This window comes from Watersipora subatra, chromosome 3, assembly GCF_963576615.1.
Source record: "Watersipora subatra chromosome 3, tzWatSuba1.1, whole genome shotgun sequence".
NCBI lineage: Eukaryota > Metazoa > Bryozoa > Gymnolaemata > Cheilostomatida > Watersiporidae > Watersipora > Watersipora subatra.
In genome coordinates, this window is record NC_088710.1 from 18,075,662 (window position 1) to 18,147,750 (window position 72,089).

The window sequence follows — 72,089 nt, forward strand, 5'->3', positions numbered from 1 at the left end:
CTCTCTCCTTTCTCCCTTCTTTCTTTTCTCCTTCTCACTTTTTCTTTGGAGAAGGGGAAAAGAGAGAATGGGGATAGGAGAGGGTGGCAAATAAAGCCCTGATGGCACATGATTTGTTCGCAACAATTCATAGCTTTTATAGTTTTAATCTTAGGTGGTTATCAGATATTATCACAGAATTGCTTTAGTTTACTGGATTATGTATCCAAAAAGGTTTTTATGTGAAAATAAATGTGATTTTGTTAAATTCTTCTCATTAGCTTAATTGTTAACAACAGTGCAGTCAATTGTGAGGTACAATACAATGACGTTACGTCATGCTATTTAAGTCTGACAGGTTTTTTCCCTATTGGCTAATCTAGGTTTATATATCTATGGTTTATTTGGAAAGGCCATTGTAAAAATCTAGCAGATGTCTATAAATCGCAGACTGATATTTGGTTAGCTTACGCTTCCAACTAATACAGTAAAACATTTGATATTTCATTAGCTTGCTTGTTAACAATCGAAGCTAGGAAATAGATTTTGGATTTCCTATTATCAAACTCTATATCAACTCTAATAACGCAAGCTTTACAATAAACCCAACACACAATTGTACGCGAACAGGGGATCTAACCACTCCATCTATACTAAACAACATACTCAAAGCCATAACTAGGAGACTTTCCGACCCGCAAACAGACTAAGAAAGTTTGAGCAAATCAATCAAACCTACTAACAACAAGCCTTGTTAATGAGTAGATACTCCTAGCAACTATCATTTTCCAGCCAAGCAGCATAGCAAAGGCATACTATGACCTTGAACCAAAAACCGCGCCCAACGACAAGCCGTGCTGCTTGAGTATAAGGACTTAGGATATTAAGAATATTAATCAGATAATGTCAAAGCATGACTAACACATACTGAGAGGTGAATCTCCTAATACCATAGCAAAGAGAACTTTGCAGCTGCAGAAGATATAGAACATGCCTGGTTAAATGTAAATGTTTCACCGAGGGTGTTATATATACCAATCTACAGTCTCTACAGAAGGCAAGCCAGACCAAGCTTATATCAACCTCATGACTAACATCTCCAAAACTCGATACAACAATCATATATCTACATTCAGACACCCCAACCAAAAACCGCGGCAGCACTCAACAGTTACAGCCTTCAACAGAAAAATGACGATGTCCAGTATTCTATTAGGTAGACACTGATAAAAACGTATCATGTAGCATCAGTTTCAGAAGAGACTACCTCTGTTGGTGAGGTAAAACTTATATTATCTACATCTACCTCTCACACAGGACCAGCTTAATTAAGAGAAACTAGCTATTCAGTACATTTAGGTAGAGTCATAAATACATGCTCAGCCTGTCCTAAATTACTTGATATTATTATGTATTTTAATCACATTTTTTAAAGCAACAGTTGAATAGCCAACAAATTATATATAGCAATACCAATGCATATGTATGATTCAGTTGCCGTAAAACCTCTAATTGAATGCCATGGTGATCTATTTGTCAACCCTTCTTCTATAGTGGCAGTCAACTGGAGGGGGTGTCCAAATAAAGGTTATCGTTGTTTTTTTTTCCAATGCTTCGTCAGAATTTCGGAAGGTAAATTTAGCTTATTGACGGGCTGAGCGAACGTCGCCTATGTATTGCCTTTTTTCAGGTGGAGTGATTTTAAATCTTTTGGATGCGATAAATTTGCTAACTTACCTCCATCTTGTGAAAGATATTTTAATAACTAACTATGCATTGAGAAACCGAAAACTATCTGTACCAACTGATATCTATTGCTTGCACTTAACCTGTGATGGCTAATAGAATTTGTCTTATTTTGAAATTTGTTTGAGCTTTCAATTTTTATTTCATTCTAAATTTGAAAACATATTTTTATTTTATATCTATATTTACCAATGTTGCATGAAGCTCATTGCACTCAATGATATGTTTGCTACAGTTGCAGCCAAAACAAGCCTTTTATGTGCAACAGAAGGAATTACGAGCTTCGATCAATTGTATGATCCGATTACCGCAAATATGCTATAAAATAATATGCTATGAATCTGCAAATTCATTAGTTATATAATAATGACAACTTATTTATTAATTGCTACAAGTGTATATTTATGAAAAAGTGACATAAACAAACCATACTTATACTACTTGCAAAAACCAAAATTAGTGTTTTAAAACAAAAATATTAGCATCTTTTGCTCGTATAGCTGCGTTCTGTTTGTTACTTTTGATGGAACCAACATCTTCTGGCTGTCCAATATCTTCCACAATATCTTCTGACCTTAACTTTTTTTTGCACCACTGAACTAGTCCATATTAGTGTTCAGATAAGTTTTTTGGCAGAGTAAAACTTTTACGCGTTGCATTTAGCACAAATGCAACGCGTAAATGTTTTGCTTGCTAAGCGTAACCTTGGTATTATCGCAAATGAAAACCATTTTTTATATACATATACTTAGATGCATGAAGACAATGTTAACCAAGGAACCACTACTAGCCTGATATAGCCATTTATTATTTTATTATTTCTATGGCGTCGCTTTCAAAGTTTTAACAAAAAAAGAAAAGCTTGGGTTGGACAACAGCTTGGGTTGAAAAGAGTTGGACAACAAAAGAATTAATTGTGATGTGATGTAAATTATTCATTATGAATATGATTTTATTAACACTTTGATCAATTGATATTATGGGTTTGCAAAGATCAAGGACTGTCAAGAGGTGGACAAATGGAAGTGGCGTTCAATTAGAAAGTAGCGTTTTATTTTTCAACTCTTCTGTCAGGTTGGCGGTCAAATAGAGGTGACATCCAATTAGATGTTTCACGGTATGAGCTACCCATTTTATCTGATGAGTATCGACAGGCATGAAACAGTTTAGTAATAAACTGTTTTAAATACCAGTGTTATCATTTAATTGAGGTAAGCTCTGTAGATCGGCTGGTAAAAATGAACTCAAGAATATATGACCCACTCAAAATGTGAAACAAAAGTCTTAAACATTTTATATCTGACATGAAGGAGTAGTTAGAACTACATAGAAAGTTGGGATGCAGAGTGCTGGCTGGTACTTAATAGAAGAGTAAAAGGCATGTTAGAAAACTTCAACTTCTGTATTTGTAACCAGTAGATATTACGTTTTTAAGCTAGTAACAATATACAGGTAGAAGGACCTTGAAAAGAAGTGCAATCTAATTTATTTTAGTTTTAAGAGACATGATAAGCTCTCCGTGTTGATTGTTACACATGATATGAAAGATTAGTGGCCATGAATAAGTGGAGAAAGGAGAATTTACTCAGGTTTGGTGAAAAAACACATTATTTTTGAAATGAGCATGCTGTAGTTTGAAGATTTGAAAAGGCATTACGTATGTGTGATCTTATAATTCACAAAACTTAACAAAATGACTGATCTGAAATATTTATAGAAAAGCTCAACCACTACTTCAAATAAAGAGGCCACAATTTAAAGTGCTTCAGCTGATCCAGAAACCTATATCATCTACTGATTTTAGGGAAAACTAACCCAATTCAATTATTTTCTTGCTTAGATAAGTGCTTATGTTGTTACAGAAAAAATGAAGGTACTTCTTGTTGCACTGTATTTATTTAAAAAGAGGGAAATATATTTTCAAATAGCGTATAATTATGTACTTTTTTATAATTTTCATTTCTGTTATTGTTTTGGCTTTCTGTGTGAGAAATTGTTCTAATATTACTAACCAAATGTGCATGTAGAAATTTAGACCGAATTAATGTTTCTTCCAGTCTGTGCCCATTATAATACCGATTTATATAAATTTCAAACGCAAGGTATGAATATTATAGCAGAACAAAGTATAGTAGTTCCACAAAACAACTATAAGAACAGGAGAGTAACTACTTTTATGTGTCGTCTGCTCAAATTACACTGACAATACTAGTAAATATAAGCATTGCACTGCGTTTCTACTTTCCTTGCACATGATTGACTGCATTAAACTGCATTACTGTAAAATGGAAATAAAACGCCGCTTATTTTTGCCCTAAATAAAACAAAAAATGTATACGCTATATTCATGCCGATTAAGCAATGGCATAAAATAAACACTGTCAGGCCTAGATTTAGATGAGTGATAGAAATGTGCAGTTTACAATCTTTATTATTGGGACAGGCTAAAACACTCAATACTAACCATTCAATAGCTGACCTGTAGAACTTCTGTTCAAAATAAGATTGGATGATGCTGATCCAGACACTTAAACTACATGTTGATGAAGATACCAGAACTACGGCAGCTCCGGTAAGTAACAAGTCACAAATGGATATCTCAAATATGTCTAAATAATTTCAACATCTTCTTTTAGTAAAGTTGTCAATGGCTCATCGTGTATTTAGATCACTTGAAAATCTTTGAAATCATGTCCTAGCATTTTGCAAAGAATTATGGAAAAGAGACAAGAAAAAGGGGAGAGGAAGAGAGAAAATAGAAAGTTGGAAAAGCGGAACGTAATGAGGTTAAGAGGGCAAAATAGGAAAAGATGGAAAAGTAGATTTGAAAAGTGTGGACATGGGTGGTTAAAAAGGTTGGAGAAGGAGAAGGCAAAGAAAGAGAGGAGGAGGAAAGAAAAGGAACAGAAAAGAGAGGAGGGTATGAGAAAGAGAGAAAAAGGGTGGGAAGGAAACAGAGAAGAAAAAAGCAAGGAGGGAAAAAGGGAAACCAATTTATTCAGAGCTTCTTATCACAAAAATTGATGGCAACAGACAGAAATCTGTTCCTACTTGATAGTTTGTACTTGCATTTATTCAAAGCGAAAGCTGGAGTTATCTTTTCATTTGTCAAATGCAATCTATAATTTAAACTGTCAAAATGGTCATTACTGAATAATACAGCTGCTGAGCATAATTATTGATAGCAATGACAGGCAGATCACCAATCAAATGTCAAAAGCAGAATGTATTTTATTTTACGTTTTTGTACGTAGCACATTTATTTAAAATCTTATACAAAGTGATTATTATGATCTCTATTATCTAGGTGCAAGTATGAACACAATAAAACCAACATTTATTCTATAAGCATACCGTTACAACATATAATATAAGCATGTAAATTGCATCAATATACTGCTGCCTGCAGAAACTTAAAGATCTCCTCTAATTGGTCTCAAATAAAAAAGAACAAAAAGGGAAAATAATAAGAGAAGTAAATGTAAACATGCAGTTTAGTATTCTTTAACTAGTTACATTAAGATATCAGTTATACCATGAAATCATTGACTCTGAGTAAACTGTCTAGATTATGTTTATAGCTCCATGACGGATTGATTGCAGACCTAATATAATATTATAGACTTAACACTTAATGTTTAATATTTATATAATAAACATTTCTTTGTGCCTGGATTACTAGAAAAAAGCAGCCATGGCTGATGAAGGCAACTTGAATATTAATTTCATAAAAGCCCAGGTATTTTGTTTCATAAAGCCCAGGTATTTATGAAATGAGTAGAACCTTTTTCACTCAGAAGCCTTGTACTTTAGTGCGATTGTATATTTCATCGGAGGCTACGCAGGAAAGGCTGACCAAGTCTTCGAAACTCTTCTCTCTTCAGCTTCAATTACCAATAGAGTATGTTTAACAACTATGTCAAGTATTTCTAGTTTTTTTCCTTGTATATGCCTCTAGCTCCTTGTTTGCAGACAATATCACTTCATTTACAAAATAGAAACATTAGCTCTATAGTTAGGCTCTGGCATAATCCGGTGAAAACCCTTCACTAAGCAAAGTTATATTAAAATCGACCAACTAACATTGAACGTACCGAGTTGGATGGTTAAATTTTGACAGAGTGTACAACATGCTATTGATTAAGGCTGGTGGCTAGAATGTCTCTTTGCTGTATACAGCTATTTCTTTTTATGTTCAGCTCCGTTCAACTGTCTTGCTTCGGAAAGGTGTAAGCCAGGTGACAACAAAGTGTGCCTTGGAGTATGTGAGACAAGCGGAGGTGGCTGAGGAAGCCAATCCTGACGTTTGTTTTGTAAAAGGCCAGGTAATCTTCTGCATTTGTATTATAAAACTCATTCCCTGCTATGTCTTTTCTACTGACACGTAGGTCTTTTGTTATGGAGCGTCTTTGTAAATGATAAAGGCTACTAATATCAAGTACATTGATCATGATATGATGATACATACTACCTTAGCATTTCATGAGAGATATTGTAGAGCCTGGGATAGGAGGATTTTGTAGCCTTCGTATTTCATAGTTTACATGGCACCAGAGGAAACCTCTACAGTACTGTCAAAACATGCTGTTTCTTTAGATATCAATGCTAATTCAAAAGACCCGAACAGCGGCGGATGAGTTCCGACAAGCCAATGAAATGTCATCTATCTGCCATCCAATGATACCACACACACGAGCCTGTGTGTGGTAAGATAATTTATCTTATCTTATAGCTGAAATAGCTCCCGAGGAAATCTCTAAAGTACGTCTTTTTCTCTAAAAATACTATGAACATCTTCATGCAGTACTTAATATACACTATTGTCTGTAGTATCTGATGTTATCATGCAGTACTTGGTATATTCTCTAGTGTGTAGTATCTGATGTTATCATGCAGTACTTGGTATATTCTCTGGTGTGTATTATCTGATGTTATCATGTAGTACTTGGTATATTCTCTCATGTGCAAAATATAGTACAATCCTGCAAAACATGGTCTGATCTTTGAAGTATAGTATACACCAATATCAAGCAGCATATTTTCTTCCAATTACAAAGTTCAAGGTCACTAATTAAACTTTTTAGAGAGTCGATACTAGTAATACCTGCAAGCATTCATAACTAGCATATTTAAAAATGTCACCAAGTATAATTGATTTAGAGAGAAAGGTACTACTTAGTATAACGATTAGCCTGTCTTGACAAGCTGTTGTTTTTGCGTAGTTGTCCCCCGTCGAGCGGCGAACAACAACAGCTTGTCACAAGACGTACTGCACCTGATGCATCAGCTGCACTTATAAGGAGTTGTTCTCTTCCGTCTACGCGGCTTGGCTGCGATGTTATTCCGGTCGCTCCATTGGTAATCATAACGGATTTCACGCAAAAATTTATGTAGAAAAATTAAGATAAGAACGTTTAACTGGCGACCCCTCTCTGCAGTAAACATTATTAGAATTTGAGAACTTAGGCAACAACAGCGACGAAACATGTCGTTATTTGTGTGCTCAGTCAGTTTTATTTCTATTTTTGTATCAGTCAGTTTTATTTGTTCTTATGGATTTTATTTTAAGTTTATTTCATTCTTAAGTTTTACTAAAGTTTATCACAGAAACTGGTCTTTGGTTAAACGTTGTAATCTTGTTTTTTCTACATAAAGTTTTGCGTGAAATCCGTTATGATTACCGATGGAGCGACCGACATAACATCGCAACCAAGCCGCGTAGACGGAAGAGAACAACTCCCTATAAGTGCAGCTGATGCATCAGGTGCAGTACGTCTTGTGACAAGCCGTTGTTACTCGCCGCTCGACGGGGGGACAACTACGCAAAAACAACAGCTTGTCAAGACAGGCTATATAACGATGAACAACAGAGCTGAATTATAGTCGACATTACAATTAGTATGAACATTCTATAGCTAGAAACACATCAAAGTGCAATATAACTTACCATTTTGAAATAATTTGTTGTTGTTTTAATATATTTCAAAAATGTTTAAATGGTATGTCAGCAACAAGTAGCTGCTGTTTTACTCGGGCAACAAACCAAAATTTTTTAAATGCAGTTGGCATCAAGCATCACGCAAAAACAAACACAAAGGCTAATTCATTGCCCAAGTCACTTCTAATACAAGGAAAGACAATTGTCACTGTCAAATGTAGATAAAACATTTAAATTCTCAGCTACCAAATTAAACAGCATAAAATTGTACATCAGCTCATACCATAAAAAGGAAACATATTTGTTGCAGAATGAATGTGAAATTTTTTTTCCAAGTCTTAGTAGGATGATTTATCAATATTATTAAAGCTTACGGCATGACTATTACTGCCAAAACAAAATAATCACCACAGTTGGGATATCTTTTAGTTGGGATTTTTTTATCATAGCCCAAACTTCTTCGATTTACAAATGCAATTGTGATAACATTTGTGCCACCACAATCTATGTCAATCTGTGATGTCCTACTTGTATACCTTTAGTTGTTTGTTTACAATTTTACAAAGCAGTGCTTTGTATTTCCTTCAACCCAGCTAGTTTACCAAAAGTTTGTACTAAATTGATAAATTCTGAAAAAAACACTTTTAGAAGATGTCCCAAAAATTACTTCAAATAAATGTGACAGAGCTAAAAAACCAAGAATAAGTTAGTTTTACTTAAACCAATATTTACTAATCTGCGTTGGACATCTAGTAGATCATATTTTATCTCACTACCCAGCAGGTTTCTTTCCTTTCCCTTTATCATTGCTAATCTGTACAGTTTATAGTTAACACATGCCTAAATTATATCTGTGGGTTTAATTTTCAAATGTGCAGTCATTTTAGCTTACACATTAAGATGTCTGCTCACAATCCTAGTTCCACATTTAAGAAATTATAACCCAACTAAATGAAACTAAGCCATGACAATGATAACTCATATTAACCAACTTATCAGTGTGTTGGGTTGTGGTAATCCAGCTGTACAACTTTATAAAGGCATGCTTTGATTATATACCTGGTTTCCTGGCGTAACCAGATATTGATTTCAATATCAGTAGGTACTGACTACACAGGTCTATGATATGTCTTACGGCAGTGTGCCAATCATTTGTCTGTACAAGGCTTATCACTTGAAGGTTGACTTGCAACAAAATTCACATTACAGTTATTTGGTATGAAAAGGTTCACCATTTCTTACTATGCTGTGTTGTAGGCGCAAAATATGTGGAAATTTGATTACAAGCACTTATAAGCTCAAAACGGAACAGTTAATTGCAACCATCACAAAAACGCCGTAGGTTAGAATCTCTTTATTTCAGTGACTTACTCAACTCGACATGGTTATTGTTTTGACACGTGATGTTATCACATGAATTGAAAGGCTAATAAAACGCTCAATATAAAACATCTCGTAGCACTAGTTTATGACAAACATTTCGGGCTCTATAGAAAACCCTTATCTAATATAGATGCTCGCTACTTTACAGTTTCATTTCAGCTTGGTCTAATCATCTAGTCAGAATCTGATCCTGTGACCTATACTTCCTGCCAAATGGCTCGAACAATTCCGGTAGAATTTTTTGATTATCGCCGGTGACCAACAGGCTCCTCATGTTTATCAGAGGATGATATGCACTGCGCGACGTATAATGTTTGTGGAAATATTTTGATGAATGAAGTTGAATGAAAGTGTAAACAGTAGCACATCGCGTTCGACTGCGTCCCATTTTAGCAGTTTTAGAGAGAGATTCCAATTTGCGGTGTTTTCGTTATGGCTGCGATTAACTGTTTGTTTTAGAGTTTTTAAGAGGTTTTAATCGCATTTCCATATATTTTGCACCTACATCACAGCAGAGTAATACGTGATAAGTCTTTGGTTACCAAATAAATGTAATGTGAATTTTGTTGCAAGTCAACTTTTAAGCAAATTAAATAACTCATGACCACCATGGAAACAATATGATTATCTGTAGGAGCAACACTACTGGTTAGGTAGTATATAGTAACTGGTCCGCGCTTCACAGTTATATGCTGATGGTGCAGAAAGATTTAAACACAAAACCAATACATTATTTGATGTGTCACATCAAATAAAGAATTGTACTAAGTGCTGTTGCTGTGTATTATTTTGTATTTAGTTTATAGCATAGAGTTTGTCACTTAGTAAATATGGTTCCATAATGTTTGTAACTTTTAGCATACAATGATCTCATGTTGAAAACATGAAGTTGTCTCTTTCTGAATTTTTTTTTGACAAATGTCTTCTATTAAAACTGAAATCCTTGCTATACAATACAATTGATCAAACCAACTAAAACTTTATAACGTTTTATAATATTAATTGTACTAAGTACTGCTGCTGATGTGTATTTCGTAGTATTTAGTTTATAGTATAGAGTCTTCCACTCAGTAAAAATATTGCCATAATGTTCGTATCTTTTAGCATTTAAAGATATCATGTTTAGAATGGAAAGTTGTCTTGCCTTGAAGATGTTTGCTTTAAACTGTCTTCTATAAAAACTGAGATTCTTGCTATACAATACCTTTGATCAAACCAACTAAAACTTTATAATGTTCTATAATATTAATGATAAATATATTTACTCAATGCCTGTTCAACTTGTTACCGATGGTAGCAGCCAAAAGTGATGAAAAAATGTCTCAGGTGCTTCTGCAGACAGTTTGTAGCCTTTTTATGACATCATCTGTTGTGAGACTTCATGCTGATGATGCTGCTAAGCATATTATTAGTCATAGGCCTGGTGGTTTAACAGCTATGACAATTTTCCTGCGCAATTGTCCAATATAATTTTTTTCCAAGTTTTCAAATAAGTCTCAGTTTGTTCATAAAATAATGAGGGCTTCGACTTCACAAAATTTATTTCTTACTTCTATGAAATCTGAGAGATTCTCAGAGATTCCAAGTAAAGTCATTTGCAACACCAGGAATACTTTGGAGAAAGTAAGTTAGAGTTTTACATCATTGGTTCATGCACTGATAACCACAAACATCAACAACATAGAAACATATATAGTCAAGTGCCGCCATTTTATTTTCAGAGCAGCTCTGAGATCGGCACATACAGATTTGCGGAGCAGTCAACTGTTCCTCCGCCGATCGATCCAACAAGTTGACAGTTTAAAGTCTCAGGAGAGAAGATAAACCCGACACAAGACGGCAGATGGTGGTAACAATGAAATGAACACTCCATTTTCGTGTTCACTTTAAATCCAGCCACTGGCTCTAGCAGACTACAATCTTCTTGCCTTCTGGCTCTTTCAACTTTGAAAACCTCATCTAAAATTCACGTTCATGAATATTTCATACAAGTGAAAAGTGCTCATTTGACAGGTAAGGTGAGGTAGATTTTAAAAAGTCTGTTAAGGTCATCAAATCTGATTAAACAATGTAATTAGATGTAAGGTTTACAGTCTTTGTTAATAGAAAGAACATGCTTGCTCATGAGAAAGATTATCTGTATGCATCAAACTACTTTTTACTGCTGAAGATTCTAACTGACAATAGAGATTAATAAAAAAATGAGGATGTTCATATTTACTTACAAAGATAAGTTTTTAAAATAACAGCACTTCATAATAACAATGACAGTAGACCTCAGTTGGATGAGTAGTTTATATACATGTAAGTGAGACAACTCTAGCCTGCAGCGCAATATCCCAGTAAGAATTTAATTTCCATAAAACCAAACTGACTTGGGGTAACTTTTAAATTACTACTCTAATACGGCAATGTTATTAATGTGTCATTAACCCTTCTGTCTCTTGTTAAAAAAGCATCATTGATGCAAAAATCTTTAATTGGAAACACAGTTATACATAATAAATTATGCTGAGCTTTTAAAATATGACTTGCTAAACAGCGGCAGTTTTTACAATGTTATAAAATATATTATTTATTATGAAGTAATATTTGGAAATTACATTCATAACGTAGAAATGATCATATTTACTGATATACATGTATACATTGATTTGCCATCAATTAACTGAATGAATTACAATCAGCAGTTTTAGAAACAACTTTCTATAAAGTTTCAATTATACACTTTTGTTATTACAAAAATGTATCAATTTCAATCTACAAATCAATAGCATACCTAGTTTTAAGCTCTGTAGGTGATATAGGCATTAATACTGAGAATATATTGATACTTGATACAGTTATTTTCAGTTAAAATATGTCAGTTTTATATGTTTACTTAGTTTAGCGAATCGTTAGTCTAGTTCTACACATGTGTTTTTTTTTTATAAAAAAGTGTGTTTGCTTCGTTTAGTTATTTAAATTGTTCCTCCAACACAAAAAAGTCATTAATATTATTTATTTAGCTTGACAAAAAAAGATCACAGGATGGTAAATTGTTACTCAAAAACTAAATTCTATAAATCTTCTGTCATGCTGTGAAAATACTATTTCCAATTTAAATAACAACTTTTGGGATTTTATTCCTATTCAATTTGTTAGAGAAAAACATTTATGAAAATCAATTTGTCAGTTAGCTCAGAATTTAATCACCTACCTTTACTACATACTTCATGGCATCATAATCTTAATAGGCTACAACAGGCATCAAGGCTTTTGCTAAGTTTTTAAAGATGTGTAACCGGAAAAATCTTGGTTAATAGCTAATAATTAAGGTTTAAATTAGATGCCTTTGTAATTTCAATGGGCCGAACATGCCTAAAAACGTCTAAAACTTCATCAAAAGTTTCCAGCTTTCTTACGAAGCTCAGTAATCATAAACAAACTGGAATTTATTTTTACAATGACAAGTATGACTAATATCTGATGTGATGCATATTAATATTATCTTATTGTTTCTGGCAAGAGTATATGAGAAATTTTTGAGCAACTAAAAATTAGGGTTTTAAAACTGTTAATTGTAGGTGTTAAAGCCGTTTGAAAGTGCCAAAATAATTAACAACAGTAATAATGGCATTTTTACCTGTTTCCTTTGGAGGGTGATTTGGAATGCAGCTGAAAAGCTGAGTTTCTTCAGAACAGTCAGAACCAGGGGCTGATCTTACACGAGTTTTGGAGTAACCACTTTGGTTATTTGCATTGCATGAGCTCCAGTCACTCCAAGTATTGTATCGTTCACAGGCTATTTCAGTATCAATACAAGATCCTTCTCTTTGTACACACCTTCCACTAGATAGGTAGCAATGGGATGAAGGATATCCATAACACGTGACTAAAATAAAATCGTACTGATATTGGTCATCTTGCATTGAAAGTATTTAAGATTATTAGGGTAGTCCATTTATAATACTACAAAATATTATTGAATACTTATATTCACATTAATGGGATAACATTACAGTTCAAGCCTTTATTGCACTTAGCATACAGTGGTAGGATTAGAGGAAACCGTATTACACTAAGTATGACTACAGGGTTATATATTGATACTAGCTGTGCCATCCGGCGTTGCCCGTGTAATAGAAGAGTATTTGGACAGAAAATTGATTTGTATTTAACATATAACAACATTTGCCATTCTAACTTTTAAACTACATATCATGAGAAAAGTTTTTTGTCTTACAAACAATGAAAAGTAGTGAGAGTTTTGCTATTAGCCAGTTTACTAATGTGAGTGAACAGCTCGTGACGTTATGCTAAGACGGTATGGCTTTGACCATGCTATGGCTTGTTACTGCAGGGTTACTCAATGTTACATAATATTGCAATCATTATGGGAACCAAGCCGAATGCGGCTTGCTTAATTACCAGCAACAATTAACACAATTTAGCTGCAGACAAAATTGCCCTTGGAAATGAATCAAATCGTAAGGCAATTACTCCAGGTCTTCTATCTTTTGTAAAAGGTACTTAGACTTGAGTAGACATTACCACTTACTTGGCTTAAACGGAGCCGGGAACACTTTTTACACGTACATAAAGTACCTAATGAAATACCAAATGTCAAAAATAAGAGTTCTTTATAATTGATATCAATGAATAAATATTCGAAGGAATATATTCTACGTTAACAGAATGCAGGTATAAGTGAGGTAGAATAATCTTTTTTGGTGTTATTTTAACAAAAGATATGTGCTAGAACATATGAAAACAAAATCTTACCATTATAAGAAAAAATCATTTGCTCTGTTACACCTTGATATGTGTAAAGCTTTCCTTCTAACCAGATAAAACCTTTGATGTGGTCCTCACATGATTCGTCTTCACCATCATGACATAATAGTTTGCGTGACGTGTTGGTTTCTCGATCAAGTACAACGATCCTGCAAAAATTAGTGTTTACAGCCATACTTGAGAGCTCAAACAGCAATTTTTAAAAATAATAAATTGGCAGATATGACCTTGGTAGAAAAATTTTAATGTGAATATTGAATGGAAAAGCAAAGCTTAAAGCTCAAAACCGGGAAGAATTAAGTGCGAACACAGAAACTGAAACAGACTTGTGCCCCTTTAAACCAAGTTAGTAAGTAATGCTACTCAGTTACTCATAATTTGTTTGAATCTGTTAATAGTAGTGTCTTGTTGCTAGCTGCTCATCATTTAAAGTATTTCTCTATAAATTTTCTCTATTAAATAGTATAAAAAACCTTTGCAAATTTTCTCCTCATTTAAAACAAAAAATGAAAGGAAAAGAAATATCTGGAATATTACTCGAATTCAATTGATTCACACAGCAAAGGAACAAAACTAAATATGCTTTTTGTTTGTGTTTTTAAAATTTCTTCAACAAGAACACAGCTGGTCATCAATTTAAATTGTGAAATGTGTAATCATGTAAATTTATCAAAAGTTTTTGTAGCAAAATACGGCTTGAGTTTCGGATAAGACAGCATTGAGTTTAACAATGCAGAATATGTTATCAATGTAACAGTATAATTTTCATAGTCGTACTTTACCTCGAGTTTCCAAAATCAGCCACCAGTAGGATCCTATCATCAACAGTAGGGAGGCTGACAACACGGTAAGGAGACTTGAACCGTGTAGCATTGAATGTTCCAAGCTGATCACCAAATATCTCATCCCCTGCCATGGTTGTGATAGTATGAGTTCTGAGATCTAGAGCATGGATCTTATTAAGACCAGTTAAAACCAACTGAGTGTCCAGATTTAACATTGAACTAGTTCGGCTCAATAAAATCCCAGCTATGTATGTCTCAACAGTATCTGAGTTTTGCTTAATAACTTTAATCTTTCCTGTTTCTGGTGGAATTAAGTGATCTAGTATGTAAAGCTTTTTAAGGTCGTCATCGTACTCTAGGTTAAATGGACAGCTTAATTGAGCTTCAAGTATACGATGTCCGTCGGTTTCTCCAGCATGCTCACACGATCCGGCGAATGAAGAAACAGACAGAGTGGTGATATTAGTTTCTCTCAGGCAGTGGTTGTACATGTCAGAGGCAAGAACAGTTGTTGTTGACAGGAATTCTAATGAAGTTACCGTATTAAATAAAACAACTTTCCCCGCACCTTCTCTGTACCTAAAATGTAATAAAAACAGTGTATAGATTTTAAAAGAGAACAAACATTATTTTTGCAGAACAAAGGTAGTGAAGTAACTTCTTCGTTTTAGATGGAGTTCTTCTAGCCTGCGCGTCCATACAATTTTCTAAAAAAACACATCGTGAACAAATATTATATCAACAAACAGAAACAATACTGCATATAAAATTTGATGCTTGTGAACTTCTCATATATTTTTAATGGCTTAAATGCTTAAATATTGGCTTTTAATGGTTAAATTATAAGTTAAATCATAAGTTAAAACTTTGGTGCTCACAAAATTAAATTGATCTGTTCCCTTTGCGACGTATTCAATTGCGACGTTGCGACGTATTCAATTGGAGTGAAGTTTGATAGACCTTTTAAATATACTTTTAATTATTTCAAATTGGAAGTATGGCCCACAGTTTTGAAACACAGTATATACATGATTTAGACTGTACTGTTAATAGAAAGCTTTTCATTGCGTTTAGTAAGCATTGGAAGAACTGGCTCGGTTTTGGAAGTCAGCTTATCTTTTTGTTAAATATAGCTAAAGAAAAACTAGTTCTTCTAAAATGATAGCTCTAATGCTGATATAGACTTGTTCATTGAAGATGAAGTTGGAAGCCTAACAGAAGGTGAAATGAAGGAATGTAATAGGAGTAGTGACACCACAAGTGTCACCAGTGACACAACAAGTGTCACCAGTGACACAACAAGTGTCACCAGTGACACAACAAGTGTCACTAGTGACACCACAAGTGTCACCAGTGACACCACAAGTGTCAACAGTGACACCACAAGTGTCATCAGTGTCACCACAAGTGCTACAAGTGACATGACAAGTGTAACCAGTGACACCACATGTGTCAAAAGTGACACCAAAAGTGTCACTAGTGTCACCACAAGTACTACAAATGACATGACAAGTGTAACCAGTGTCACAACAAGTTTCCCCAGGGACACAACAAGTGTCACCGATGACACAATAAGTGTCACCAGTGACACCACACGAGTCAACAGTGACATCACAAGTGTCACCAGTGTCACCACAAGTGCTACAAGTGACATGAAAAGTTTCACCAGTGACACCACCAGTGTCACCAGAAGCTATGAATCTATTAATTTAAAAAAAAACTTATTCAAATGCTTTTATTTTTTTGCTTCTGCAAGTATTATATACATTTTTTTTAATGTTTTTAAACTTTTTGAGCATTTGATAGATAGTTATTATATATCTTACAGATTTGTAGATTTCTAGCCTACAGTTTGATAGTCCATTAACTTTAACTGACCTGAGCTTGCAATGATTAGCTCCACTCAACTTTTATTATACAAAAAAGTGAGCTTTTGCTGTGATCTGTACCGAACATATGACTAAATTCAATGACATTTTATACAGCATTAGTAATCTTTACTATAATAAGACCTGTGTCTCGCTGTCTGTCCATCTGTCCGAAGTCACGCTAAAAGCATGTTAAATGAAAAAAGGATTATCTTGCACCGGAGTCGAACTCAGGTCCTCATACCCAAAGGCAAGCACATTACATTAAACCCCTTATTCAGGATACCACTTTCTGAGGTAATCATACTCATTATTCATGATGGTCTCTCATAGTGCATGAGACGGGCATGCTTACTAGTATATTTGTAAAGTCAAAAAATTCAACCCAATTGAGCAAACTATTCAGGAAAGAATTATCAGATTGATTGAACTCATATAATTACAACTCAGATAATTAGATCTTCAATGCTAACTTCAAGCTATCTCCAAAGGCAAATTTATTTATTAGTCTACAACAAAAATAGAGGTTCCATGTAGCAGTTTTTCACAGCAATGTTTAAGATAAACATTGACCAGCTACATAGCGACATATATTCAGTTCACATAACCAGTGAAAGGTGGGTGAAAGGGTGAACTCATGCATAGAGATCTTGACACCATTGTTTATGAAGTTACATTCATGGCCACTCATCAAATGGGAATGTTCATAAATTAAGAATTAAGGGTTTTTTTAATATGACTCATTATTATTGCATTTTAAAAACTTAAACTCAGTACAGTACATCCAGTCTAGTACACTGAGTACAATACAGTAATTGTAAGTTTTTTATCTTTTACAATTAGTATATATCCTAGTAGACATGTTCGCCATTCTACATATGGTGTAAGTAAGATACTGAAGTCTGTAAAAAATTACTGAAAACTGAATGGAGGATCATGACGAAGGCAAACTTGAAAGAGGCCTAGTCAGTTCTAAATATTATTCAGCCAATCATCATTAAAATAGAAAAATAGTAAAAAGTTTATTCTGTTAAATCTTGGTAGATAAAAGAAAAAAAAAATGGTTACATCTCATTTAATATTATAAAGCTGGTTCTGAGCTAATCTTGTAAAATATTCTATTTATATCACTGGTCTCAACCGGTTCATTGCTAGGAGACTTTCATATCAGTAGACCGTGCACTTCATCTTCATATCATAGCGACAATACTTCAAGTTAATTTTTATAGGCATCTAAATGAGTCACAATTTGATATTAAGAAATCCTATACCACTGTACACTTTACTGGGGTCTTCAATCTATTCTTATCAAAACAATACAATGACTATAGCTTCTAAACATGAGTTATTACAATTAAACAGAACTAAAGAAATTTGAGTGGCCATAAAACCTATGATACAGTGAAGCCTACATTGGCTTTAAACCAAAGGTTTAATTATACGTATAAACTTAACATTTTTGATATTTGGACAACTTCAGTGAGTATTAAAAGTATAATATGCATTATATAATACTAGCTTATTAGAATCTAGTAAATATTAATTCTAATAGCGTATGAAATCCCTCAAACAACAAGATTTACATTTTTCTTCCTCAATGAGAGGATGCTGACATTGATGATAATAATGTTTTCAATGCAGAATGCCGATAGACATTTTGAGAGGCGCGATATTAACCATATATTTTGTAAATTTATCACACTAACTACTGGTAGGATAACTATAATGCTGTTGCAACTAGAATTTTGTTCAAGTGCTCAGAACAAACTTGACTCACTAGCTTTCTTAAGACTGGGAAAAGAATGTTGTCAAAGTAAAATAACATACCCCGCATTAGTGCCACCGACAATCCTTTCTATTTGACCATCAAGAGTGACCCTGCTAATTCCAGTTTGTGTTGACATAAGCATTGCGTTTGGAGTGCTCCTATCAGTAATAAGGTCAAAGATGTACTCAGAACCGGCATTGATCACTCCAGTTTTGTTTATAAAGACTTCGCTTCTACAAATAACCGTATAGAACAGGGATACTTACATTGTAATGTTCAATATTCAACATGGGAAAAGATGAAAGAGATTGTAAAGACAGGCAAAGGAAAAAAGTGAGGGGGTATAAAAAATAGACAAAGTGGAAAACAGGGCAAACTGAAAAAATAGGTAAAACTGAAACGAAGAAGAAGTAATACAACTTGAAATAAATTATTGTAAGCGATGGAAAAGGAGTTAGGAAAAAAGAAACATAGAAAAATAAAAACAAGTTAGACAAGTGAGAAAATAAAAAAAGTTTGAGAGAAATAAAACTTGGATAAGCAGTTATTTAATGTAGATCTGAAGAAGATTTAAAAACATACCATAAAATCAGAGTTTTAGAATAAAGAGAAAGGTTTGATAAAGAGAGAAATGTAAAAGAAAAAACACTGAGGAAGACAGAGATCTAAGGAGTCTAAAGATCTAAAAGATGACGATAGATGGGACAAAAACATAAAAACTGGGAAAAGTTAGTGAGATCTGAACAAAGATTTAAAAGACACAAATCAAAACCCAACCGCTCTAAATTAGAGAAAGCGATATAAAAATTAAAGGTACGTATTAAGCAAAAGTCCATCAAACCAAGCTACCAAGTTATCTTATCTACAAAACATCCTGCTTCCAGAGTGCTATACAGTACTAGAAAACAGGGAAATGCTTACAGAACATACCACCTTTACTGCCCATTCTACATACACGCAGGCCAAAAAGCAGCATAAGAAAATAGCACATAAATACTTCTGTAAAAAAACGACAGCCAAAATAGACAAATTTTTCTGAAAAAGGTAATTTGCATTATTGTGGTTATTTGTTATATTGTTATTATTGTGGCATTTAAAAAATTTGTAACTAAACTCAAAATCTTCCATCTCTGACAAAACCAGTGATGTCGAGGAGATAAAAGGTAGAAAGTTCGTAGTATAGCATTTAAAGTTAGGAGTTGCTCCTTAAGTGTTACAAGACCTGGCGCCAGTGAACCTCTTTAGATTTCTAGAGTTTAATATCATCTAACTAATCACATGTAGCCACTTAACCTCCCACACTTCCAACCACAAAAACTGATTACAGATCGCTTTTTATTTCTCTCTAAGAGTTTTATTTGCAACTACCGACAAAAAGAATCAACAGTTGTCTAATAGCTAAAGCCAAATTCACTAAATATTTTAATATTTTATGTACAAAACCTGTGAATAACGTGTGAACTTGCAAGACTTACTGAGATAAGTCGTTAAGTAAAACGATTAAAAAGGGACCTCATAACGTTAACTGTTTATATTAATTAATGTTAGTGAATGCGTCATAAAATATTATATTTATTCTCATAATTTTTATGTACTTAATGCCATCCTTAGCAGTAATTAACCCATCAAGTTGGATCTACTTGCTAGTATTTACTGGCTGGTTACCATTTGATGCTTCTTAACATTTGCTGTTTGTTATTATCAGCAGTGTGAGATTGCAACTACTCGAGCAAGTTGCAGGGATACAATGATCATTTACCGTATCACTCATAGAGAGTGTATTTTGTTCATTTTAATAATCGTCATCGTTTTCCCTACTTTTGACAGTAACAATCACAAGCCTGACCAGGGTTACTAAGGTTTCACAAAGCAGGGGTATATCTGGCACCTTCCCTCAACTTCAGGTAAAGGAGACACTGCCACAAAGATGCACCCTCAGCTCAAGGATGTCATGTAACTAGAGGTTATTTTCAATAAGCATTTGAAATACAGTAAAAGCAGACTAACTTCAAACATTGCTCTCAGACTAGCACTGTACACACAACATACGTTGAATTTTATCTTAATGATAAACCTTAATGGGATTGAAATAAATGGGTTCATCACTGATGAAGTGTTGTTAGCAATTATTTAAAGTGATACTATCCACAGGCGGGTATTCTGATCCTTCTTTCATATCCTGTTTGCATCACCCTTAAGTTATTGGTTTATTTTAAAATATCACTCCGTGTACATGTAATCACTCCGTGTAATCACTCCGCTCTAGATAATTATGTAAAGTGCACATAAAAGTTAAACCTCTTTTCAGTGTCTCTTCAAAACCAGTTCGCTGACATATCAAGTCTGTATTTAATCTAGGCAGTTCATTTAGTGATTGGTTTGCTCATAGAAAAACCTACACAAGAATAAGCTTTGTTACATGTTATGATTCTTACTGGAGCTCTGTGCAGTTAAGTCATTTCCATGTATGGACAAGTTTCATTTGTTTTTATTTTAACAAACATAGTTCAAATGGCGTATACTTCCTAAAATAAAAATGACAATTTTTATTGAACTCGTTATCTGACCTAACCAGATTTCAATGTGAAATTAAGTTTGGTGGTTTTTCATTGTAAATTCTAAATCAACAAGTACATAGCTGTTAAAGGTTGGGCAAGCAAGGACAAAGCAAGAAAAAGCTGTAAAAATAATTCAGACCACAAATAACTATTATAGCTATTAACCATTAAATAATAATAAAATATTATAAAGTAGAAGTACATATGAACAAAAGTTTAGTTAATGAAGGGCAGAGAAAATTTTATGAAAAAAGTGAAGTTCGCTAGCATCTAATTACACACGAGATCAGGAAAAAAAGAGCAAGTCATGAACACATTTATTTTAAGTACTAACTAGTGATGACTTGGTTATTCTTAGTAACTCATATCTTTGTCAATCTTAGTCAATATCAACACTTAACAATACATCAAGGTATGTAGGTGATATTCAGATATCAGCATTATCTTAACTCAATTATTCTTTGGTTGCGACAATCTACAGATTTGTGAATAGGCATTGTTCTCCTGTTATGGATTTATATTTTGTGCACGAAAATGGTTGATTTCAATTCAGATTAATCTTTTTAGCCATTTTCAGCAATTTAGAATCAGACCTTATGTCCTTTTTCGCAGTATAAAATCATCAAATTTTATTAACGGTGCGAGTACCCATGTCAAACTTTGTTCGTCATATGTGGCTTTAAATTATAAAATACTTACTGAGAAGGTAGAGCTTGGCAACCAGCCAAGAAGACTGAAAACCAGATCCAGTGCATCTTGAGTTGAAGGCTGTCGATATAACAAAACACGAGTAACTCTCTTTCCGTCAACTTTTATATCCTTAATAAAAACTAATCAATGTATTGATTCATGACGCATTTCCGTCAGTTTCTAAGCAACCGGCCCTCAGATATCGACATATTTTACAATCGGCTGGAGTAGAGTTTAAATACAAAACTGACATGTCTTTTAGCAGTTTTACAAAACTAAATTAGTTTGCTAAATAATTGTGAAAAGTTGCCTGGCTATCTAATCAGAACAACTCTGGTTATCATGTACACTAACAATATAATTAATGATTTGGTCTTCCTGCCTCCCAGTCAGCTCACCATTGAATGATGTCTATACTTCGCTTTGCTGTGCTTAGGTTTGATTTAGTCGCAAATGCACATTATATACACGCTTTGTCTATCTAAACAGAACATGTATGACTGTTACAAACTAGTTTTATAGTAACTGATAACTCAGATGATCACATATTGTTTTACCTAAAAAGTTTAACTAACATTCGTATTATGAACAGGTACAAATACTTTTCCTTTTAAGGCAAGTAGTAGACAATGGTGTGAATCGAAATTTGTAAGTGCCATTCAGATATTTAGTTGACATAAAAATTTTTGAGACCGCTTTATATCATAATGAGTACCTGAGAGGAGTGTTAGGAGTCTAATAGTTTAGCAAACTATGAGATAAATTTGTACACAACACACTTTACAGACTTATTCCTGGACCTATTTCAGACGTATTCACTCTATTCCTCTCACTCTCTCACTCTCTCACTCTCTGACTCTCTCTGACTCTCTCTCTCTCTCTCACTCTCACTCTCTCATTCTCTCACTCTCTCACTCTCTCACTCTCTCACTCTCTCACTCTCTCACTCTCTCACTCTCTCACTCTCTCACTCTCTCACTCTCTCACTCTCTCACTCTCTCACTCTCTCACTCTCTCACTCTCTCACTCTCTTTACCTCTATCTCCCTCTCTCTCTCTCTCACTCTCTCACTCACTCTCACTCACTCTCTCACTCACTCTCTCACTCACTCTCTCACTCGCGGGAGACAGTGAGAGAGAGGGAGAGAGAGAAGGAAAAAGAGTGAGAGAGAGAGAAGGAGAAAGAGTGAAAGAGGGAGAGAGTGAGAGAAAGAGAGAGGGAGAGAAAGGGACAGAGAGGGAAAGAAAAGGAGAGAGAGGGAGAGAGAGGGAGAGAAAGGGAAAGAGAGAGGGAAAGAGGTGGGATAGAGGGAGAGAGAGTGAGAGAAGGAGAAAGAGTGAGAGAGAGAGAGAGAGAGAGAGAGAGAGAGAGAGAGTAAGAGAGTGAGCAAGTGAGAAAGTGAGAGAGTGAGAGAGAGTGAGAGAGGGAGTGAGAAAGAGTGAGAGAGTGAGAGAGTGAGAGAGAGAGTGAGAGAGAGAGAGAGAGTGAAAGAGTGAGAAAGAGAGAGAGAGAGAAAGAGAGAGAGAGACAGAGAGAGACAAAGAGAGGAAAGAGAGAGGAGAGAGTGAGTGAGAGAGTGAGAGAGTGAGCGAGTGAGTGAGTGAGAGAGTGAGTGTGAGATGAGTGAGATGTTATGATGTAGTACATGGTATTTTCTCTGGTGTGTAGTATCTGATGTTATCATGTAGTACTTGGTATATTCTCTGGTGTGTAGTATCTGGTGTTATCATGTAGTACTTGGTAAAATCTTTAGTGTGTAGTATCTGGTGTTATCATGTAGTACTTGGTATATTCTTTAATATGTAGTATCTGATACTATCATGTACTATTTGGTATACTCTCTGGTGTGTAGTATCTGATGTTATTATGTAGTATTCGGTATATGCTTTGCTATGCATTATCTAATGTTATCATGTAGTACATGTTATATACTTTGGTGTTTTACTTTTTTCAATGCAAAGTTCAAGGCATATAACTGAATTTTCTGAAACTAAAAACAAACAATAGCTGAACATATATACAAAAGTTTTCCCACGGAAAAACGAGCGGAAGCGAAGTATGAGAGTTTTGATGATAAATGCATGTGCACACAACTTACGAAAATTATTCATCAACCATGAGACGAACCCTTGCCTGGAAATTTCATCAACAAATTTAACCATCGTTTTGTAGATTAGTTAAAGTATAATAACGATACAAAGCACATACAAACCTATTTAAATATGTTACCAAGTCTTTGTAAATTATCAAAGTTCTCTTAAAACTTACCCATCTGATCGGATTATACACAAATAAACAGATTAATTTGGCCAAAAATCATCACAAAACGCTTGGAAAGCTTGGTTTAATAAATGTTAAGACCGGAAATTGAAACGCCGAGCGACAGAGAATAGAACGATAAAGTCGTGCCATTTCGCGAAAGAATAACACGCACATTTCACCAGTCTATAGCATTGTCAAAGGTTTCTGTCACCAACGTAGGAGTACTGAAATCGTTTCATCTTTGCCGATGTCAAAGTATCTACCTTTTTAGAAACATTCGAGTACTTTGGTATTCTAACTGATGTCCAATGCAGTGTAAGTAAAGGAAATGACAATGATATTTTTTTCTAACGATTCTTATGAGATTACGATATTTAATTACAAGTTTGGATATTATTCTTGATATTTCTTGATATTGTTAGCTATGACGTTTTGAAATGTAAACAAATTTGTGTATTGGTTTTCTAGTATTACTGTATTACTATTACTAAGTTTGGATATTCTTTTTGATACTTCTTGATACTGTTAGCTATGATGTTTTTAAATGTAAACAAAATTGTTCATTGGTTTTTTATTATTACTGTATTACTATATTAATAATATTGGTTATTCTAATAATATCAGTGCATTTTACTTCTAATATTGCATTTCTCCTATTGCAGCGGGAGAGATATAAACATATAATCTTTTCCTTTCATTATTGCTGTTTGTCATGACCAAACACTTTTTTAAATAGATTTAAAAAAAATCTATATAAATATCACTTCTTGATATTGTTAGCTATGACGTTTTAATATATAAAACAAAACTGTGCATTGGTTTTATACTGTTACTATATTAATAATATTGGTTATTCTAATAATATCAGTGCATTTTATATCTAATATTGGCCAATATTGCATTTATCCTATTGCTGGGGGAGAGATATAAACATAATATTTTCCTTTCATTATTGCTGTTTGTTGTATATAGTAACACCCACACCCGGTACATTACAGTTACCATTGCAGTTATCCTATTGTATTGCAGTGCCATTTGACTGCTAATATTGCATTTCTCAACCATCAGTACCCTTTTTTTCCAATATCACTTTGGTCGTGGGCTGTATGACAGTGGAATTTCTAGTATTTATAACTCATTTTGTTTTTAAAAAATCGAATAAAGATCTCAGAGAAATACATGTAAATGCTACCTAATATGTTATGAAATAACCGAGTTAAGATAGTAAGGATATTATTACTAGCTAAAACATGATGCAGCCTGAAACACATCAAAGTGCATTATAATTTTCTATCTAGGAAGTGTTGTACTTCATGAATATTATAACAATGCTTAGAAGGTATGCCAGCAATGAGTAACTGCCACTTTGATTAGGCGATAGCTGAACTGTTAGTTACAACTGATAGTTGTAACTAGAATTTGCAGCCAGCATCTGGCAAGGTCAAATGCAAAGGTCAAATGCAAAGTCTATTGCATTGAATCGTTTTTGTACAATGTTAGAAAATGCAATCTGTATTAATTAAATAGAAATAAAAAGTTTAAAAATGTATTGAAACAAAGTATGTTGTTAGGATTAAAAATAGCTTGTGCCAAATTTTTATTGAAAAATAAGCACACCGTTATCATAAAATTTATACTAACTCCCAGTCAAGTCTTCTCATATAATCTGCTCCATAATTGTCTTTTCTGGATATAAACTCTACTCACATTCTGAACTTTCGGAGGTACATCGCCATCTCATGACTCCGCTTTTCCTACACTTTGTTTTATTGATATAGACCAGACCGATGAACAGTCTGCAAGAGGGAGCTCTACATAGTAGAGATATTGTAGAACCTTCTTGACTTGATTGTCCCTACTACAGCCGAGTATCTTTTTTTAACTACAGAGTACTTTAGTTCCTTGTCTGGTAGTTTCCTGCTTGCGTAGTTGACCAGTGTTCCATCACGCTCTTGTATTATAACAATCTCAATACCTTAATCCAATGCTTCAGTTCTTAAAGCGAAAGCCTTCTGCTGTCAGCCAGTCTCAAGGTTGGTTCATTGATCAGCATCTTCTTTAGTGTATTGTATGCCTTTTCTTGAGCTTTTTTCTACTTCTCTTTTTTGGTTTACCCTTTTTGTGAAGTCTGTTAGTGAGCTGGTGTTAGTTGACTAAAAAGGTATGTATAGCTTGCAGTAGCCACATATACCAAACATTTATCTTACTTTGTCAGTGGGACAAGATAAAAATAGGATACCACCTTGATTGTCCCATGTTGTTGACGCTTGAATGCAATTCTGTGGCGCTCCAACTTGCATAGGATGAATTACAGACTTGCTTTGTCTACTTTGCATTTCCACAGCTTAACCATGAATCTTTCATCAGCCACTTGTGAGAATATTTTCTTGAAAAGTTTAGGTTTTTAGATTTTGGGTTTAGGAGAGCCAGGTATTTGTGTAAACAAGGACGTCATTCATGCAGTTCTTAACTCCATTCAGATCTCCTCGTAGTTCTTTTATACATCTGACCAATACTAAAGGTTTACCATTCCAAATTGTGTTTTTAAGAACTCAAAGTGACCATTAGGGTTCTTAAAATTCATCTTCAAGATGCTTTCTTTTTTTAAAGGGTTTTGCCAGATGCCTTTAGACATGTGGAGTTTGTTAAAATTTTTATCTTTTCTCAGTTTCTGGAACAGCCCTTCTGGTGTAGTCAATAGTTCAGGGTCATAAGCAAAAATTTTGTTGTATTTGCATTAATCAGTGCAAATTGTCTTGCTTCTATTGGGTTTTTTGCACTATGGCCGTAGGTAAGGCGTATATGGTGATGTAGATGACCAAATTATTTCCATCTTATGCATCTCATTCACATTCCTTTTGTGACTCTTAATCATAAGGACAAATTTGTAGGGCTTATGCTTTACAGGTAGTTCCAGTGGTCAGAACAGACCAAATCTCCACTGAAGGTTGGTCTGTTCTGACACATGGCAGTACCAACAAACCCTGGTGTCCATCAATGATGATTTCCTTTGGTGTAATGTCAATCTCTGTAGTGGTTTTTCATTGGTTGTTGTGGAATCTGTTCTAGCTAGTTGGGTGGAATTCCTCTTAGGTTTTCTACAATTGTTGGTTTTGTCGTTCAGTAAATATTTTACCGTGAGAATAATACTTCTCCTAACGCACTGGGTAGTTATAGACAAAACGAATCTTATCCTTGCAGATGAAACAAACGACATCACTTTTACATCCATTCTGACTCTCGATCTCTTTTAGGTTATTCCTTTTTAATTTTGCCAGCTTCTTCTGATGTTCATTTACATGAAGATACAAAAAAACAGCAATGCATAGTTGCTCACAACTCTCGAATGTCAACTATGGTAAGTGTATTGCAAAATAATCAAGGGACGCTGACATAAACTTTTCAATAACTATCAATTCAGCCAAGCTCTTACCGTCTGACTCTGTCATCTGTTTAATAAGGTATGCTCTTAGACAGTCTAATAGCTAAAAACAAAATTTAACTCGTACTAAAAATACTTACTGAATTAGGAATCCTTAGCAGCAAACTAAGATAGCAACATGCTGAAATCATCCCATCTTCATTTGATGATTGCAGAGATGATATACTAACTAAGAAGGAGTGTTTGCTTTTATATTATTGCCTGTTTATATTATAGCTAATAAAAGTACTGAATTCTACTAAGTCTGAAATATTCTTAGGAAAAAGGCTAGGATATGTCCTTCTATGGAACAATGAGAAGCTGGTGTACAGAGTACATTGCTAGAAATTAAAGTTTTCTCTGTAGGCAGAAGCTGTAGAAGGTCAGTATACTTGTCTCAGTAAACAACAGCTTTTGCTACATTTTTCTGTTGTTTGCTAAAATAATAAGTCATTTTCATAGATATAGAAACCTAGATTGGCCAATAATAGTTATTCTCATCGGTTGCCTTGTCAGACTTAAATAGCATGACGTAACATCATTGTATTGTACCTCACGCTTGACTGCGCTGTTGTTAACAATGAAGGTAATGAGGAGAATTTGACAAAATCACATTTATTTTCACATAAAAACCTTCTTGGATACATAATCCAGTAAACTAAAGCAATTCTGTGATAATATCTGTTAACCACCTAAGATTAAAACTATAAAAGCTATGAATTGTTGCGAACAAATCATGTGTCATGAGGGCTTTATTTGCCACCCTCTCCTATCCCCATTCTCTCTTTTCCCCTTCTCCAAAGAAAAAGTGAGAAGAGGAAAAGAGAGAAGGGAGAAAGGAGTAGGGGTAAATAGCCCACCCACTCAAAGCGCTAGACCCTGGCTAGGTAAATAGACTAATATTATGCTGAACTAAACATGACTAAATATGATGAGTATGCAAGTATGTCTTAAGTAAAAAATGAGACAGAATGATTATTTTACAGCTGACTATGTAGCTGGCTAGGTCACCAAAGCTAAAATGTAATGATTGTATTACTAGTATCGTGGATGTTACCAACTACGATGTCAACCAAGCAACAAATTCCCTAATCACAGTTAAGAATTGTGGTGGCTTGACTTTGTCTTCGCCTGTGGTGATTGAGGTTTGCAACCACAGTGAGAAAGCGACGAGAGTGTTGCTTAGTAGTGCTGGATTGGTGAAAAACTTTTCCAGGCTAGCACTAATTGCTACCATGGAGAAGCTGCTGAGGTTCAACATCATGCTATTGTTTAAAGGTTGACTCGCAATCAAATTCACATTACAGTTATTTGGTATCAAAAGATTTACCATGCCTTACTCTGTTGTGTTGTAGGTGCTGAATATGTGAAGATGTGATTAAAAGCTCTTAAAAGCTCAAAAACGAACAATTAATCGCAGCCACACGAGACCGCCGTAGTTTGGATTCGCTTTCCAAAACTACTCAAATAGGACGTAGTTGTTACAGGATGGTTTCTGTTTACACTTTCATGCAACCTAATTCATCAAAATATTTTCATAAATGTACTTCACGCATTCAATAAAACCATGTCTATTGTTTTTACGCGTCTATTTTATCGTCATTGTAATGCTGTCACTTTTAGTACTGATATCTTATAACTTACCGTAAAAATCGTTATACTTTTTCACCTTAGCTCGAAGGAGTACATATCGGTGTCTGATAATCATAACGAGCCTGTTGGTCACCTGTGATAATCGAAAAGTGCTGCGAAAATTATTTTCGAAGTATTGGGTCACATGATCAGATTACGACTTTGACGATTAGTCCAAGCCGAAACAAAACTGTAAAGTAGCGAGTATCCATATTTGATACGGGGTATTCGGTGAAACCCGAAGTGTTTGTAAAAAACTAGTGCTACGATAAGTTTTATATTTAGCTTTTATAGGCTTTTCAATTTACGTGAGAACATCCCGTGACAAGGCGATAACCAAACTGTAATGACTACGTCATCAAAATAAAGAAATTCCAATCTACGGCGGCTTTTCGTTTTTGAGCTTTGAAATGCTTGTAATCGCATTCCACATATTTGGTACCTAGGCCTACAACACAGCAGAGTCAGAAATGGTGAATATTTTAATACCAAATAACTGTGATGCGAATTTTGTTGCAAGTCAACCTTTAAGCTACAAAGAACAGTCCACCTCAATACTATTGAGGCATTTACAACGAGGGCATCCTGAGGAACTTAAAAGCGCGTCTAAGAACCTTCAATCCAGCAAATTTATTTTATTTTTAGTTTCTTCCACTAATACCAGAAGTTTTAGAGAAGTGATGGATTTTTGCTTTCCTCTATGCTGGGTTATCTATTTCTATATTTGTAAAGAATTTCTTAACTAATCTCTTGTTGATTATACTAGCAGGTGAAAATAAAGTCTGTAATAAAAACACTAGCCAAATCATGCCATTAATCTGTCACCCATTGAATAGCATTGATCCACCAATGTCTAGCAATAAATTTTAGATTGCATCTATAAACCAAGCCACAAAATATAATGATTGGTGTGATAATGGTTTCTTTTTATCTCAGTTTATTGATGTCACAACATTAGGCTGTAATGGGACTATCTTTTAACCTTAAATGAATAAAAAATCACGCGTGCTGACCCGGTTCGACCCGATTTTGGCCCTCATTACTGACCCTGAGTCTGGTCCGACCCTGCATTCCTTGGTCTCATTCCAGCTCTAGCTAAAAGCCATTGATTCCATTTCCCTGATCAGATCAAAACTTCACAGGCTCATCATATTTAGTCATGTTTAGTTCAACATGATATTAGTCTATTTACCTAGCCAGGGTCCGGCGCTTTGAGTGGGTGGGCTATTTGCCCCTCTCTCCTTTCTCCCTTCTCTCTTTTCTCCTTCTCACTTCTTCTTTGGAGAAGGGGAAAAGAGAGAATGGGGATAGGAGAGGGTGGCAAATAAAGCCCTGATGGCACATGATTTGTTCGCAACAATTCATAGCTTTTATAGTTTTAATCTTAGGTTGTTATCAGATATTATCACAGAACTGCTTTAGTTTACTGGATTATGTATCCAAGAAGGTTTTTATGTGAAAATAAATGTGATTTTGTCAAATTCTTCTCATTAGCTTCATTGTTAACAACAGTGCAGTCGATTGTGAGGTACAATACAATGACGTTACGTCATGTTATTTAAGTCTGACAGGCTTTTTCCCTATTGGCTAATCTAGGTTTATATATCTATGGTTATTTTGGAAAGGCCATTGTAAAAATCTAGCAGATGTCTATAAATCGCAGACTGATACTTGGTTAGCTTACGCTTCAAACTAATACAGTAAAACATTTGATATTTCATTAGCTTGCTTGTTAACAATCGAAGCTAGGAAAAAGATTTTGGATTTCCTATTATCAACCTCTATATCAACTCTAATAACGCAAGCTTTACAATAAACCCAACACACACTTGTACGCGAACAGGGGATCTAACCGCTCCATCTATACTAAACAGCATACTCAAAGCCATAACTAGGAGACTTTCCGACCCGCAAACAGACTAAGAAAGTTTGAGCAGATCAATCAAACCTACTAACAACAAGCCTTGTTAATGAGTAGATACTACTAGCAACTAACATTTTCCAGCCAAGCAGCATAGCAAAGGCATACTATGACCTTGAACCAAAAGCCGCGCCCAACGACAAGCCGTGCTGCTTGAGTATAAGGACTTAGGATATTAAGAATATTAATCAGATAATGTCAAAGCATGACTAACACATACTGAGAGGTGAATCTCCTAATACCATAGCAAAGAGAACTTTGCAGCTGCAGAAGCTTTAGAACATGCCTGGTTAAATGTAAATGTTTCACCGAGGGTGTTATATATACTAATCTACAGTCTCTACAGAAGGCAAGCCAGACCAAGCTTATATCAACCTCATGACTAACATCTCCAAAACTCGATACAACAATCATATATCTACATTCAGACACCCCAACCAAAAACCGCGGCAGCACTCAACAGTTACAGCCTTCAACAGAAAAATGACGATGTCCAATATTCTATTAGGTGGACAACTGATAAAAACATATCATGTAGCATCAGTTTCAGAAGAGACTACCTCTGTTTGTGAGGTAAAACTTATATTATCTACATCTACCTCTCACACAGGACCAGCTTAATTAAGAGAAACTAGCTATTCAGTACATTTAGGTAGAGTCATAAATACATGCTCAGCCTGTCCTAAATTACTTGATATTATTATGTATTTTAATCACATTTTTTAAAGCAACAGTTGAATAGCCAACAAATTATATATAACAATACCAATGCATATGTATGATTCAGTTGCCGTAAAACCTCTAATTGAATGCCATGGTGATCTATTTGTCAACCCTTCTTCTATAGTGACAGTCAACTGGAGGCGGTGTCCAAATAAAGGTTATCGTTGTTTTTTTTCCAATACTTCGTCAGAATTTCGGAAGGTAAATTTAGCTTATTGACGGGCTGAGCGAACGTCGCCTATGTATTGCCTTTTTTCAGGTGGAGTGATTTTAAATCTTTTGGATGCGATAAATTTGCTAACTTACCTCCATCTTGTGAAAGATATTTTAATAACTAACTATGCATTGAGAAACCGAAAACTATCTGTACCAACTGATATCTATTGCTTGCACTTAACCTGTGATGGCTAATAGAATTTGTCTTATTTTGAAATTTGTTTGAGCTTTCAATTTTTATTTCATTCTAAATTTGAAAACATATTTTTATTTTATATCTATATTTACCAATGTTGCATGAAGCTCATTGCACTCAATGATATGTTTGCTACAGTTGCAGCCAAAACTAGCCTTTTATGTGCAACAGAAGGAATTACGAGCTTCGATCAATTGTATGATCCGATTACCGCAAATATGCTATAAAATAATATGCTATGAATCTGCAAATTCATTAGTTATATAATAATAACAATCTATTTATTAATTGCTACAAGTGTATATTTATGAAAAAGTGACATAAACAAACCATACTTATACTACTTGCAAAAACCAAAATTAGTGTTTTAAAACAAAAATATTAGCATCTTTTGCTCGTATAGCTGCATTCTGTTTGTTACTTTTGATGGAACCAACATCTTCTGGCTGTCCAATATCTTCCACAATATCTTCTGACCTTAACTTTTTTTTGCACCACTGAACTAGTCCATATTAGTGTTCAGATAAGTTTTTTGGCAGAGTAAAACTTTTACTCGTTGCATTTAGCACAAATGCAACGGGTAAATGTTTTGCTTGCTAAGCGTAACCTTGGTATTATCGCAAATGAAAACCGTTTTTATATACATATACTTAGATGCATGAAGACAATGTTAACCAAGGAACCACTATTAGCCTGAGATAGCCATTTATTATTTTATTATTTCTATGGCGTCGCTTTAAAAGTTTTAACAAAAAAAGAAAAGCTTGGGTTGGACAACAGCTTGGGTTGAAAAGAGTTGGACAACAAAAGAATTAATTGTGATGTGATGTAAATTATTCATTATGAATATGATTTTATTAACACTTTGATCAATTGATATTATGGGTTTGCAAAGATCAAGGACTGTCAAGAGGTGGACAAATGGAAGTGGCGTTCAATTTGAAAGTAGCGTTTTATTTTTCAACTCTTCTGTCAGGTTGGCGGTCAAATAGAGGTGACATCCAATTAGATGTTTCACGGTATGAGCTACCCTTTTTATCTGATGAGTATCAACAGGCATGAAACGGTTTAGTAATAAACTTTTTTAAATACCAGTGTTATCAATTAATTGAGGTAAGCTCTGTAGATCGGCTGGTAAAAATAAACTCAAGAATGTATGACCCACTCAAAATGTGAAACAAAAGTCTTAAACATTTTATATCTGACATGAAGGAGTAGTTAGAACTACATAGAAAGTTGGGATGCAGAGTGCTGGCTGGTACTTAATAGAAGAGTAAAAGGCATGTTAGAAAACTTCAACTTCTGTATTTGTAACCAGTAGATATTACGTTTTTAATCTAGTAACAATATACAGATAGAAGGACCTTGAAAAGAAGTGCAATCTAATTTATTTTAGTTTTAAGAGACATGATAAGCTCTCTGTGTTGATTGTTACACATGATATGAAAGAGGTGAATAAGTGGAGAAAGGAGAATTTACTCAGGTTTGGTGAAAAAACACATTATTTTTTAAAATGAGCATGCTGTAACTTGAAGATTTGAAAAGGTATTACGTATGTGTAATCTTATAATTCACAAAACTTAACAAAATGACTGATCTGAAATATTTATAGAAAAGCTCAACCACTACTTCAAATAAAGAGGCCACAATTCAAAGTGCTTCAGCTTCAGAAACCTATCTCATCTACTGATTTTAGTAAAAACTAACCCAATTCAATTATATTACTTGCTTAGATAGGTGCTTATGTTATTACAGAAAAAATGAAGGTACTTCTTGTTGCAATGTATTTATTTAAAAATAGGGAAATATATTTTCAAATAGCGTATAATTATGTACTTTTTTATAATTTTCATTTCTGTTAATGTTTTGGCTTTCTGTGTGAGAAATTGTTCTACTATTACTAACCAAATGTGCATATAGAAATTTAGACCGAATTAATGTTTCTTCCAGTCTGTGCCCATTATACCGATTTATATAAAGTTCAAACGCAAGGTATGAATATTATAGCAGAACAAAATATAGTAGTTCCACAAAACAACTATAAGAACAGAAGAGTAACTACTTTTATGTGTCGTCTGCTAAAATTACACTGAAAATACTAGTAAATATAAGCATTGCACTGCGTTTCTACTTTCCTTGCTCATGATTGACTGCATTAAACTGCATTACTGTAAAATTGAAATAAAACGCCGCTTATTTTTGCCCTAAATAAAACAAAAAATGTATACGCTATATTCATGCCGATTAAGCAATGGCATAAAATAAACAGTCAGGCCTAGATTTAGATGAGTGATAGAAATGTGCAGTTTACTATCTTTATTATTGGGACTGGCTAAAACACTCAATACTAACCATTCAATAGCTGACCTGTAGAACTTCTGTTCAAAATAAGATTGGATGATGCTGATCCAGACACTTAAACTACATGTTGATGAAGATACCAGAACTATGGCAGCTCTGGTAAGTAACAAGTCACAAATGGATATCTCAAATATGTCTAAATAATTTCAACATCTCCTTTAGTAAAGTTGTCAATGGCTCATTTTGTATTTAGATCACTTGAAAATCTTTGAAATCATGTCCTGGCATTTTGCAAAGAATTATGGAAAAGAGACAAAAAAAAGGGGAGAGGAAGAGAGAAAATAGAAAGTTGGAAAACCGGAACGTAATGAGGTTAAGAGGGCAAAATAAGAAAAAGTGGAAAAGTAAATTTGAAAAGTGTGCGCATAGGTAGGTTTAAAAGGTTGGAGAAGGAGAAGGCAAAGCAGAAAAGGAGGAAAAAAAATAGGACAGGAGAGAGAAGAGAGTATGAGAAGAGACAGAGAAGAAAGAATCAGAGAGAGAAAAAGGGAAACCAATTTATTAAAAAGAGACAAGAAAAAGGGAAGAGGAAGAGAGAAAATAGGGAATTAGAAAGCACAACGTAATGAGGTTAAGAGGGCAAAACAAGAATAGATAAAAAGGGAGATTTGAAAAGTGTGGACATGGGTGGTAAAAAAGGTTAGAGAAGGGGAAAGGCAAAGAAAGAGAGGATGAGGAAAGAAAAGGAACAGAAAAGAGAGGAGGGTATGAGAAAGAGAGAAAAAGGGTGGGAAGGAAACAGAGAAGAAAGAAGCAAGGAGGGAAAAAGGGAAACCAATTTATTCGGAGCTTCTTATCACAAAAATTGATGGCACCAGACAGAAATCTGTCCCTACTTGATAGCTTGTACTTGCATTTATTCAAAGCAAAAGCTTGAGTTATCTTTTCATTTGTCAAATGCAATCTATAATTTAAACTGTCAAAATGGTCCATTACTGAATAATACAGCTGCTGAGCATAATTATATTGATAGCAATGACAGGCAGATCACCAATCAAATGTCAAAAGCAGAATGTATTTTATTTTACGTTTTTGTATGTAGCACATTTATTTAAAATCTTATACAAAGTGATTACTATGATCTCTATTATCTAGGTGCAAGTATGAACACAATAAAACCAGCATTTATTCTATAAGCATACCGTTACAACATATAATATAAGCATGTAAATTGCATCAATATACTGCTGCCTGCAGAAACTTAAAGATCTCCTCTAATTGGTCTCAAATAGAAGAGAATAAAAGGGAAAATAATAAGAGAAGTAAAGGTAAACATGCAGTTTAGTATTCTTTAACTAGTTACATTAAGATATCAGTTATACCATGAGATCATTGACTCTGAGTAAACTGTCTAGATTATGTTTATAGCTCCATGACGGACTGATTGCAGACCTACATGTAATATAATATTATAGACTTAACACTTAATGTTTAATATTTATATAATAAACATTTCTTTGTGCCTGGACTACTAGATAAAAGCAGCTATGGCTGATGAAGGCAACTCGAGTATTAATTTCATAAAAGCCCAGGTATTTTGTTTCATAAAGCCCGGGTATTTACAAGATGAGGAGAGCCTTTTTCACTCAGAAGCTTTGTACTTGAGAGCTATTGTACGTATATTCCATCAGAGGCTACCCGAGGAAGGCTGACCAAGACTTCGAAGCTCTTCTCTCTTCGGCTTCAACTAACAATAGAGTATGTTTAACAACTATGTCAAGTATTTCTAGTTTGTGTCCTTGTATATGCCTCTAGCTCCTTGTTTGCAGACAAATTCACTTCATTCACAAAAGAGAAACATTCTATAGTTAGGCTCTGGCATATTTCGGTGAAAACCCTTCACTAAGCAAAGTTATATTAAAATCGACCAACTAACATTGAACGTACCGAGTTGGATGGTTAAATTTTGACAGAGTGTACAACATGCTATTGGTAAAGGCTGGTGGCTAGCATGTCTCTTTGCTGTATACAGCTATAGCTTTTTATGTTCAGCTCCGTTCAACTGTCTTGCTTCGGAAAGGTGTCAGCCAGGTGACAACAAAGTGTGCCTTGGAGTATGTGAGACAAGCAGAGATGGCTGATAAAGCCAATCCTGACGTTTACTTTATAAAAGGCCAGGAATTCTTCTGCATTTGTATTATAAAACTCAATCCTTGCTATGTCTTTTCTACTGACACGTAGGTCTTTTTTATTGAGCGTCTTTGTAAATGATAAATGCTACTAATATCAAGTACATTGATCGACAGGTGACATACTACCTTAGCATTTCATGAGAGATATTGTAGAGCCTGGGCTAAGAGGATTTTGTAGCCTTCGTATTTCATAGTTTACATGGCACTAGAGGAAACCTCTACAGTACTGTCAAAACATGCTGTTTCTTTAGATATCAATGCTAACTCAAAAAGCCCGAACAGCGGCGGATGAGTTCCGACAAGCCAATGAAATGTCATCTATTTGCCATCCAATTATAAAGATGCACGAGCCTGTGTGTGGTAAGATAATTTTCAACTTATATGTCTAAGGGGATCTTGTCGCCTTTCTATCTTATAGCTGAAATAGCTCCCAAGGAAACCTCTAAAGTACATCTTTTTCTCTAAAAATACTATGAACATCTTCATGCAGTACTTAATATACACTATTGTCTGTAGTGTCTGATGTTGCCATGCAGTACTTGATATATTCTCTAGTGTGTAGTATCTGATGTTATCATGTAGTACTTGGTATATTCTCCAGTGCGTAGCATCTGATGTTACCATGTAGTACTCGGTATATTCTCTTGTGTGTATTATCTGATGTTATCATGTACTTGTACCTGGTATGTTCTCTTGTGTGCAAAATATAGTACAATCCTGCAAAACATGGTCTGATCTTTGAAGTATAGTATACACCAATATCAAGCAGCATGATTTTCTTCCAATTACAAAGTTCAAGGTCACTAATTAGACTTTTTAGAGAGTCGATATTAGTAATACCTGCAAACATTCATAACTAGCATATTTAAAACTGTCACCAAGTATAATTGATTTAGAAAGAAAGGTACTACTTAGTATAAGGATGAACAACAGAGCTGAATTATAGTCGACATTACAATTAGTATGAACATTCTATAGCCAGAAACACATCAAAGTGCAATATAACTTACCATTTTGCAAGAGTTTGTTGTTGTTTTAATATATTTCAAAAATGTTTAGATGGTATGTCAGCAACAAGTAGCTGCTGTTTTACTAGGGCAACAAGCCAATTTTTTTTAAATGCAGTTGGCATCAAGCATCACGCAAAGACAAACACAAAGGCTAATTCATTGTCCAAGTCACTTCTAATACAAGGAAAGACAATTGTCACTGTCAAATGTAGATAAAAAATTTAAATTCTCAGCTACCAAATTAAACAGCATAAAATTGTACATCAGCTCACACCATAAAAAGGGAACATATGTGTTGCAGAATGAATGTAAAAAATTTTTTCCGAGTCTTAGTAGGGTCATTTATTCATATTATTAAAGCTTATGGCATGACTATTACTGCCAAAACAAAATAATCACCACAGTTGGGATATCTTTCCGCTGGGATTTGTTTATCATAGCCCAAACTTCTTCGATTTACAAATGCAGTTGTGATAAAATTAAATGTTATCACAACTGGCACAAAGGCACAAACTTTGTGCCACCAAAATCTATGTCAATCTGTGATGTTCTACTTGCATACCTTTAGTTGTATGTTTACAACTTTACGAAGCAATGCTTTGCATTTCTTTCAACCTAGCTAGTTTAGCAAAAGTTTGTACTAAATTGATAAATTCTGAAAAAAAAACACTTTTCGAAGATGTCCCAAAAATTACTTCAAATAAATGTTACAGAGCTAAAAAACCAAGAATAAGTTAGTTTTACTTAAACTAACATTTACTAACCTGTGTTGGACATCTAGTAGATCATATTTTATCTCACTACCCAGCTGGTTTCTTTCCTTTTCCTTTAGTCTGATGGTGACTTACTCAACTCGACATGGTTATTGTTTTGACACGTGATGTTATCACATGAATTGAAAGGCTAATAAAACGCTCAATATAAAACATCTCGTAGCACTAGTTTATGACAAACACTTCGAGCTCTACCGAAAACCCTTATTAAATATAGATGCTCGCTACTTTACAGTTTCGTCTCAACTTGGTCTAATCTTATATTCATAATCTGATCATGTGACCCATACTTCCTGCCAAATAGCACGAACAATTCCGGTAGAATTTTTTGATTATCGCAGGTGACCAACAGGCTCCTCATGTTTATCAGAGAATGATATATGCTCTGCGCGGCGTATAATGTTTGTGGAAATATTTTGATGAATGAGGTTGAATGAAACTGTAAACAGAAGCACATCGTGTTCAACTACGTCCCATTCGATCGGTTTTGGGGAGAGATTCCAACTTGCGGTGTTTTCGTTATGGCTGCGCTTAACTGTTTGTTTTAGAGTTTGTGAGAGGTTGTTATCACATTTCCACATATCTTGCACCTACATCACAGCAGAGTAAGACGTGATAAATCTTTTGTTACCAAATAAATGTAATGTGAATTTTGTTGCAAGTCAACCTTTAAGCATATTAAATAACTCATGACCAACATGAAGACAATATGATTATCTGTAGGAGCAACATTACTGGGTAAGTAGTATATAGTAACTGGTCCGTGCTTCACAGTTATATGCTGATGGTGCAAAAAGATTTAAACACAAAACCAAAACATTATTTGTTGTGTCACATCAAATAAAGAACTGCACTAAGTGCTGTTGCTGTGTATTTTTTGTCTTTAGTTTATAGCATAGAGTCTGTCACTTAATAAATATGTTTCCATAATGTTTGCATCTTTTAGCATTTAACGATCTCATGTTGAAAATATGAAGTTGTCTTTTTTTGAAAATTTTTGCTTCCAACTTTGACCTATTAAAATTGAGTTTGTTATAGATCGTTTGAGATTGTTGTACAAAACCATTGATCAAACCAGCTAAAACTTTATAATGTTTTATAATATTAGTGATAAATCTATTTGCTCAAAGCCTGCTCAACCTCAGCTGCTTCTGCAGACAATTTGTAGCCTTTTTACAACATCATATGTTGTGAGACTTCATGCTGATGATGCTGCTAAGCATATTATTAGTCATAAGCCTTGTGGTTCAACAGCAGCAACAACTTTCCTGTGCAATTGTCCAATGTAAATTTTGTTTCCAAATTTTCAAATGAGCCTGAGTTTGTTCATAAAATAATGAGAACTTCGACTTCACAAAATTTATTTCTTACTTCATTGAAATCTGAGAGCTTGTCAGAGATTACAAGTAAAGTCATTTACAACATTAGTAATAGTTAGGAGAAAGTAAATTAGAGTTTTACATCACTGGTTCATGCACTAATAACCACAAACATCAACAATAGAGGAAAACATATAGTAAAGTGCAGCCGTTTTATTTTCAGAGCAGCTCTGAGATCGGCACATACAGGTTTGCGGAGCATTCAACTGTTCCTCCACCGATCGACCCAACAAGTTGAAAGTTTAAAGTCTCAGGAGAGAAGATAAACCCGACACAGGACAGCTGATGGCGGTAACAATGAAATGAACACTCCATTTTCGTGTTCACTTTAAATCCAGCCACTGGCTCTAGTAGACTGCAATCTTCATGACTTCTTGCTCTTTCAACTTTGAAAACCTCATCTAAAATTTACATTCATGAATATTTCATACAAGTGAAAAATTCTCATTAGACAGGTAAGGCCAGGCAGATTTTAAAAAGTCTGTTAAGGTCATCAAATCTTATTAAACAATGTAATTAGATGTAAGGTTTACAGTCTTTGTTAATAAAAAGAACATGCTTGCTCATGGGAAAGATTATCCGTATTCATCAAATCATTTGTTACAGCTGAGAATTGTACTTAAGAAATTGAGAAATTAAGCAGCTACTTTGTACTACATACTTCACTGTTTCATAATCTTAATAAGCTAGCTACAACAGGCATCAAGGCTTTTGCTGAATTTTTATAGTTGTGTAACCGAACAACTCTTGGTTAATAAATAATAATTCAGGTTTAAATTAGATGCCTTTGTAATCTCAATGGGCCGAACATGCCTAAAGACGTCTATAACTTTATCAAAAGTTTCCAGCTTTCTTATGAAGCTCAGTAACCATAAACAAACTGGAATTTATTTTTACAATGACAAGTATGACTAATATCTGATGCGGTGCATATTAATATTATCTTATTGTTTCTGGCAAGAGTATATGAGAAATTTTTGAGCAACCAAAAATTAGTGTTTTAAAACTGTTAATTGTAGGTGTTAAAGCCGTTTGAAAGTACCAAAATAATTAACAACAGTTACAATGTCATTTTTACCTGTTTCCTCTGGACGGTGATTTGGAATGCAGCTGATAAGCTGAGTGTCTTCAGGACAGTCAGAACCAGGGGCTGATCTTACACGAGTCTTGGAGTAACCACTTTGGTTATTCGCAATGCATGAGCTCCAGTCACTCCAAGTATCGTATCGTTCACAGGCTATTTCGGTATCAATACAAGATCCTTCTCTTTGTACACACCTTCCACTAGATAGGTAGCAATGGGTTGAAGGATATCCATAACACGTGACTAAAATAAAATCATACTGATATTGGTCATCTTGTATTGAAAGAATTTAAAATTATTAGGGTAGTCCATTTATAATACTACAAAATATTATTGAATACTTATATTCACATTAATGAGATAGCATTACAGTTCAAGCCTATATTGCACTTAGCATATAGTGATGGGATTATAGCAAACCGTATTACACTAAGTATGACTACAGCATTATATATTGATGTTGAGAGAAGGGTAGTTAAAAGCAACAAATCAATCAGCAATATGACTAGGTTTTAAGATAGTTGTTTGCGACAGCATAACAAGCACTTTCATCACAATTAAAGTGGTAAACCAAAGCGTGGGAGAACAAAAGAGTGCACGAATTGTTGACACATAATCGATCAAAAGAGTATTCTCAGTTCAACAAAGAAATGCGGAGGCTAATATGACATCCTCACAAATCCAGCTTCTCTAAATCTTTGAAAGATATCTGAGAGAAAGTTGCTCGTCATGGCAATCTAGCAGATTCGCTGAAAAAGTTCAAAAAGAGCCACTGACGAACTGTGTAAGCATCACGGAACCACAATCAGGGAAATAAACACCAAGTGCAAAATGCAGTATATGAAGAACAAATAGGTGGCACATAAACCTGAAAGGATCAGAGCTATTTGGTAGAAAAAAATTACATATCTACCCACTAAAGTAGTAAAGCAGATTGAATGTCTGATATAAAAAGGTGACCATCCCTATTGACTGGTTAAAGGATGAACTTTTTCTCTGATTTAAAACCCAAAGCAGGGTCGATTCTCAAAAACTACTGGCTAATAACACACTTGGTGACCACCTAGAAACTGATCAAAGGAATAGTTGCAGACAAACTGTAAGAGCACAGGAGTCAGCATTCATCAAGAGCGCATGAGTCATGACTCAACTCCTGTAACTAGATATTTGAATGTCTAAGATTGTCTAAGGTAAACCATGAAACCTCAGTGCATTGCAAAGCTAGAGCCAAACACAAAAAATGCGTTTGACAGGTTTTACAAATCCAACTCAATGTTGCGAAACTAACTCGCAACAACAAATATCTCCAGAGTGTTGGTAATAAAATACCTAGTAAGCATAGCAACTGATAAGCTTCTGAGCATGCATGGAGCACTTTACTAATGTTTGTTATGACTATGTTGTACCTTAGTAGAAAGGTTGGGACCTAAAGGCTCAAAAGTGTAAATTTGACGGGGAAAAAAAAGAACAGAAGAGAAAAGTTTACTTAGCTTCCATGATTATTGTATAGACAAGTGGCTTTCTGAATTCCAATCGATTACTGTGACAATGGAAATATACTCTGGTGATGAGAAACCTGACTGACATACTAAACCACTCCACTTTCCGCTGACAAGTTTCTGATGTTAGTGACTGCTACTAGATATATGTGTGTGGCTAAAAAACGATGACATTATGACTGATGAAAAGTAGTTGATCATTGCAATGAAAGAGCACGTGTTCCTAACTAGGCAACTCCAAACAGAGGTCTATCGCGCTAGAAAGAATCCTAGATGCAAAGAAGTACGATGATGTACTAGAAACCATTTGATATATGCCAATAGCTATGTAGTATTAAAGGAAGGCGCTGAGAGTCATCATTATGTCACAGGTGTAGTATAAACAGGTCTATACAATGAGTATGGCCTTAATAAATTAAGTGAGAAGCTTTAGAGAAGGTCAATGAGAAGGATCAAAGTAAGCTCATCAAGTGGTAAAAGAATGAGCCAGATATTGCAAGGGTGGGCCAGGCATAAGAGCTTATAACTATATGTCTCTCAAAGTCCATATGTCGTCTGTCGTCTGTCTGCATTCCGACTATAGATCTTAAAATATTGGAAAAGAGAATTTGTATGTATGATCTCGGACCCTCCCATTCGCAAGTTCGGCGCCGTACTATGTGGGCCACAGAGATCAATATCTTAGCTGGCTGATATACATGTATGTCTATATATGAAAGCAACTTCTCAACGACTTTGCGTATGACGCAGAGTAATAGCGTAACGTCACGAGACCCTGATGGCTCTCATTATTAAGCGGACTCAAAGTTTCCATTAGCAATGTGGCTGGCTCATAGCAAGTGGCAGACAACTCTAAAAGGTACTTAGGCTTGAATAGACCTTACCACTTACTTGGCTTAAACGGAGCCAGGAACACTTTTTACATGTACATAAAGTACCTAATGAAATACCACATGTCAAAATTAAGAGTTCTTTATAATTGATATCAATGAATATTCAAAGGAATATATTCTACGTTAACAGAATGCAGGTATAAGCGAAGTAGAATAATTTTTTGGGGTGTTATTTTGACAAAAGATATGTGCTAGAACATATGAAAACAAAATCTTACCATTATAAGAAAAAATCATTTGCTCTGTTACACCTTGATATGTGTAAAGCTTTCCTTCTAACCAGATAAAACCTTTGATGTGGTCCTCACATGATTCGTCTTCACCATCGTGACATAATAGTATGCGTGACGTGTTGGTTTCTCGATCAAGTACAACGATCCTGCAAAAATTAGTGGCTACAGCCATATTTGAGAGCTCAAACAGCAATTTTTAAAAACAATAGATTGGCAGATATGACCTTGGTGGAAAAATTTTAAGATGAATATTGAATGGAAAAGTAAAGCTTAAAGCTCTTAACCGGGAATAATTAAGTGCGAACACAGAAACTGAAACAGACTTGTGCTCCTTTAAACCAAGTTAGTGAGTAATGCTACCCAGTTACTCATAATTTGTTTGAATCTGTTAATAGTAGTGTCTTGTTGCTAGCTGCTCATCATTTAAAGTATTTCTCTATAAATTTTCTCTATAAAATAGCATAAAAAACCTTTGCAAATTTTCTCCTCATTTAAAACAAAAAATGAAAGGAAAAGAAATATCTGGAATATTATTCGAATTCAATTGATTTACACAGCAAAGGAACAAAACTAAGTATTCTTTTTGTTTTTGTTTTTAAAATTTCTGCAACAAGAACACAGCTGGTCATCAATTTAAACTGTGAAATGTGTAATCATGTGAATTTATCAAAAGTTTTTGTAGCAAAATACGGCTTGAGTTTCGGATAAGACAGCATTGAGTTTAACAATGCAAAATATGTTGTCGATGTAACAGTATAATTTTCATAGTCGTACTTTACCTCGAGTTTCCAAAATCAGCCACCAGTAGGATCCTATCTTCAACAGTTGGGAGGCTGACAACACGGTAAGGAGACTTGAACCGTGTAGCATTGAATGTTCCAAGCTGATCACCAAATATCTCATCCCCTGCCATGGTTGTGATAGTATGAGTTCTGAGATCTAGAGCATGGATCTTATTAAGACCAGTTAAAACCAACTGAGTGTCCAGATTTAACATTGAACTAGTTCGGCTCAATAAAATTCCAGCTATGTATGTCTCAACAGTATCTGAGTTTTGCTTAATAACTTTAATCTTTCCTGTTTCTGGTGGGATTAGGCGATCTAGTATGTAAAGCTTTTTAAGGTGGTCATCGTACTCTAGGTTAAATGGACAGCTTAATCGAGCTTCAAGTATACGATGTCCGTCGGTCTCTCCAGCATGCTCACACGATCCAGCGAATGAAGAAACAGACAGAGTGGTGATATTAATTTCTCTCAGGCAGTGGTTGTACATGTCAGAGGCGAGAACAGTTGTTGTTGATAGGAATTCTAATGAAGTTACCGTATTAAATAAAACAACTTTCCCCGCACCTTCTCTGTACCTAAAATGTAATAAAAACAGTGTATAAGAACAAAAGAGAACAAACATTATTTTTGCAGAACAAACATAATAAAGTAACCTCTTCGTTTTAGATGGAGTTCTTCTAGCCTGCGAGTCCATACAATTTTCTAAAAAAACACCTCGTGAACAAATATTATATCAACAAACAGAAACAATACTGCATATAAAATTTGATGCTTGTGAACTTTTCATAAATTTTTAATGGCTAAAATGCTTAAATAATGGCTTTTAATGGTTAAATTATAAGTTAAATCATAAGTTATGTGGAGGATTGGACAAACGTTAACTATACTCTTATCCTTAGATATCGATGTTCTTTATTACAACCTTATGTGTGCTTTTTTATAGCCTATTATGTAACACTGCATATCTAGGCCTGCCTCACAGGCCTGCTGCAATACAATTATATGTTATATAAATATCTAGGCCTGCCTCACAGGCCTGCCGCAACACAATTAGTTATTATATAATCATTATGTAGGTGGGCGGAGTAATACCCATATATAAGGAGGAGGCGCAGGCCACCTCAGGGGGATTATTATTGTGAGCTTGATGCTGTTTGACGCTGTGTTGCATGTATTCTTGATTATATATAATAAATAGACTAAATTCACTCACACGGACTGATCACGTTTATGCCTGCCTGGGTGGCTTAGTCAGGACCATTCTACCAGAACTGATCTGGCTTCAAGTAAGAACTGCTTGGGAGATACCTAAGGAAGGCTAGGGTTGGCTACGCTACAACTGGACCTGATCAGAAATGCGATAGCATTAGAGATCAGGCCCTACAGTAAGCTAGCCGGGACCTAGACTAGCCAAGATAGGGTCTCAGAGAGCAGGCTGTGTTAGCGTTCCAAGTGAGCCTGAGATTGGGGCAACCAGCCGCGGCCTGATCCGACCACTAGGTGTGTCAGGCAGGCCGACGAGGGGAAGGCCCAGAGTTTAGGCTGCACTGGCTTGTTAGGAAAGTAAGGCTGGCTCAGCTACCGGGGCGAAGCTATTACACTGGTGGCAGCAGTGGGATTCTAACCAACCCACAAGGAAGACTAACAAGGCACAATCATGGACAGACGCACCCGCAGCGCGTAACGACCAGAAGTCCCCCAAAGGGGAGGACTAGATGGTCTAGAGCGACTGACGAATGCGCTGGAGAGAATGATTGTCAACCAGGAGGTGCAGAGGAGTCAGGGACCCCCGGTACCCATAGAGACATTCAAGGCTCCTGAATATGATGAGAATGATGATGTGGAGGCCTTCATAAGGCAGTTCAATGATGTGGCTATCGCAAATGACTGGGGAGCCAGATCCGCCCTATTACACATTCGAGGAAGGCTGAAAGAGCAGGCCAAAGAATGTGTACATGGGCAGACACTGCAGATGGTGTTTAACACCCTCCGAGCAAAGTTTGGCATGACCCCCCAAGGAAGCGAGATCTGAGATACAAAGCCTGAGGAAAGAACCTCACACTACGCTATTTGAGAATGCTACTTGAATAGAAAGGCTCACGAGTATTGCATTCGAGGAGCTATCCGATCGCATGAAAGAGGAGATGGCGGTGGACATTTTCTGTCGGTCGTTAGGTAACATATACCTACAAAGACACCTCTTGGCAGTATCCACCCCCAACCTGGAGACCGCCGTGAGAGCAGGAAATGAGTACTTGCAGATACGGCCCGACATGACCACCTGGCAGAACCATCCGATAAGATCCGGAATAAAGGCAGTTCAGCCAGAAGGGTTCGAGCAGGCCACGGAAGAGCAGGCAATTGTAGAGCAGGCCGTAGTGGCCCGAACTGCCCCTGACCCACTAGGAGCACTCCTGACAACGATGGAAGACCTAAAGAGAGAGATGGCTGATCTGAAAAAAACAAATTGACCAGCCATAGAGTTTTCCACAGCAGGTGACACAGAGGAAAAGGGTGATGAAGTGCTGGGGGTGTGATCGGGCAGGTCACTGGAGGAAGAACTGCCTCAGGACACAGACCAGTAGCCGCGCCACCCAGGAACAGAACCAAGGAAACGCCTACCGCCCACAGCAGTAGGGCAACCTGCTGGCTGCAATAGGGCGCCAAGAATTCATCATCGCAGAAAAATGAAGGAGACAGGCCGAAGGAAGGCGGAGGTGGACCCAGAAGGCTGGCTCCATTCTGCAAACTCGGTGGCTCTCGCCCAGAGGCTTCCGGTGGAGATGGTTCACACCTATAACTTGTACCAAAGCTTAGAAGGTCTAGACAAAGACGAAGGTGATACAGAGATGGATCCTCCGGAGTCGCCACAGGCGACCCGACAGGCCCAGAGGCGTTATGTCCACCAAATCCTTAAGGGGGCTAAACGAAGAGAGACTTCGGAAAATATCGGAAGTCCAGAGGAGAGTACAACTGGAAGGAATTACTCGAAGAGATCTGGGCCGCGAAGGTCGAGACAGGGAGCCGATCCAGCATCGACTGGAGCTCTCGGGAGACCTAAGCGCAGATCGGGAAGGAGGGGGAATTTAGCCTCGGTTGAACACTTCCAGGAACTAGAACGACCTAGGTCGGGGGAAGAAGGCCCAGCCGGCGCTGATCCTTCCCAGAGATTTGGACAGGGTAGATCGGGAGCGAGAGCCAGCTCACCCGGAGCTGAGCTTCTCCAGAGATCCATACCTTCCAGATCGGGAGTGGAAGAGGAACCAGCCATGATAGAGCACTTCCAGAGACCAGAGGGTCGCAGATCCGGGAAAGGGGGGCTGGGATCGAGCCTACCACCCCCAGGGATCGTTGTTGGAGGAAGGGCGAGAGCCGAACCAAGTCGACCCTTTCCGGAGTGGAGACCTAGGCCAATGCCTGAGTTTGGTGTCGGGTCCGACAGGCCGGTACGGGGAGAGCACAAGGCTAGCTACTCTCGAGGAAAGCCTGGAGGACCAGCTCAAAGAGAGTCCACCACCAGACAGGCCTCGGCGTCTGCCACGAAAAATATATTCTGAAGAGGCGTATAACGACGCCTGCGGAATGGGGGAGTTACCAAGGATTGGGGCCTTGGAAAAGCCCCATAAATCCAGTTACTTCCTGCCAGGGAATATGGAGAGACAAGACCTGCTTTTTCTCATAGACACCGGCTGCAACACGAACCTGTTGTCTAAAAAAATATTTGAAAGGATGCCGGAGAGGATAAAAGAACAACTGGAGGAAAATGACCGGTATGGACTAATGGCGGACGTAAATAAGCTCCAATTCTACAAGCTAATCCGACTAACTGGGAGAATCCACGATGTGCCGATTGAGGAGAATTTTATTGTGAGTCAGATCAGCGAGGATGCCATTCTGGGAATGCCCTTCCTGATCTCGCACCGATGCAAAATGGAATTCGGCCAACCAGTAATCTCCATCGGAGACAGAAAGCTCACCTGCACCGATAAATACGGCAGGTTAATGGTGTCCAAAGTACATACCTGGAAGAAGGTCACCATTCCACCAATGTCTGAGATAAGGGTGGAGGGGAGAATCTCGGCCAGAAATTATGTACCCGTAGGCATAATAGAGCACTCCGACCCACACCTTCCCGTGGCGTGTAGCCTGAATCAACCTGGAGACCAGGGTGATGTGGCCGTACAATGCCTGAGCCTGAATAACCACCCCATCGAACTGGCGGCTGGGCACTTGATAGGCTCGTACACCGCCATCAGGGCAGAGGATGTGCAGGCCGAGCTCTGGTCGGAACAGGAAAACTTTGGCACCGAGGTGGCTGGAGTAGGGTGTGCAGCTGTACACGCCGGGAGAACAGTGCCTGAGCATCTGGTCGAACTCTACAATCAGGCCGTCCGAGGTTGTTCCCACGACCAGGAAAGACAGAAACTAGCCGCCCTGCTGGCTAAATATCAGAACGTATTCAGTAAATACGAGGGTGATATAGGGCGAATTAATCTGGTGAAACATAGTATACCACTGATAGAAGGAGCCAGACCCATTAGGCAACCTCCTCATAGATTGGGACCCATCAAGGAGGCAGAGGCAGACAGACAGGTGACCGAAATGTTAGAAAAGGGCCTGATTGAGCCTGCAAATGGGACGTGGAGCTCTTCAGTGGTGATGGTACGGAAAAAAGATGGCGGGTGAAGGTCCTGCGTTGACTACAGGCAACTGTATGCCATAACACAACAGGACGCCTATCCGATCCCAAGAATCGATGAGAGCTTGGATGCCCTGGTAGGAAGTCGATTCTTTAGCATGCTAGACCTGACCAGTGGGTACTGGCAAGTGCCTTTGGACCAAGAGGCCCAGGAAAGATCTGCTTTTGCAACCCGGAGTGGATTATGGAAGTGGAAGGTGCTGCCGTTCGGACCGACGTCGGCCCTCGCCACTTTTCAGAGATTGATGGAGTCGGTACTGCAAGGGCTTCACTGGAAAACTCTCTTGCTCTACCTGGATGACATTATCGTCATCGCCCCCGACTTTGAGACTCACCTGGCTCGCTTCGAAGAAGTATTCCAGAGACTGGCAACTGCCAGGCTGAAACTAAAACCTTCCAAGTGCGAGCTCGTCCAGGAGAAGGTGAGATATCTCGGCCATGTAGTGAGCCCGGAAGGGGTGTCTACGGATCCGGATAAGGTCAAGGTAGTGGCAGAATAGCGAGTCCCACAAAATGTGAAGGAATTACAGGCATTCTTAGGAGCCACTGAATATTATCGGCAAAATTTAAAGGACTACGCCACTAACGCCAAGCCACTCACTGTTTTGACAGGAAAGGGGAAATCATGGCAGTGGGGCAACGTAGAGCAAGCAGCATTCGAGGCACTCCGACGTGGCTTGATCACGGCACCCGTCTTGGGCTATCCCAATCCTAAGAACAAGTATATCCTAAATACCGATGCCAGCAATGTGGGGGTGGGGGCTGTGTTGTCTCAGAACCAGAATGGTAGGGAAACGGTAGTAGCCTACTACAGTAAAACACTTAGCCCAGCAGAGCAGAACTATTGTGTAACCCATAAGGAACTCCTGGTGGTGGTAAAGGCCATCAAGCACTTCCGGTCTTACCTGTACGGGCAGCACTTCATACTCCGGACAGACCATGCCTCCCTGAGATGGCTGTGCCGAAGAAGGGAACCGTCGGCTCAGGTGGCCCGGTGGTTCGAGATCCTGTCGGAGTTCACATATCAATTGGAACACCGATCCGGAATCAAACACGGGAACGCCGACGGACTGAGCTGGCAAGCCTGCCCAGAGGACTGCCGGCAGTGCACCCGGATAGAAGAAAGGGATGGGGTCCGAGCAAGCAAGCCAGGCTGAAGGGAGAATCCGACACGGTGGAGGCCATCAAGCTACCCGGTGAGCGAAACTTTTGCCAGTTGGTACAGGGCCAGGTGGAAGGAACCCATGCTGTGGCTAGAATGTACTGGGCCATACAAAACAACCAGGAATTACCAGAGGAAGAGTTAACCCTGGAGAGTAATGAGCTCTGGATTCTACACAGAAAACGGGAAGCCATGAGGTTGTCGGCTAACGGGGTCCTGAAAGTCAGGCTAGCAGCGAACGGCTACCCTCGATGGTGTACCCTATGCCCCCGGGCAGACCGGAACCAGGTGATTTGGGAGACGCACAGACTGGCCCAAGCAGGGGTGCACAAGACAGCAAAGAGGATCCTACTAAATTGGTACTGGCCGGGGTTGAACGCAGACGTGCGACGCCTTATCAAAATGTGTGAGGTTTACCAAGTAGCAAAGGCCGGGGGAAACCACGCCACAAAGAGCAGGCACCGGCTATATGCCGGGCGACCCTGGCAGAAGTATGCAGTTGATCTGGTGGGACCGATGCCAGAGACTGACCGGGGAAATAAGTGGATTCTCGTAATTAGTGATCACTTTTCCAGATGACAAGATGCCATAGCGATTCCGGATGCAACTGCCCTGGTGGTAGCCACGACCCTGGATGAAAGGGTGTTCTGCTATTTTGGCCTACCCGAGGAGTTGCATTCGGACCAAGGGCCCAGTTTGAGTCCAAGCTCATGAGCGAGTTATGTGGGCTATGGAACCTCAACAAGACGCGGACCACCTATTACCACCCCCAAGGGAATGGGATCGTAGAGAGAAATAACAGGAGCCTAGGGGACTCTTTGAGAGCCTTACTTCTCTGCCGAGGACCGACCGAATGGGATCTGTTGCTACCCCAAATCATGAGGGTCTTTCGAGGCACACCCCACTCTGCCACAGAAGAAACCGCCAGTTTTATGATGATGGGTAGGGAGCTACGACTGCCCGACCAGCTCTCAGAACCGATTGCCACAGACAGCCAGGCCATACAACCCTACTTTTTGGAGTTGGCCAATCGACTGGAAGAGACGTACGAAATCCTTCAGGAACGACAGATGAAGGTCAGGATCGAGGATGAAGAGGAGCCACCACTGTTTGAGGTGGGAAACCTGGTATTGCTGGTAAACAAGAGGCGAAGGAGTGGCGAGAATCCCAAGCTTCAGCCCAAATATGTAGGGCCGTATACAATCACCAAATGTCACACCAAATATACATACTAAGTGGAGCGGCAGGGTCAGGGTCAGGTGTCCGTGCAGAACGAAGAACGCCTGAAGCCGTATGTTGCGTGCCCAGAAGCAGATGGTAGGGCCCCGGACACCAAGGAGCCTGCTCAACGACCCAGTATGCGGGGGTCTACCGGGAATAGGAGAAGAAGGAGGGGGAGCTGGTGGAGCTGCTGCCCACCCTGGAGTTCCGCGAGGGAGAACCTCTTCCCCAACCACCCCTGCAGCACGGAGACATAGACCTTCTCCCTGCCACGGTTAATAGAGAGATGCTCCAGAGACGGATACTGGGAGGCCCTGACAAAAAGATCGAGCCCTCTTCCAGTAGACAGCAGTATTGGGAGAGAGCACGACGACGTCCCGGACCCAACAGATCTCTCAAAAATAGAGCGGGACGACCCAGAACCCGAGTCCGACTCAATAACCCCCGTTGAGCCTATCAGGCCAGATTCGATAGGAGATGAGATGGGAGAGGCATCGATATCAGGGCCCCAGGTTCTCAAAGGACCCGAGCGAGTGGATCCGGCACCCTCCATTGACTCTAGACCGGTTCCGGCCGGGGGAAAGACTCAGGTGGAGCTGGAACCCGCCAGGACAGAAAGGCCCGTGGAAATCAGAAGGGACGGAAGACCCCAACGAACAACAGGACCGCCCATACGGTATGGGCAGGCAGTGTGCCACCAGATTGATCCCGAGAATGAAGGCCTAGACAGCTCCCGGCTCTCTGAAGAGGTTAGGAGCAACATAGCGGCCAGAGAAAGGTACGAAGTGCTAGGAACCCGGGTGGGAGAAGTAAAGAGGCTGCTCGAGGGAGGAAGTATTATCCTCGACAAGGAAGGAAAACTACACTACCAAACACTGAAGGACTCGATGGGGAAGTTAGAAAAGGCGTTGGCCGCCAAAAGCCAAACCGCAAGAGCAATAGAAGAAGGACAAAAGATCCTGAAAGAGGGGACGAAGATCACGGAGGCCGTGGAAATCTCGGAAGCGGAGAGATTTTTCAGCCAAGCACGATCTGGCCCGAAGAATACCGGCGACGTAGCTGACCGGGGTCAAGGACGAGGTTCCACCGGAAACTGGCCGCCATTACCCTCATTCAAACGCAGCGCTGCTCTTAGCCTGTACATTCGCGCTTCACTCCGAGATAGTCATCTGCTCCAATCAGTTCGCAATTATTTCAGCCACATGAATACTAAAAGCTCAACCTACGAAGAGAAAGAATTGCAGCAATTGTTGGCTGAACTCGACGGCATATTAGAAGAGACCGAGGTACCAACAACGCACGAGAGAACAGGCCAGGGACACGGATCAGGCTTATCTCCAAAAAATATGAAGACAGACAAGAAGGTAGCACCGATTGCGTACGAAGGCACCCAACCCAACCAAAACAGTGCAACTAACGTACGGATCATACAGATATCGGCAGAACCAAACGAAAAAAGGCCAGCACGAAGTCGGACTCAGGCAAAACGGAAGAACTCCGAAAGGAATATATGGTATACCCCCGAGTCGTATCAGAGAATGGAGGCCGCCGAAGATAGAGAGAAGGGGGAATGTCGCCTGTGCAGTTTCAAAAATAAAGAGAGCCGGGTGGTTCGACGACACCTTAGACAACATTACTGGCGTTTTTGGTGTCAATGCCAGAAGAGTTCGTCTTCTTTCTTCACGATATACAAACATCAACGAAAGGAGAGGGACCCAGAGAACCACCCGTGCGTGGTATATCAAGTTGACGAGGAATCTTTCCCGGAATTCTGCCAGTACGTCGGTTGGGAGAACCACCCCCTTTTTGGCACCTGCCTGCCTGTCAAGGATGGGAAGGGGTGGATATAGAACAGGAAGGCGAGTCAGAAGAGAAAGGAACCTACGCAGCCGGAGGCGAAAAACCATGAACCGGAAATCACTTTAAATCAATGGGCAGGCCTCTCTAACCTGACGATCAAGATAGAGAATTGTCAGGCCACGAAGGACAAAGAGGGACCAGGCTGATCCTTTCTCCAAAGGTACACAATTCCAAAAAAGGCCAGACGAATGAGCACCCACCAGGAGGCGAGCCCCACACCTGCACCGGCCCCGGAGAAAGATCCAGAGGAGACCAAGGAAGTGGAGCTAATACTAGAGATATACGCTAGCGCTGCAGACAGAGAAGGAATAGAGACAGACTCAGGCACCAAAGCCCGCATTCCAACCAGCGGAAGTACAAAGCTCCGACACACTGACATAAGAGATAGCTACCTCCGCCGCACCGACCAAGAAGAAAGAGAATACCAACGATACCGCCCAGTCATCAGCAGCCTGAGCCAGTCACCAGGAGGTACAACGTCTAAGGAGCTGCGCCCGCCAATACGAGAAGGCCACCTTCGACTCCACCTCTCTTAATTGTTAACCCTGGGCTGAACAATTGGGGGGGGAAAGTGTGGAGAACTGGACAAACGTTAACTATGCTCTTATCCTTAGATATCGATGTTCTTTATTACAACCTTATGTGTGCTTTCTTTTATATCCCATTATGTAACACTGCATATCTAGGCCTGCTTCACAGGCCTGCCGCAATACAATTATATGTTATATAAATATCTAGGCCTTCCTCACAGGCCTGCCGCAACACAATTAGTTATTATATAATCATTATGTAAGTTGGCGGAGTAAAACCCATATATAAGGAGGAGGCGCAGGCCACCTCAGGGTGATTATTATTGTGAGCTTGATGCTGTTTGACGCTGTGTTGCATGTATTCTTGATTATATATAATAAATAGACTAAATTCACTCACACGGACTGATCACGTTTATGCCTGCCTGGGTGGCTTAGTCAGGACCATTCTACTAGAACTGATCTGGCTTCAAGTAAGAACTGCTTGGGAGATACCTAAGGAAGGCTAGGAATTGGCTACGCTACAACTGGACCTGATCAGAAATGCGATAGCATTAAAGATCAGGTCCTACAGTAAGCTAGCCGGGACTTAAACTAGCCAAGATAGGGTCTCAGAGAGCAGGCTGTGTTAGCGTTCCAAGTGAGCCTGAGATTGGGGCAACCAGCCGCGGCCTGATCCGACCACTAGGTGTGTCAGGCAGGCCAACGAGGAGAAGGCCCAGAGTTCAAGCTGCACTGGCTTGTTAAGAAAGTAAGGCTGGCTCAGCTACCGGGGCCAAGCCATTACAGTTAAAACTTTAGTGCTCACAAAGTTAAATTGATCTGCTCCCTTAGATCACATTGCGACATATTCAAATGGAGTGGAGTTTGATAGACCTTTTAAATATACTTTTAATTATTTCAAAGTGGAAGTATGGCCACAGTTTTGAAACACAGTATATACATGATTTAGACTGTACTGCTAATAGGAAGCTTTTCATTGCGTTTAGTAAGCATTGGAAGACCTGACTCGGTTTTGGAAGTCAGTTTTCTTTTTCTTAAATAATTATAGCTAAAGAAAAACTAGTTCTTCTAAAATGATAGCTCTAATGCTGATATAGACTTGTTCATTGAAGATGAAGTTGGAAGCCTAACAGAAGGTGAAATGAAGGAATGTGATAGGAGTAGTGACACCACAAGTGTCACCAGTGACATAACAAGTGTCACCAGTGACACCACAAGTGTCACCAGTGACACAACAAGTGTCACCAGTGACACCACAAGTGTCAACAGTGACACAAGAAGTGTCACCAGTGACACCACAAGTGTCAACAGTGGCACCACAAGTGTCATCAGTGTCACCACAAGTGACATGACAAGTGTAACCAGTGACACCACAAGTGTCAACAGTGACACCAAAAGTGTCACCAGTGTCACCACAAGTACTACAAATGACATGACAAGTGTAACCAGTGACACAACAAGTTTCCCCAGAGACACAACAAGTGTCACCGATGACACAATAAGTGTCACCAGTGACACCACAATAGTCAACAGTGACATCACAAGTGTCACCAGTGTCACCACAAGTGCTACAAGTGACATGAAAAGTTTCACCAGTGACACCACCAGTGTCACCAGAAGCTATGAATCTATTGATTTTAAAAGAAACTTATTCAAATGCTTTTATTTTTTTGCTTCTGCAAGTATTATATACATTTTTTGTTTATGTTTTTAAACTTTTTGAGCATTTGATAGATAATTATTATATATCTTACAGATTTGAAGATTTCTAGCCTACAGTTTGATAGTCCATTGACTTTAGCTGAACTGAGCTTGCGATGATTAGCTCCACTCAACTTTTATTATACAAAAAAGTGAGCTTTTGCTGTGATCTGTACCGAACATATGACTAAATTCAATGACATTTTTATACAGCATTAGTAATCTTTACTATAATAAGACCTGTGTCTCGCTGTCTGTCCATCTGTCCGAAGTCACGCTAAAAGCATGTTAAATGAAAAAAGGATTATCTTGCACCGGAGTCGAACTCAGGTCCTCATACCCAAAGGCAAGCACATTACCTTAAACCCCTTAGTCAGGATACCACTTTCTGAGGTAATCATACTCATTATTCATGATGGTCTCTCACAGTGCATGAGACGGGCATGCTTACTAGTATATTTATAAAGTCAAAAGATTCAACCAAATTGAGCAAACTATTCAGGAAAGAATTATCAGATTGATTGAACTCATATAATTACGACTCAGATAATTAGATCTTCAATGCTAACTTCAAGCTATCTCCAAAAGCAAATTTATTTATTAGTCTACAACAAAAATAGAGGTTCCATGTAGCAGTTTTTCACAGCATTGTTTAAGATAAACATTGACCAGCTACATAGCGACATATATTCAGTTCACATAACCAGTGAAAGGTGGGTGAAAGGGTGAACTCATGCGTAGAGATCTTGACACCATTTTTTACGAAGTTACATTCATGGCCACCCATTAAATGGGAATGTTCATAAATTAAGATTTAAGGGTTTTTTAATATGACTCACTATTATCGCATTTCACAAACTTAAACTCAGTACAGTGCAGCCAGTCTAGTACACTCTGTACAATACAGTAATTGTAAGTTTTTTATCTTTTACAATTAGTATATATCCTAGTAGACATGTTCGCCATTCTACATATGGTGTAGGTAAGATACTGAAGTCTGTAAAAAGTTACTGAAAACTGAATGGAGGTTCATGACGAAGGCAAACTTGAAAGAGGCAAAGTCAGTTCTAAATATTATTCAGCCAATCATCATTAAAATAGAAAAATAGTAAAAGGTTTATTCTGTTAAATCTTATTAGATAAAAGAAAAAAAATGGTTACATCTCATTTAATATAATAAAGCTGGTTCTGAGCTAATCTTGTAAAATATTCTATTTATATCACAGGTCTCAACCGGTTCATTGCTAGGAGACTTTCATATCAGTAGACCATGCACTTCATCTTCATATCATAGCGACAATACTTCAAGTTTATTTTTATAGGCATCTAAATGAGTCACAATTTGATATTAAGATATCCTATACCACTGTACACTTTACTGGGGTCTTCATTCTATTTTTATCAAAACAATACAATGACCATGGCTTCTAAACATGAGTTATTACAATTAAACAGAACTAAAGAAATTTGAGTGGCCATAAAACCTATGATACAGTGAAGCCTATATTGGCTTTAAACCAAAAGTTTAATTATACGTACAAACTTAACATTTTTGATATTTGGACAACTTCAGTGAGTATTAAGAGTATAATAAGCATTATATAATACTAGCTTATTAGAATCTAGTAAATATTAATTCTAATAGCATATGAAATCCCTCAAACAACAAGATTTACATTTTTCTTCCTCAATGAGAGGATGCTGACATTGATGATAATAATGTTTTCAATGCAGAATGCCGATAGACATTTTGAGAGGCGCGATATTAACCATATATTTTGTAAATTTATCACACTAACTAATTTTGTTCAAGTGCTCAGAACAAACTTGACTCACTAGCTTTCTTAAGACTGGGAAAAGAATGTTGTCAAAGTAAAATAACATACCCCGCATTAGTGCCACCGACAATCCTTTCTATTTGACCATCAAGAGTGACCCTGCTAATTCCAGTTTGTGTTGACATAAGCATTGCGTTTGGAGTGCTCCTATCAGCAATAAGGTCAAAGATGTACTCAGAGCCGGCATTGATCTCTCCAGTTTTGTTTATAAAGACTTCGCTTCTACAAATAACCGTATAGAACAGGGATACTTACATTGTAATGTTCAATATTCAACATGGGAAAAGATGAAAGAAGTTGTAAAGACAGGCAAAGGGAAAAAGTGAGGGGGTATAAAAAATAGACAAAGTGGAAAACAGGGCAAACTGAAAAAATAGGTAAAACTGAAACAAAGAAGAAGTAATACAACTTGAAATAAATTATTGTAAGCGATGGAAAAGGAGTTAGGAAAAAAAGAAACATAGAAAAATAAAAACAAGTTAGACAAGTGAGAAAATAAAAAAGTTTGAGAGAAATAAAACTTGGATAAGCAGTTATTTAATGTAGATCTGAAGAAGATTTAAAAACATACCATAAAATCAGAGTTTTAGAATAAAGAGAAAGGTTTGATAAAGAGAGAAATGTAAAAGAAAAAACACTGAGGAAGACAGAGATCTAAGGAGTCTAAAGATCTAAAAGATGACGATAGATGGAACAAAAACATAAAAACTGGAAAAAGTTAGTGAGATCTGAACAAAGATCTAAAAGACACAAATCAAAACCCAACAGCTCTAAATAAGCGATATAAAAACTAAAGGTACGTATTAAACAAAAGTCCATCAAACCAAGCTACCAAGTTATCTTTTCTACAAAACATCCTGCTTCCAGAGTGCTATACAGTACTAGAAAACAGGGAAATGCTTACAGAACATACCACCTTTACTGCCCATTCTACATACACGCAGGCCAAAAAGCAGCATAAGAAAATAGCACATAAATACTTCTGTAAAAAAACAACAGCCAAAATAGACAAATTTTTCTGAAAAAGGTAATTTGCATTATTGTGCATGATGGCATTTAAAAAATTTGTAACTAAACCCGAAATCTTCCATTTCTGACAAAGCCAGTAATGTCCAGCAGATAAAAGGTAGAAAGTTAGTAGTATAACATTTAAAGTTAGGAGTTGCTCCTTAAGTGTTACAAGACCTGGCGCCAGTAAACCTCTTTAGATTTCTAGAGTTTAATATCATCTAACCAATCACATGTAGTCACTTAACCTCCCACACTTCCAACCACAAAAACTGATTCCAGATCGCTTTTTATTTGTCTCTAAGAGTTTTATTTGCAACTACCGACAAAAAGAATCAACAGTTGTCTAATAGCTAAAGCCAAATTCACTAAATATTTTAATATTTTATGTACAAAACCTGTGAATAACATGTGAACTTGCAAGACTTACTAAGATAAGTCGTTAAGTAAAACGATTAAAAAGGGACCTCATAATGTTAACTGTTTATATTAGTTAATGTTAGAGAATGTATCATGGAATATTATATTTATTTTCATTATTTTCATGTACCTAATGCCATCCTTAGCAGTTATTAACCCATCAGGTTGAATTCACTTGCTAGGATTTACTGGCTGGTTACCATTTGCTGCTTCTTAACATTTGCTGCTTGTTATTGTCAGCAGTGTGAGATTGCAACTACTCGAGCAAGTTGCAGGGATACAATCATCATTCATCACTCATAGAAAGTGTATTTTGTTCTTTTTAATAATTGTCATTGTTTTCCCCTACTTTTGACAGTAATAATCACAAGCCTGACAAGGGTTACTGAGGTTTCACAAAGCAGGGGTATATCTGACACCTTTCCTCAACTGCAGGTAAAGGAGACACTGCTACAAAGATGCACACTCAGCTCAAGGATGTCATGTAACTAAAGGTTACTTTCAATAAGCATTTGAAATACAGCAAAAGCAGACTAACTTCAAACATTGCTCTCAGACTAGCACTGTACACACAACATACGTTGAATTCTATCTTAATGGTAAACCTTAATGGAATTGAAATAAATGGGTTCATCACCATTGAAGTGTTGTTAGCAATTATTTAAAAGGGATACTATTCACAGGCAAGTATTCTGATCCTCCTTTCATATCCTGTTTGCATCACCCTTAAGTTATTGGTTTATTTTAAAATATCACTCCGTGTACATGTAAGCCCTCCGTGTAATCTCTCCGCTCTAGATAATTATGTAAAGTGCACATAAAAGTTAAACCTCTTTTCACTGTCTCTTGAACACCAGTTCGCTGACATATCAAGTCTGTATTTAATCTAGGCAGCTCATTTAGTAACTGGTTTGCTCATAGAAAAACCTACATAGAATAAGCTTTTATTATTATTCTATTATTATGGATTAATGACAAACTCTCTTAAGTTTCTCATAGCTACCAGTTTGTAAAATATACCTACAGTACCTGTTAGATAGATGGCCTTTCAAATGAACATATTTTTTTCTGCTGATAAAGTTACATGAAGTAGTAATAAAAAATTTTAAACTCATAAAAAATGTAATACATATAATTTTGGTTCTAGTAATTCTCAGCACAGAAACTTTAATTGAAACAATATATGTTGTATGGTTCAGGGGATTGTAGTAATTTTGCATACTACTGTAAATGCACCATAGTTTTGATATAATGAGCAATAAAATATATAAAATATTACATATTATGATTCTTGCTGGCGCTCTGTGCAGTTAGGTCAATTCCATGTATGGAAAAGTATTATTTGTTTTTATTTTAACAAACATAGTTCAAATGGCGTATAATTCCTAAAATAAAAATGACGATTTTTATTGAACCTGTTATCTGACCTAACCATATTTCAATGTGAAATTAAGTTTGGTGGTTTTTCATTGTAAATTCTAAATCACCAAGTACATAGCTGTTAAAGGTTGGGCAAGCAAGGACAAAGCAAGAAAAAGCTGTAAAAATAATTCGTACCACAAATAACTATTGTAGCTATTAACCATTAAATAATAATAAAATATTATAAAGTAGAAGTACATATGAACAAAAGTTTAGTTAATGAAGGACAGAGAAAACTTTATGAAAAAAGCGAAGTTCACTAACAACTAATTACAAACGAGATCAGGAAAAGAAGAGCAAGTCATGAACACATTTATTTTAAGTACTAAATAGTGATGACTTGGTTAACGACTTGATGACTTGATGTCTTAGTAACTCATATCTTAGTCAATCTTAGTCAATATCAACACTTAACAATACATCAAGGTATTCATGTGATATTCAGATATCAGCATTATCTTAACTCAATTATTCTTTGGTTGCGACAATCTACAGATTTGTGAATAGGCATTGTTCTCCTGTTATGGATTTATATTTTGTGCACGAAAATGGTTGATTTCAATTCAGAATAATCTTTTTAACCATTTACAGCATTCTAGAATCAGACCTTATGTCCTTTTCTGCAGTACAAAATCATCAAATTCTATTAACGGTATGAGTACACATTTCAAACTTTGTTCTTCATATGTGACTTCAACTTATATAATACTTACTGAGAAGGTTGAGCTTGACAACCAGCCAAGAAGACTGAAAACCAGATCCAGTGCATCTTGGGTTGAAGGCTGTTGATATAACAAAACACAAGTAACTCTCTTCCCATCAAATTTTATATCCTTAACAACAGCTAATCAATGTATTGATTCATGACGCATTTATGTCGGTTTCTAAGCAACTGGCCCTTAGATATCGACATATTTTACAATCGGCTGGAGTAGAGTTTAAATACAAAGCTGACATGTCTTTTAGCAGTTTTACACAACATAATTAGTTTATTAAATAATTGTAAAAACTTGCCTCACCATCGGAACAACTCTGGTTATCATGAACGCTAACAATTGAGTTAATGATTTAGTCTTCCTGTATCCCAGCAAGCTCACCATTGAATGATGTCTATACTTAGCTTTGCTGTGCTTAGGTTTGATTCAGTCGCTAACACAAAATATTAATTATGTACATGCTTTTGTCTATCTAGACAGAACATGTATTACTGTTACAAACTAGTTTTATAGTAACTGATAACTCTGATGATCACATATTAGTTTACCTAAAAAGTTTATCTAACATACATATTATGAACAGGTACAAATACTTTACCTTTTAAGGTAAGTAGAGGGCAATGGTATGCATCGAAATTTGTAAGTGGTACTGAGAGATTTAGTTGACATAAAATCTTTTGAGACTGCTTTATATCATAATGAGTACCTAAGGTGAGTGTTAGGAGTCTAATAGTTTAGCAATCTATGAGATAAATTTGTACACAACACACTTTACAGACTTATTTCTGGAGTCCCGTTACAGCATATATTAAATCTTTGCAGCTAGTCATCACTTGAGGTTTGAAAGCTTAGCAAAGGGAGACAATTACTGATATGAATGCAATACTTATTATTTCTTTTCAGATGCTAAATGTTGCAAGGCCCCTATCGATTTTTCTGGCAAATTAAAACATGGTTTGGGTGCACCACAATAAAAAAATTGGTGGTTCCTCGTCGTTGTGGGTGCCAGTATTTGACATTTGAGGTAACCCAGAATGAACTGTATTATTTTCTCCCTCTCCCACTTCTCACTCTCACACTTCTCACTTTCTCACTCTCTCACTCGCTCACTCACTCATTCTCTCTCTCATTCTCTCACTCTCTCACTCACTCACTCACTCATTCTCTCTTTCATTCTCTCACTTTCTCTCTCTCTCACTCGCTCAATCACTCACTCACTCACTCATTCTCTCTCTCTCTCATTCTTTCACTCTCTCACTCTCTCACTCACTCACTCACTCACTCAATCTCTCACTCACTCATTTACTCACTCACTCACTCACTCCCTCTCTCTCTCTCTCTCTCTCGCTCTCTCACTCTCTAACTCTTTCACTCTCTCACTCTCTCTTTCTCTCACTTTCTCCTTCTCTCACTCTCTCATTCTCTCACTCTCTCACTTTCTCCTTCTCACTCTTTCACTCTACCTGTCTCACTCTCTCTCACTCTCTCACACTCTCACTCTTTCACTCTCTCACTCTCTCACTCTCTCTTTCTCTCACTTTCTCCTTCTCTCACTCTCTCCTTCTCACTTTCTCTCTACCTGTCTCACTCTTTCTCTCACTCTCTCACACTCTCACTATTTCACTCTCTCACTCTCTCACTTTCTTTCTCTCACTCTCTCACTCTCTCATTCTCTCACTCTCTCACACTCTCACTTTCTCACTCTCTAACACTCTCACTCTCTCACTCTCTCACTCTCTCACTCTCTCACTCTCTCACTCTCTCACTCTCCCACTATCTCACTTTCTCACTCTCTCACTCTCTCACTCTCACTCACTCTATCACTCATTCTCTCACTCACTCTCTCACTCTCTCACTCTCTCACTCTCTCACTCTCTCACTCTCTCCCTCTCTCACTCTCTCATTCTCTCACTCTCTCAAACTCTCACTCTTTCACTCTCTCACTTTCTCACTCTCTCAAACTCTCACTCTTTCACTCTCTCACTCTCTCAAACTCTCACTCTTTCACTCTCTCACTTTCTCACTCTCTCACTCTCTCACTCTCTCACTCTCTCATAAACAGTGAAGTTGCTCAACTAGCTACTTTTTTGTGTCACAGTCTGTTCTACATTTGTGACTGTTAAAAAATACAAACCGAACAATTGCTGTTGAATAGGAATAAAATATCACAAGAGTTTGATATCAATGAATGAGAGAGTGCCATTTTAGAGGTAACATTATAAATAAAACTCCTTGTTGACTCCTTTGATGCGGTCCTTTCAAGGAGTTACATCATGTTCTTTGCAATATGGACTTGCAAAACATTGAAAAACCTTTTACATTTGCAACAAGGATATTTCAGACATAAACAAGGATAGAATTATAAAAGCAAGCTTTAAAATGAATATAAATTATAGATAAGATATAAATTAACTATGAATACTAAAAATTTAATGCTCAAGAAAGATTTGTTTGGTAGAGACTTTCATTTAACACTTCATTAAAGTTAGTTAACAAAAACTTACCTTAACATGACCTACTTACTTAACAAAATGCTATGTATTTTGATTTTAACCTAATAAGATACCTTGTTTTTTTGTTTTTAAATGTTGCAAATACATGTAGTTTAATAGCAAAAACTCTGTAATCCTTAGCAACTTTAAGTTTATATTTTAAATATATTTCCGAGGTTTCAATATCATGAACAAGCAGCGCAAATTGATTTAAGCAGCTGAGTGTTTCCACATTTACCTGTAGGAAAAGCTTTCAAGTCATTTTGTTTGGTAGAACCAGGTGCAGGATGATCTTTGTTAATTATAATACATGTATACTTTTATTGCTAGTCATTGTATCATTCATTTGAAATGCCAGGTTGCTAGAATTTCTTTGCATTCCCATAAAATAAGCAATAGATGAAGAAACCCATTGATATAGTAGAAAACCTATTAGAGATGGTAGCTGTCAAACGGCTGCTTCTTCTTGTACTCTGTCTTTAGAAATGACAATATAAAAAAGTTAAGAATAGAGAAAATGAAAAAAATGAGAAAAAGATCGAGAGGAGCAGAATATACAGAGACAGGAGATAAAAAAGGTAGAGGACTACATACATAGGAGGGGAGCTAGGAAAACGATAGAAGGATAGGAGAGCAAATACAGTGAAGACAGAGAAAATCGAGAGCAGAAAAAAAGTTGAAAATGGGCCGAAAGAGCGGGAAGAAAGAGGAGATGGAAAAAGCAGGATGACTAGCTAGCTTATTCTAAAGTTTTTACTGCAATGTTATAATATATCATCAGTGCTGTGCAAAATTATGGCAACCCCATGCAACATATGACAAGCGACCTGTTTCATTGGTAATTTTTGTCCTTAAAAATCAAGAAAACTAAGCAATGTTATATTTCATTTTGCTCAAAAATTTTTGAGCATATTAAAAATGTACTTGAATTCTGGCACAATTCAACTGCTTTTCATACCTGAAAAATAAATTTCTAATGTTGGAAAACTTGTCGCTCTAGCGAAATGGCTCGATTTGGTTTAGCATCAAACATTGCTCAATTGAGGAAAACTTACAAACTGAACTTTTAGTACCAGTGATGGTGGCCCTGAAAAGGGCCGTTGGATTTAAAATTGAGGTCTAGTACTTTGTTGGCCAGCCTTTATTTCTGAAGACAGCGAGACACCACCTTGGCATGCTGCCCACAAGCTTTCGGGTTTGTTCAGGTGTCACTATGTGATGCCAAGCCTCAATCGTCTTATCAATCAGTTTTTTTGCTAGTAAGTTTGCGCTTACTACCTTACATGCCCACCTTTTGCAACAAATTAAAATTTTTTATCACTGAAAATTACTTTAAGCCACTGTCCTTCAGTCCAGAAGCAATGCATTTTGGCCCACGCTAAACGTTTCTTTCTCTGCTTTTCTGACAGCAGTGGCTTTCGTCTTGCCTTGCATCTTCTCAATACATTTTCAATAAATCTTCTTACTAATGGAGATGAGGCTTCTACTCTAGTAGACTCATTTTATTTTCGTCACAGGTCAGTGGTGGTTTTCTTTCTGTCAGAAAGTAAAATTCGCATCCAATTTTGCATCTTTAAATCATCAAATGGGTCGCTTTCACAGAAACCATGGTTAAGTCGCAAATCACGAAGTTGAGTAATACGACTTTGAAGTATGCACTAACTGAATTTATAATATGGGGAACAATTTTTGCAACACGTGCACCAGGATCAATCAAAGAGTGATCTTTCTAAATATGAAGACAGTTTAGTCAATGAAGTCTCTCTCTAACTCTCGAAAAAAAACCTGTTAAAACTGTTGCTATGCCAAACGGGAAGTACTGAAAAATGGCGTTCGGTACAAGAATTCGATTCCTTTTTGCAGATTTTAAAGATAACTCAGACATTTTGGACACTTTTAATGTGTACTTTGGCATTCCAACTGATTTCAAAAGCAGTAACAGTAAAGGAAGTGATGATAATATTTTTCTCAAAAGATTTTTTTAAGAGTATTATAAGATTTAATTATAAGATTAATTATTCTATTTTACAAGATCGAAGTTTATAGTTTTTGATAGTGTGTGATATGTTACTACTACTGTTATGTTATTAAACAATTTTATAAGATTATTGTAAGATTTAATTATAAAATTAATTATTCGATTTTATAAGATCAAAGTTTACTGTTTTTGATGGTGCGAAATATGTTACTGTTATTATTTTAGAAAGATTCTGTCGGTAATACTATGGCTGTGCTAAAAAACTGACAAGACTACCAAGTCGTTTCTAATATCTGCAAAATTAGGAATAAGTAACACATTTTGTGATAGAAATACAGCTATTTTCATGTCAGTCAGCAAAAATATGTTTAGATATTTGAATTCAGCATAGGTTTTTGTATGTAAATACAAAAATCTAGATAAATCTCACGATTCCCTGATATTGGTGGCTATGACATTTTGAAATGTAAACAAAAATGTGCATTGGTTTTCGTTTCTCAAACTTTAACACCAGTTTTCTCAGAACTACGTTTTAGCACTAATGGTTAACAGACATTAAGTTTGTTGACAATAAAATCTGCTGTAATTAAGCTAGAATCAAAACTTTTCTGCAAAATAATTGTGAGAATTTTTTCCTTCTGCTAATGAGAATAACTCTAAATCATACACACCCGACTTAACTATGGTTTCTGTGATCATGACCCAAATGCTCTGATAGTTGGGTGTACCACACTTAAACTGCCAACTATTTTTAAATTAATTAAGATATGGACTTGCACATTATATCCAACTAGATTCTACTACAGTTTACTCTCAATGGCTGGCTCACATGCTAACTTGATTACTAATTTTGCTTACTACTGACTCCTTAAACACTGCCTTATATCCCATTCATAAAATCATTGTTATCGCAGATCTGCATTGCTATGAAAATAGTTTATTGAATAGAAATAAATTTATGATTACAAAGGTTGCAGATACACAGACATACAGACAGATACACAGACACTGAACGAATTAGAAGGCTGTCAAAGACGAACCAGAACTAACATGTCAAGACAACCAACTTGATTGTAAGAATATAGAGAGGGAAATATTGTGTTCTTCTTTTAATGGCTTCATAAACACTGTTCAACATTATGAGTTTTGTTTCACCGGCAAAAAATCTCCGTTGAGTCAATCATGTGGAGACAGTTTAATAAAATGTCTCCAAAGAATCAACTGTGTGGCGACAGCCAACCGGATCTCACAAAAGATTTTAAACCTCTGTATAAACAGTATTAGTGTTGTAATATACATGTATAACAACAAAGTCTTATGAGATTGTGCTCAACATCTATGTTATACCTATTCGATTAGGATATCTTTTAAGCAAAATTTTGTGATTGCAGATATCTCTTGTAGTGTTTGAAGTAATAGTGGCGCTGTAAAAATGAGTTTGCTGGCAATAATTAAGTTAATGTTTGGTGACCTTGTATGAAGTTTGGTCAGTTGCGTATAGGTGATTAGTGAACTAATAACTTAAAACTAAAAAAACTACAACATTCAAAGCCTAAACTCGTTCATATTAACTATTTATTTAAAAGAGAAATTTGGAAAATCATACAACTGTTACAAGCTCTATCTATTGGGGTACAAGTAGATGTATTTAAATCTTGCAAGGATCAATCAATTTAGGTTGCATTATGTTACAAAGAAGCATTATTGTATTGTCTAGTACTGAAATGTTCAAGAAGAAATATCAAAAAAGGATAATATACCCTACAGGATGAAATTATTTAACAGAATTAATAATTCGCGAGTTCGCATACCGTCAATTCCGTGAATTATTAAAATCCGCCAATAATCAGTTTTACTTTTAACCCAAATGAGAATAACTACCACCTCAAATTAAAAACTAGCCGTTAGGCGGAGTTTGTAAACGTAGCTGAGTTCCAAACTCTTTTAAAATCACCGCTAGAGCTTTGAGTTAAGCCCATATCCATTGCGTCAGACTTCTTTACAAAATTATTCAAGGTTGTCACAAGTTATTCAGAATTCAGCACGGCATCATTATCAAAAAAATCTCTCCTGCAGTTCTTTACGCTGAAAAAACTCACAACTTGCCACAAATTGTTGGTTCACCAAAGGCCTTCAAATCGATGAACATTCATTGACACCTCTGGATGCAGCCAAAATATATAGCTTAGCACGATCAACATAAAGTTATCAGCTAAACAGAAACCGAAACACGTGGTATACGCATGTGAAGGTTTTACTCTATTGCTAGCTGCTTTCACAAATTAATTTATTTGTGAATGTGTTCATCTGCAAATATTTCAGTTCATGAATATGCATGAAAAGACAGTTTTCCGCGAAATGCAACTCCACAAATAATTTCATCCTGTAGGGTAACTAAGAAAGGCACTGAAAGTGTTTCTGACCATTGGCTTTCTTGTATGGTGTAAGCAGAGGGGCTCTTGTACAGCATTGAGTCATAGCATGCATCCAGTGCAATTGTGTTGGATTGAGCCACCAACACGTAGCGGCGTACAAAACGTCTTACACTACAGGTAACAACAATCCCTAATGCAGGGAGCACTGCGTTGGACTGAATCACCTTTCACGCAGCGGCGTACGAGACGTCTTACGCTACAGGTGACAACCAATCACTAACTTCGGGTAGCACTGCGTTGGGCCGAGTTACCAACACGCAGCGGCATATGGAATGTCTTATGCTACAGGTAACAAGTCACCAACTCGGGCAACCTTACGTTAGTTTGCGTCACCAACACACAGCGGCGTACGAGACGTCTTACGCTATAGGCAACACAATTGCTCGCCCCTAAACAGGGGTCGACCCCTGGTCGACAGGTTGACAGTCTACAGCAAGGTCGACAGGGTCGACAGCCAGTAGAGGTCGACAGGTCGACAGGTCGACTTGTCCTGATATACCGAGCAGCGCTTAGAGGCCAAAATGCCAAGATACTTGCAATAAATCAAGTAATTCTCATCAGACAAACTGAAGAGAGACGGTTCATGGAACAACATGTATTTCAGAACGAAATAATAAGGCTGATGCCTTCCTTTATATACTATAAGATATGCAAATTAGTGGAACATAAGGCCAGCTCATGAGGGCGTGGCTACTCGAGAAAAAGATAAAATAGGGCACAACTCCCTATAATAATATATAAAAAAACGTTATTTACTTTGGTGGCAAATCCACCACACTCGCCGCCCCTATAGACGGATACGGCTATGAAATAATAACAACGAACATAAAGAAGATGTATATGCGTATATAAACCAATACAAGGGGAGTAGATACAGTAATGTTTATTGTCTGTGGGTCTTGGATGAAAGGTGGTTGGCCAACTCCTCTAACCGACGGGCGGCTCTCCGGAGGTCAGTGGCGTCTGCGGGGGAGCGGGGTCGAACGTCTCCTAGGCGAGCCTGAATTGACCCTACGCTGGCCAAACTGTTTCTGGGAGCTGGAATAGGGCGTCCTGGTATAGTTCTGGACTGCTCACTTGGAGTTTCTTTTCTGGGTCCAAGTCTGGTTTCCAGAGGCGAACTAGAGGTGGCTTTTCTCTTCTGTCGTACAGAACTAGGTGCTTCGTAATAGGGGAGAGGCCGTTCGAACTTTGGGGGGTCCTTCAGCTGTACATAGCGAACCCACTCGGCGTAACTGGGTCGGTCGACCTCATAGACTCCTTTCCTGTGGAACTTTACTTCACCAAAGGTTTGCATCTTGTTTTGATGCTTGACTATCCCATCTCGAGAGGTGGAATTCCTACCACACTCGCAGAAAAAGCGTGTAAAATGCTGGGCGGTGTGCACCTTTCTCCTGCGAGGGGTAGAGAACTGTTGTTGACATAAAGAACACGTGTGTCCGGCGTCCTTGCATCTGTCTAGTTGATTTTGTGTCTCTTTGGACAACCACTTGAATTTGGGCAGTGACTCCAGGGCTGCTTTTTCTTCCATCTCCAACATCTCCGAAGGAGAGGGGTGTAATTCGAGAAGAGCTTTAGACATCGACATGATCGGTAGAACTCCAGGGATAGGGGTCGATTCCTTTACAGTTTCTTGCGTGACTTCCATATTAGTTGTGTGATGTGGCGAGGTTGCGATGCGACTACAGAAAGAGACTACTGCTTGGCATCTTGGCATTTTATTGGCCCAATATCCTTGCCGTAAGGAGGAGACTCCGGATTGGGTCCCCCAACAGTAAAATCTTCGAGATAGGCAGGGAGTTTCCTGATTCGCTGAGACCTCGTGGTATTTCCGGTCCCAGAGGTACTAGCCTGGACTCCTTCATTCCCCGTAGCTCTTGTTTCTTCGGTCGCCAATTCGCAGCCAGTGTTGAGGCCAGCCCTCGAGTCAGAGTTGTGTTCACTCGGAGAGACCAAAAAATCTTCGTTGTGGAGCCGAGGTGGTTCCAATCTTCCTGGCGATTGCGGTATTGGTAAATCTATTAATCGACTAGGCAGAAGTGATTCGGAAATAACAGCATCTGGATTACCGTCTTTCTGTGATACTCGTTTCCAGGGATAACCTCTCATGTTGGGACGTCTGGCAGGTTCGACCTCAGTTGGGGCTCGACCTTTTTGCACAGGGCTAGGGCAACAGAGCCTCAATCTTCCTTCGGCCTGAGTGGATCACTGTCCATATCTTTCTATTTTGTACGTAGGATTTTCGTGACTCCTTAGTATACGATAGAGCCCCACGTACTTGGCCGCTAATTTCGGATTTTTGCCTTTTCTTCTCCGCTTGCTTATCAACCATATGAGGTCACCCTCATTGAACAGCGGGGGCTCCCTCACATCGGTTGATACAATTTCCTTCTGTCTATCTCGGAGGAAAGTGTGAGCTTGTATCAACCGGTCGTGAACAGTCTGGACATACTCGTGTGTGCTAGTAAATGACTCCAACCTATTCCCATGCAGCAATTGGTCAGGAAGACGAAGCTCTCGACCCAACATCAAATAATTGGGTGTTTCCTTAGTGGCGGAGTGCGGTAGCCCTCGCAGCGTCCGCATGATCTGTGGCAATAGTTGATCCCAGTCCTCTTGCCCTCTGCCCAGTAAAAGTGCTCGTAGGGAGTCGCCCAATACTCAGTTGTTTCTTTCAACCACACCATTTCCTTTGGGGTGGTACAGAGTGGTCCTAGATTTATCGACTCTCCACAAGTCACATAGCTCTTGAAACAAAAAGGACTCCAATTGGCTCCCCTGGTCGGTATGGATAATTTTGGGCAGACCGAAGTAACTGAATACTCTTTCATCCAGGACCTGGGCCACCGTTGGAGCTGTAGCGTCAGGGATAGCTAAGGCATCCGACCACCGAGTGAAATGGTCAGTGAGTACCAACACCCAGCCATTTCCTCGAGGTGTCTGAGGTAGGGGTCTCACTAAATCTACTGCTAGACGTTGCCATGGCCTCCCAGCGTACAACCGTTGTCGATTTCCGGAGGTCCGGGCCTTTTCCATCTTAGCCCGCTGGCAAACTTCACAGGAGAGAACTGCCCTTCTGATATCTCCAGTCATGCCTGGCCAGTACCAATCCAACTGGACGCGCTTCAGGGTCCTTTCCACACCGCAGTGAGTTTGTTCATGAGCCTTCCACAGGATCTCCTGTCGCAGAGTCTGGGGGCACACCACCACCACCCTTTCTTGCCCATTTTGAATGAGATGAAGGGTCAATACACCTGATTCGTCAATCTGAAGCTGATGGAACATCCGGGCCAACCGCTGCAACTCGGGGCTGCCTATTTGTAATACTGCCTCTTCGACTCTTTTCCGGTTCCTGACGGCCTGGTAAATTATCCCTAGGTCGGTAGCAGGTCTCTGCTGCAATGCTCGCATTTCATCTAGTGAGGTTTGTACTACTGTCAACAATTCTGGGACCTTTGGGGCATCTGGCGGTGAGGAATCTAAACTCGCTGCCCTAGAGTCTGATCGTACTGTAACTTGGTCAGTCTCCACAACGAGTCCTGGCTCACCTGCCACTTTAATGGCCCATAACCGAGGGTCTTGAGACTTTCTGAGGGGGTTGTCCAACACTGTGGGTGACCCCCCACCGCATGGCAGCCGTACTGGAACTAGGCTGGCTAGTGTGGGAGTCGAGAGGCTGGGCCCTAATGTATGTCTGCTGCTGAGTAGTCAAGGCCATTCGTCTTCGTCCAACTGGTGGGCGCTAGGACTGGGTCCTCCTGTACCTCTTGGTGGCTGTACTGAAACTTGGTCCGCGGGTACAGTAGTTTCCCAATTAGTCCCTGGGGGTACTAGAGAGTCACACACTTGTGACCTAGTTGGCCCCTGATCCCACTTTTCAATGGCAGCACACTGCCAGCAGTCGATGCACTGTTGTCGACTCAATCCATCGGCGTTACCGTGCTTAACGCCTTTTCGATGGATGATTCGATACTTGTGCTCGGCTAAGCTCTCCAACCACCGGGCCACCTGGCAAGAGGGTTCCTTTCTCCGGTGCAGCCAAACCAAGGAGGCATGATCTGTCCGGATGGTAAACTCTCTGCCATATAGGTATGGCCGGAAATGTCGGACAGCTAGCACGACTGCCAGCAGCTCTCTTCTAGTCACGCAGTAGTTGCGTTCGGCGGGGGAGAGGGTCTTGCTATAGTAGGCTATAGGTTGCTCCTTGCCTTGCTGGACCTGGGATAACACAGCTCCGGTCCCTACATTACTAGCATCAGTATCGAGCACGTAGGGTAAAGAGGGATCAGGATATGCCAGCACTGGAGCGTGCGTCAGTGACCACTTGAGCTTAAGGAAAGCTTCCTGTTCATCTTCTCCCCACTTCCAGGGGGCCCCCTCGCTCGTCAACAGGGTGAGAGGTTTGGCGATTGAGGCGTAGTCAGGTACGTATCGGTGGTAGTACCCAGTGGTACCCAAGTACGATCTTAATTGAGTCACATCCCGTGGTGCTGCCCATTTGCTGATGGCCTGAATCTTCTCAGGGTCGGTAGCCACTCCAGTGTCGCTGACTACGTGGCCCAGGTACTTGACTTGGGTCTAGAATAGACTGC